The sequence below is a fragment of the Apaloderma vittatum genome, unplaced genomic scaffold, assembly GCF_000703405.1.
Source record: "Apaloderma vittatum isolate BGI_N311 unplaced genomic scaffold, ASM70340v1 scaffold18877, whole genome shotgun sequence".
In the NCBI taxonomy this organism is placed as follows: Eukaryota; Metazoa; Chordata; class Aves; order Trogoniformes; family Trogonidae; genus Apaloderma; species Apaloderma vittatum.
In genome coordinates this window covers 17,310-79,683 of record NW_009724794.1, presented here as the reverse complement: position 1 = coordinate 79,683, position 62,374 = coordinate 17,310, and the positions used below count along the sequence as shown (strand labels likewise).

Below are 62,374 nucleotides of genomic sequence, written 5' to 3'. Positions count from 1 at the left end.
TGCTGTTTTCTTCTTGCTTTTTCAAAATGTTTTAAAGCAAGCCCTATGGCTTTATTTATTTTCCTCTTCTATTTTTCCCCCACTACTACAGTTGCATATTGTTACTTACATGAGTGAAACATACAATCAGTTCTCTTTGGGTGGCCGTGACAAAAAAATATGCCATTTTAGCAGTGAGATGTTTAGGTGTTATTGGAGGAATTTTTATCTATGAAAGGAATTTTACATGACACTGGGCACTTCCAAGTAGTCTGCAGTGCAGTAACAGTGTGTGTAGGCACATAAACTGTTCATATTCTTTCATTTAACAATGCTTCAACGAAGTGCGAGGTATTAGCTTCCAGTAGTGTGAGAACACTTCGACTACAGTAGTGTTACCTCATTATACTTATTGCTACCATTTATTCACATTAGTAAACCTTGTGCTAAATAGTAAGTGTATATCAGATATAAGCTTTACAAAAAGGCACAATTATGAACAACCATGAGAGGGTGTGCTTAGTGAAAAGAATTCGCTGAACCATTGTGTAAAGCCACAGAAATAGGCAGTGCTTCGTTGTCAGAAACCTTTCCCTTCAAACTTTTTTTCCCAGATGAAATTCTGAAAGAAATTAACTGTTTGAGATTAAATATGATTAGTGACCAAAACTGCAGAACCTAGGGCAGTCAACCATTCTGTCTTCGACTGCTTCTGAGACTGTTAGCAAGGGTCACAGATAGTTGGATGATGATGGGTTTCAAAGTGTAGATTTCTGCTAAATCAATGGACAAGATATGTCAAATTTCTAGTAATTTCCAAGAACTTCTGCAAATAGCTACTTTTTCATTCACTATTGCTCTATACTAGAACCACATAAATTAATACAAAAATTGTTCCGTGAGTTTGCATAGTTTAATGTATTTAACTTTCCATTTTAGAAAGCAAAGAATGTAAACAAGTTTTGGTTATATGTCTGAGTAACATACAACAGCTCCACAATCAATAATAGAAAATGTTACCGAAAGGCCCAATAGACCTCAAAGAGATAATGTGGATCGGCCATTAACAGTAAGTCATTATAGAACTTATTAAGTGAAGCCTTGGGGCTGTCATAGAGCCTAAAGGTTGACATAAATTTTTCATACACGTTGAACTTTGCTAAATGTGCCTGCATTTGATTAATGATGACTTTCTTCAGTATGCTAATAAGAAGAAGGAAAATATGAGCTTGGGCTACAGCAGGGAGAACAGCCTCCTGGAAGGAAGGCCATCTTAGGCAGCAGGGGAACAATGGGGCTTTCTAAAGACACCCTGCCAAGTACGAGGGAGTTTATTACTCTCTGAAAAATTGCTCCTTACCACCCAGAGACAGGGCACTGAGCACAGCATGCGAACTTGGAGAGCCAATTTTGTAGTTGTGGAAGCGAAAGCATCATTGCTCCAAACAAACGACGACAAAAAAAATCTACCCTCCTGGCCCCTCTAAGACCTCTATATATCACAAAGAACAATACAGAAACACTTCATATTTACAAAGCAGCTCTGTGAGTGGTATGGCTGCATGGTCTGCTGGTGGTAGAGCTGGAGGAAATTTGCCTTGGCAGACAAAGTAGTGAGTCAGGGACTCATGAAATGATTCAGTTTGGAAGAGAAAACAACCACAAAATAAAGCCTTCACTCGCAGTAAGGTCTGGAGAACAGCATATGGATTTCATCAATTAAAATAAACACGGTTTATACTTGTTTTATTTTTTTTAAAAAAGGAAAGCAATAGTTAACCTCGGTCCAAAGCAGCCACAAAGTCTTGTTCACTAAGCACTAAAAATGCTAGGCATGTCTTAAAATTTGGGAGATAGTTTTAAAAACACCTACAGAATAAGCCACGTTTTTTCTTTTTTTCTAGTTTTTAACTCTGTTAAAGGTCAAAGTATTAAGCTTTTGTTTTGATTTATTTTAAAAGAGCACGCCTGTAATGAGCAGTCTAACAAACAACCCCAGCCAAGAGGACTCAAATGAGAAATTTTTTCCTAGACTTAGATAAGTAATTGGGTATTGGCCCTGACTGTACAAACACGAAAGGCAAAAGAAATGCAAAAAAACCAAGAGATGTGTCTATTTCTTCTCACCTCCTGGAAGTATGGGTAGAAGTTGATGTTTATTCCCCATCAGTACTAGCTATGACTTTGCCACTCCCAAGCTGCCACTCCAAAGCAGATTTTTCCCCTCCCCTAGCCATGGAGTTCTTTGCCCATCAGCTTTGGAATTTGGCAATTAGAGAACTCACAAGGACTTCAGTAATCTCAGGTTCAATTCCCTGGCCCTGTTAATATCTAAATAGTTATAGAACACAAACTGGCTTCAACAGAAAGTCTGAAGAACTCTTGAAAAGGACACTCCTCTGACCTGGAAAGAGGTCTTAAGAGTCACACACAGTCCAAGCAAATCTCCCCCTATTTGGGCATCTACATTCTCTTTCTTTCCATGGAGAAACCTAAAAAGCTCCATGTACTCTGCCAAACCCCCCACCACGGGCAGGCGGTTGTCCCTGTGTGTACAACCCATCACCTCTGTCCAGAAGCCAGGAGGTCTTGACATCTGCAAAGTCCAACGTGTGCATGCACACATGAAGTTACAGTGTCACATATGGCAGAGCAGCTATCTGTGCGTGAGGTCACAGCTTCAGCAGCTCCCCTGCTGTGAGAAGGCAGAAGAACTAACTTTAGAAGCAGGGTTTGCCATTACTGCAGAAAGGAGTAACAAATACAGAGCTGAAGTTGGTGAGCAGGCAAGCCCCAGAAATCTGTGCAGAGCTACAAGCAGCCTGTTTTTCAAATTACTCTAAATTTATAAAACTCAGCTGGCTAAAATTGTGCTTCTTGTGACGTGGGTATTCACAGACAACTCAGGTGAGTCAGTCTTCTTTATCAAATATTGACATTAGTGATAACGGAAAACTTATTCTATCCCATGCCTGGGCCTGGGCCTAGGATTGAGTTACACTGATCTCCAATTTTAGCCGAGATGAGTGAAAAAAAAAAATGCTAATCTAATTCCGACACGCTCACTCATTTGCTTTCATAAGCTATTGCTTTTTTTTCTCTCTCTCTCTTTTTTTTTTTTTTAAAATACAGAATGTGATTCTGGTTTGCTTTTTGCTTACAGAAGCTCAGTATTTCAATCAGTCACTAAGTGGAAATCTGCACAGGTACCTAGATTTTTGCTTACTGAGCCTTTCAGTAAAAATACACAATTTTCAGATTTCTGCTGGATGGGGAAGACATAAAAGAATTCTAGGCTTTCGGGTCCCAGAAAGCTAAGGTTGTTTCTTTGGGAACCTGATGTAAATTCCTACTGTTCACCTTTCCTGTAAGCTTATCAGCATGAACATGATAAAACTCAGCATTTTGTCAGTCAATCAACAATACAGAGCCAAGAAAACACGAAAATTATTTAAAAGCTTTTCTCATCTGTGGCTGTATCAGTTTCTGAGGCACGATCATGCAGAAGATTATGTAAATGTTGGTGGCAAGCTTTTACACCTTGAGACGGTATCAAAAACTGCTTGACATAATAGCAAGGACATGACAGAGGCAATCTAAAATATCCCAGACCTTCCCCTTCCATATTAGTGTAAATTTTGAGAGTTCCCTTAGCAACCACCAGCGCACTGGCATACATAATTGCTTCTTGCCCATGATGAGAGAAATTGTGTACAAATGCACTGTGGATACACGTGAGATGGGGGCACGTCAACCTTGTTCAGGTGCAAGTTCTTCTGGTGATAAGCAGCTAGACAAGGAGCTGCATGATTTTGTCAGCAGGAGAAAATACACGCACAAAAAATAAATATCACTCCTGGTAATGTCACATTGTCCGTATTTGGGTATTCAGAGAGGTTTTGTTTTTTCCCTCCCCACTCCTCCACCCTGGCAAACAATGTTTCAGGACTTACCAGAGGGGAAAAAAAAAGAGACCAAAACATCTGCACTTACTACTGTCCCTTACCTGGCTCCGTCGTGGCGATCCTCCTTTTAATTAGGGTTTGTCTTCAAACCCACAGAAGTTGTAATTAACCTTTCAGTTGCCTTCCACAGGTGTGAGGCTCAGTCGGGAAGAGAGGCTACGCTAGAGTAACTCGTGCACGTAAATCCCTTCCCAGGTTGCTCAGATCCTCAGGAGCACTGCGACAAACTACAACCCCAGCCCACAGCCTCCTCTGCTCCGTGTCGGAACCAGCCCAGTACTGCTGCACTGGGCTGGTTTTTACACTCTCAGATTATAAGCCTGAGACTCCAGCGACCGCTGCCGTGAAGTTTAACACAAATAAATGCCCTGTTGTTGTGCCAAAACACGCTGTTCATTTGGGGTGCTGCAGATGATGTGTAATGAGTATAATTCCCAGTATTTCAGAGGTAGTGTTGGCTGAGATTAGCAAGACTAACTTAATAAAGCACTGTGATAATTGCATATGCACTGGGAAGGGGAAAAATAATCAAATGAAAAAGGACAAAACCAGAAGGGAAAGAAAATTTATTTCCAAGCATCTACGAGAGTCTACAAACAATAGAGACTAAAACTCAAAGCATTTAAAACTATTAAAAAATGTAGTTGACAATGTCCTTAAAAATTAAACATAAAAATGTAGAAAATGCAGTTAATTCTAAAACTTCCGCAAAAGTGAAATAAACCCAGATAGCATCAATGAGGATGGAGTCCTACAAATGACTTTTTTTTACTTTATTTCAATTTGTTAATTTGTAAATTGATACTCATTTCATTTTTTTAATGTTTATTTAAATTTATAATGGAGAAATGTGCAAATCTAGCAAAATATTCTTTGGATTATAAACAGAGAAAAATCAACAACCAAAGAAATTTGAACCGAGTTAATAATAAACTATAGAATTATATAGAATGCATACAGCTATAATAAAGTGAAATATTACAATAAACATTGTAAAGCAAATCTGCTGATTTAGCAAACTGCCTTATAAAACATTGGAATATAATGGGACAAGTGAATATGTTACGACTATAGAGCTGAAACATCATTCATAATTGTAACGAGTTAAATTTTAATCTAACTACATATATGGGGGTCTTCAGAAAAGCAATACACCAACAAATCAGATTTCCTCTTAGATCAACCAGTTTGGTACCTGACTGCAAATGAAGGACAGGGTCTGTAAAATGAATGGTAGAAAAACGTATATAATTTCTATTTATTGCCTCTTCCCATATTGCAGCTGCTGATCTCTGACCCTAAACAGCAAACTATATTAAATCTAGCAGAAGTACGACTGTACACAGATGCTGAAAATGTTGATGCACAGAACATATTCCAATCCCTTGCTCATTCTGAACTAATATAAAAAAAGTTATAGATCATTTTTTGATTAAAAACATACATTACAAAGAAAAACTTTGAAAGCACTCTGTATTTCTGTCATCACAAATTTAAATGTGTTCCTATCAGTAGACAATGCTATTCTACTGCAGTAAATGGGAAAAGAAAGATCAAAAGGAAAAAAAAAAGTGCCAGAATCTTAATTACTACTCAGGTAAGGTAATTGTCAGGTAGAACAGTCTTTAGGGAACTTATAGCTAAACTGGGTCAGATTTAAGTCTCTAGAGCCCGTAGAAGCTTAGCACAGATAGGGAAATTCACAAACCCGGAGAAAATTGTAAGTACAGAGTACTCCTGTCCACTTATAAAGTCATTTCTGAAATCTCTGAATTTCTAAGATATAAGATAAATGCATAATACATGGGAATTATTGAAAAGTATTACACTTAATTTAATCCAGAAAGCACAGTAGTACTATATGAAGATTATTACTGTGTTCTGGGAGCAGCCAGAAGCTGAAGATAGAGAGGGTACAAAATGTTCACCAGACATTACATTTTTTTAATCTAAAAAACATTTGTAAAATGTACTTGATTTTTAAATAATCACTTAGCAAGGCAACAAACCAACTACAAACACATAATAAATAAGGCTATTAAAAGGTCACAATTGTAGTAAATTAGTCAGAACTATAAATGGGACATTAGAAACACTATGTTTTTCCTTATATGCTTAATAACCAGAACAAGAATTAAAAAAGAATCAGTTTATTTCAAAGTCTGCTTCTTATATTGAAGCACATATTAAAGCAACAGTACAATGTTCATAAAATATAAGTGTGATGCTGTAACATTTCTTACATGTCAGAATACTGATATTTGTATGTATACTAAAATAAGAATTTTAAAATTGTACAAATAGATACATTAAAAATGACATAGAAATAGGGCGCCTCCCACTGCAACAAGACAGAGTTTTTATATCTGGCACGTATTAGTTCAAGATGAAAGTATAAGCAAAAAGATTTACAAGAATCAGCAGTAACAAGTTTGATGCTCAAGAGACATAATAATTGTACATTGTACTGTACATACATCATATGGGTTTAAGCTGGCTGAATATTATATATTTCAAGTTTAAAAATGCACTACCATATAGAGTGTCCATAGTTTAAGGCGAAATTACAGCTCAGAACTGTTATCTTTTCTAATTTGTGGAAGCTTCTTTGACATAAAAGATTTAGATGTTCATAACACATAAAAGATTTCCCTTACTTGTAGGTTTGCTTTTAGCATTTTCCTTCATTTAAATATTTTGTATTTCTTAAGTGGGTTTTTTCCTTTAGTGAAGTCGGAAGCCAACTTCTATATTTGCCTTTTGTAGGAAAAGGTACTTCACAGTATTTACCACTTTTATGTCCTTTTTTTATCAAAGGAATCCTCTCTGTCAAACTTAAATGTTTAAATGAGATTTTTCTTGATTTTTAAAAAAATACCTGCTTACATTTCTTCTAGATTCTTCAGAACATTGGACACAGTTCTTAAGGCCAAATCTTAAACTTTATTGTTAAGAATCATCATCAAAAGTGTCTTTGGAGCCATACAAGTCTGCAAGTTTCTTAAATCGAGGTCCCCAGTTTTGTAGATAGTCGTAGTCCAAATCAGAATCTGTGGTCGCTGACTCTAACGAGCTAAGTGAACCAGCCACTGAGCCTCTTCCTTCGTAGCCATAGATCTGAATAGAGTCATAAGGAGGAGCCGTCGGATCATTATCAGCCTCTTGTATTCTGGTGTTGATGAAATCATCAACATCAACACTGTTGGGAGCTGGACGAAGCCCTGGTCTCGGCATATACTGATACTCAGGTTTTATGTCTTTACGGGGAATAAATCCATTGATGCCATCAGGGTTCTGCAAAGTAGCTATGTCAAAAGCTTCAGTATCTTCCTCTCCTCCACCTTCATCATCATAAGTAATAATGTTCTCTCGGACATCTTCTTCTTCAAAAACAATCAGAGGTTCCTTTTTCTGCCTTTTCAGTGTTACAAACAGCACTACAATGACTACAGAAACAAAAAGAAAAGTTAAACTGCACTCTCAAACAACAGCTCTTTTATAAATAGACTATTGCATTCACCAAAACTTCTGCTTTTGTTCTGTGGTTCGTCATGTACTTTTGCTAACGTGCATTTTTAGCATACCTAGCTGAGTAAAAGCATTGATGCTTGTACACAGAATTGAAGATATGATTTGAGGTTTTCTGTTTGAGTCACTGCTCCTACTAGTTGCTCGTTACTGCAAAACTAATACAAGGAAAGCATTTGTGGACTCCCAGTGCTGCATGAACACTGTGACACTGCCTTTGAGCTGCCCTGTCACTTGTATATCTGCAACAAAACAAAGACTAATCTTTACTCTTTCCTATATGCCCAAAGCTTAACTCAAACTCCATGAAAATGGAATTTTTCTTAAGCAACACCCCAAAACATATGACTTTGTTCTTGTGTTCCTTCTCACTTCAAATTTCAAGGAAGTAACTTTAAAATACATACAAAAGCCTATAAATTACTATGGGTAAATTAAAAAATTTTATATAAATATTTTCAAATCATCAGAAAATACTTTAAAATACTTTCTTAAAAGCAAGTTTTCTGAGTCATTCATTTCTCTGCAGCACACGGGGAGTTAGGAGGGAAATAGCTGGCAGGAGCCATTAATCCTGGATGACCTCAATAAAGAACTTGTCATCCAGGGAAGATCACAAAACTTAGAACTGTATGTCATGACCTCCTTTAAACAGTGCCCCTGATTAACTGATACTAGGCCACAAAAGGACATCCTCTGAGCACACCTAGACAAATTCGTTGGTGTTTGCTCTTGCAGTTACCATACGGAGCATTTCAGCCAGGCAGATTAGTACCTCCCATAAAAATAAAAACTAACAAATTAAGATTCATTTATACATCTTGGAGCTGAAAGCACAGTCAATTTTTTAACACAAACAAGTATAGGAGAGTAGTAAGTAAAGAATATTTTACCTAACAAAATCACGATGCAAGCAAGAATGGCAATTAAAGCTCCAGTGCTTAATCCAGCATTGAGGATGTAGGCTTCGGCGTTACAGGAGAGCAAGGAGCCATTGCTGTCGCAGCCACAGACCCGAATGGTGAGGGTGTTGGTGCTGCTCATAGGAGGGAGTCCGCCATCACTTATTACAATAGGAAGAAGGTATAAATCTTGCTTTTGGCGACTAAATCCATCACGTCTAACAAGAACACTTGCTGTGTTATCTGTTTAAAGCAGAGAGACGGTCATAATTTTTTTCCACAAAAGTCATCCTCTTGGTAAATATTGAAAAAACATCTTGCCACAATGGCTCTGAATCTTCAGATGCATTAGCAGTATTTGTACAATAAACCAGTACAAGGTACCACCTTCCTAATGGCCCAAGAGCAATTAGAGCATTGTGTTTCATTCACACAGTACCACACTCAATTTTAATTATTTTAGGGTTTTGAGGGTAACACAAGGAACACAAAAAAATCTCTATTTCCACGTGTTCTCCCTGAGCAGTTGCCTGCCAGGGGCCTCCTGCTGCAGGGGATGGAAATCCAGCTGCCATCTCCGCACAGGAGGTCGTTTGGGATAGTTCTTCACACTCCCCGGGGCAAAAGCATTTGAAAGGGAAGCATGTGACATGAAAGGCAGGGACGAGACGGCCAGTGCTTCCTGCTTCCAGCCCTGCCAGACAAAAGCTAGGAAACACAGACAGCATTTCTTTATTGTGCTTCTTGTTTCTCAGCTCTCAGATTCCACCGAAGTTTATAAAATTGTAAACATCCTGAAGTAAATAAAGTGAAACAATCATATCTGCGGTTTTCAGACCTTCAAAACCTAGTTTAGGATGAGAATTTACTTCACATAACCTTTTCTGGTTTGGCATGTTCTTTATTCTTCACTACATAATGGAAAGGAAAAGAACAGCTCTTTTATCTACTAAGGGAGGGCTAGTCACCTCCAATGGTACCAGTTTTACTATTGCTTCAGGGTTCTGCAGAAGATTAATCATTTTTTCTGAAGAGTCAGCATAAATTCCAGAATTTAATAATGCAAATCATAAAACATCTCTTAATGATCTAATCACTGCTATTTTCATGAAAGTTTCTGAATAAATTATAGCAAAAGAGAAGTATTCCTGTCTTGTAGTAACCATCCTTGCAGGCAATACCCTTGATGTAGGACAAGGTCTGAAACTGTCCCCAAATTTAGTGGACACGGGCCACTTTATGGGATGACAAAGATGTTTGCACTAGAGCCCTTCTTATTTGACTCTCCCACTAGTAACTTCTGCAGACTATCCTAAATAGGATTTGTTTGCTATATGCCAGATTAATTCATACCTCATGTCTACACCTCTCCTGCCAGACCCATCACACCTGATGCCCCGTGCGGGTACCTCAGCAGGACAGGACTGTAGTCCTTCTGATAATGAAGTCTCACAAAAATAATGTCTGGATAGAAAACAGCTAGTTAACTTCTCCTTTACATGACAGTCATATTTGCGAAGGACAGAGAGGCTGATAAAGATCTGATTATTTATTACTTGTGGGTTTTGGAGGTGCACTTTGCCTCTTTTGAGTCCTTCTACCCTCTTAAATGTTTACGTGCCACATTTGCCCGGCTACACTTTGTAGTACAATTTATTAAAAGACCTTAGTGATATCAGTGTCTGCATGATAGGAGTGTTACTTTAGGACTTATACTAATGGGCACATCACAATTTAGTATAAATAGAAATGTTACATCTAATATCTATTAACCTATCAACTAATACTTGAACTAATATATATTGATATAGAATAAAACTATTCCACAGGGCCCTCTAAAATGCATTTAATAATTCATTTCCTCAATATGAGAACAAAGATCTGCTCTATTAAACTAAAGACAGATTATTCTTTTGGCAAAAACCGTGAACATTAATAGTGGGCTGAGCTACAACCGTCCAGAGGCAGCAAAGGCAGTATGGAAGGAAACACAGGCAATATAATATATTAGTACATTAATCTGTTGGCTACACATTTTTCATTATACTATATCATATTGTATTTTTCTTGAGTTTTGGCATCTTAAATAGTATTCCTAACTAGAAATAAGAAAAGGATGGCAAATTATTCAGTTATTATACAGACTGGCCAATGCCACCGCAGTCTATTACACTACACTAAGGCTGAATTTGACCCAGTGGTCAATTCATCTGGTTTAACTTGATTTTGAGTTTAATATAAATTTTTAAAGAGAAGAATCCAATGAACATACCTGCCAAAATTTTAAAAAGGACTACCATATATCAACTCCAAAAGGTCATTTTTTAAACTTTTTTCGGTCTATGTTCACCAGTTACATGTAAAGGAAGCATAATATCCATAAGAGGAAAAAAACACTTTTACCTAGATAAAAGGTAATATATAATCCTAGCTAATATTCTCATCTTTGCTTTTTCATTATTTTCAGTTCCCTGGAGTATAACTATAATCCAGGCATAATGGCACTTTTCAAGCCAAGAAACAGAAGTTAAATGCCAATACCAGCTTAAAACTGTTACTTAACACATATGGGACCTACCTGACTGATAGTCTTAACAAACAGGATGGGGGTGAACATAAGACAGAAGGACGAAAATAGCCATCTCACCACCACCCAGAAAAATACAGTGACTCTCATTTTTCCAGCTATTATTGTCTGCGATATCCAATATCCCAAACCACTGTAAATAAAGATTACCTGTATTCACCATGAAATTTCCCAATTAGGAGTTAAAAATATATTACTTTATAGTGATCTTGCTCACTTTTGACTTCCGGGTTTTTTTCTCTGGTGACCTGATTGATGGTTTTCCAATCTTTCCTCACCATGTAGGCAAATATAGCTTAGTTTTTGGGGCTTGTAAACATACATATTGTGTAAGCGCGCTTCTGGATTAAAGAAGCTGTGTGAACATTATCATCTGTATAAGAATGTGAGTGCTGATTCAGCAAGAAACCTAAACAATTTCAGGGGTGCAACCGTCTATAATCATTAGCAGGCAGTGGCAATTGCTGTGGATAATCCATGGCAAATTCCCGTAGATTTATTGTCCATATGTTTCAAAATGTCCTGAGTAAAAGGTCTGAAATTGAAAGCCAGAGGACATGTTTCTATTAAAAAAGCAGATTTTAGTCACTGATTTTAGAGGACTTGCAAATTTAATTTTGTCTTTGTGAAGCACTATCTTGTGTATTTGGGACCGTGCCTACAGCTCTCTTTTGCCATTGTGGTGTAATTCATCCTTGCACAGCACAGTAAAGCAAGGTGGTTGCAAACCTTCCTGCACCAGTGGCTGCGTGCCAGGGCTCCACACAAGGCGAGGGAGCCCAAGGAGAGAGCAGCTCAGTTTAGGACAGAGTGGGATGAAGAGCAAGAAATCCATTTGCTGAAAATCCGTGTCTCTGCTGTGAATTGTCATGAGCCTCTACTGCTCTTTTGAAGCTCTGACTTCAATGGGAGTAAAATTAAATAGAGCCTGGGCAAACACATTGCTGTTTATTTACGTGGTATAAGGTAAATAAACAGCACAAAAGCAATTCAGTGTTTTATCACAGCATGTGATAAGCCATTATCTCATGTTTTCTATGGAAGATAGTCTCAGCTGAAAAACTTGGTAACACAGTAGGCTATTAATAGGCTGTAGAATGTGATTACGTTTTTTGGATTACTGCAATATGTGATTACTTTTAGGAGTTGGTAGAAAGAAACTCTATTAAATGATGATTATAGGACTGTATTCACTTTAAACTTCTGTAATAGACCCAAACATTGGAGTTTTCATTAACTGTTCTCCACAGTTAATAAAGCCATTTTTCTTTGAAACTAGCAATTCCCTCTGAAAGCGGTGGCATGGTATATAGACTACTCAGATTTACAACTGAAAAAAACAAACTTTAAATGATCAAGTAAATTATTTGACTTGCAAGTGGTAACACATTCCCTCTGAAATGTTCTTCTTATATGGAAGTACATAGAATTTTAGGGTTTTTTTACTTTGCTCTCTACCATAACTTACTTTAAAAAATCCACAGAAATAGCTAAATTAACAACATCCCTGTGCTAGGGATTGCACAAAAATGAGGGAGGGACAGGGTGGAAATTGATGGATTTCATTATAATATTCATTTCCCAAACATGAAATTATACAGCAAGATTTAATCCTTAAATGCTGTTTTGCTTAAAAAAACTCTTGCAGTATTGTCAGGCCCAGACACTACATTCAAATGACATCATTATTTCAATTACAAAAATTTTTTATCTGGTTAACTTTGTCATTAAAAAGAATGAATTTTCTGCATACGGAAATAAAGGATTAGTGAAACTGGCTGGAGTCAGGAGCCATGAAACCATTTGCCTGCAGCTGTATCAGAGCATCCCAATTCTGACCTATGCTTCCTCTGTTAGATTATAAAATCTAATCCATTTTCAGCTTGATATGGTGACCATAAAATATCTTTTAAAGAGAAATTTGGCCTCAGGGACTCAATCAAAGAATACCTTTTTATTTACTTCTCTCTAAAAATACATTGATCCATTTTTCAGAAATTGTGTTTTACTACTTTAAAGAAAATAAATATATCCTCTCCACTGGATCCTTTATGAATTGCTTATGTACGTACAAGTGTCAAGTACTAGGCAACAGCATTACTTTGATCCTTCACGAATAACAGGAATTTTGTTTGTGAACTCTCATGATAATTACCCTCACTTCAGATGCTGATAGAGATATAAAATATGCCACAACATAACACTTGAGAGAAAAAACTTTTTAGTAAAATCATGTATCTGTATTATGTTGCCTTTTGTACTTCTGGCAATCTGGAAGAAATAATTTGGATTCATTATTTAAATCCGTTCAATAGAGTTCTACTTTTCAGAAAACAGTCAAGTTTCCTTCAAACATTAACGCTTACTGATTAAAATCAATTTCTTAGAAGCTGAAGAGTTTTTTTCCCTGTACAGGAAAACAAAAAGTGAACACTGAATATCACACTGATTATCGTTAAATAAATAGAATGAATATGTACAATGCCTTTTTCTGCTAACCTCCTTTTTGGCTTCCTCGACCTCTGGCAAGTTAGATTCACTGATTCTAATATGTCAGATCATAGAATCAGTTTTGATGCTCACCGAAGTATGTGACTTTTTTTTGCCTACAAATTTCTTACATCTTAGCCTCAATCTGAAGGCTATAAAGGCTATACTATATTTCATGAACAGAAAGTTGGCAAAGAGATAAGGATAGCCATATCCTGAGATAACCTAATCTGGCTATGTCTCACAACAGAAATCCATGTTAGTGGGACAGTGATTTTATTCCATTAGGAATTTAGCCCACGTCTCTTGTGATCCATAATTTGCAAAAATTAGAAGCAGAGTAAGGTGAACAAATACAAGGAACCTAACGATTTATCCTGCCTCGTCATTTTTAGATTAGCAAGTATTTTTGTCAATGTTTTTGACCCTTTTCCTGAGAGATAAAATAACAGTGTATTTTTCATGTAGGGTATTACTATGTAATTTAAAACATGTATTCAAGAAAATGAAAGCAAGTTAACAGGCATTACATTATTCCAAGAACACTCTTGTTTTTCAGCTGTATTTTTTCTGCCTTCCTCCCCTAAATCTCTGGAAAACAGACACTCTGTTAAAGTTAATGAAAATGCTGTTGCATGACATTATGTTGGCCATTAGTTTTACTTTGTCATTTCTTTGGATTCTAGTATAGAGGGAATCTTCACACAAACCTCTGTTGTCTCTGAGCGTAAAATTTGGATTATGAATAATTTCAGGTGGTAAACTGAAGATAAATCTTGGTCCGTTGGCCGAGTCATCCTTGTCATCAGCGCTAATTGTAATAAATTGCTGTAAAAGAAAAGTACTCTGTAAACAAACATCTCCTCTGGACACATCACATAGAGACAGCATTCTAAGAAATCTCTTGAACACAAAGAGTTTTGAAATAGCAGAAACCCACCAAATACCTCAACAAATGCAATTACATATGAAGAGCAGACTCAAAACTAGAACAGGCAATCTTGCTATTACATTAACCAACACAGTTATAGATGTAAAAGTACACACCTAGATACACATTCTTATATACAAATACGTGCTAATGATAACTTAATAGACAAAATTCTGCAGAAGATGCAGCAGCTCAGAGGGATTGCACAACGCCTTTTTCAAATCACTACCCGAACTGGAAAAGTGCAGTTAATGTGTAGAGCTGTGTTCCTGTAGGATACTAAGACCTCTTCCTCACAGATTGTTCAGGGATGAATCTGCAGGCTAAACTCTACAAGCTCTCTCCTGTGATTCTTCCTATAAGATGCTGAGTATTTCTGTAATATCCCAAACAAGCTAAAAACTGGGAAAGCTGCTCCCAACGAGCTTCATTGCCCATGCGATGGTGGATGCTCAGTCAACACCAGTCACATTCAATTCACGAAGCACTATATATGTAACTGTTGATAGCAGTTCAAAATAAAACTACAGTAAAGCACCTTTCTGTGTGCTCTAGGCATTTTGACCAAAAATTCAAAATAAACATGTGTTTACTAGCACTCATTTGAGCTGCCAGAACAAAACAGGGCTAACTCCTTAAAGAAAGAAATTCCCACAGAGAGAAGGCAGTGGGCACAGGCATACCTGATTGCTTCGGGCATTCTCACAGACAAATGCTTCATAGGCTGCTGCAAATTTTGGAGCATTGTCATTGACATCAATGACCTTAATTGCAACAGGAACTTTGGCTTCCTGGTGTTGTTTGTCTGTGGGAGTAAGCAAATCAAAAATGAAACAGAAGCTGGAAAACCCCTGAAAACAAACAAAATCCCAGCTGTATCCAGGTAAAAATGAAACAGGCTGAAGTATTTCTATTGGGATTTATTGCAGCTTATCAGGTTGAGAGAATTAGAAGACTACAGAATTTATATCATTGATTGCAAAATACCTCAATGAAATACTTACGGACTTCAACTGCAAAGACAGAAATATTATGCCAAGCAATTTCTTCCCTATCCAAAGCTTTTATTGTCTTGATATTGCCATCTTCTGCATTAATGATAAAATATCGTTCAAGGTCAGTGTGACGATCAATTGAATATCTAAAGATGATTGAAAGTCAGTAATTAGATAAAAGGACTTAGTAGTTTCATGCATCCATATTTATCCTATATTGTTATTATTTTCAAATAATGGTAAGTTATACACATTGTTTCCCTTCATATCATTGTCAAAGGGTTGTTATGTGTTCTTTTAAAAGGAGATTGACTGGGTTGGTTTCTACATTTAAAAAAAATATCACATTAGAATGTAGTAAGTGAAAATTACTGTTCTTTGAAGTCTCTATATTAAACCCCTAAAATACTCTTTATTTTTTTTCTCTTACAAAATGTGATAAAAATATCAACTGAGACATTTAAGTTTTCTTCTGTTTCATATTAATCATTAAGATCTTTTGAGTCTTACAATATTTGGATTACTTGGAATGTTCATACCAGATTGTTGAATATTATCGATTATCTACACATTTGTACAGCTTTACATAGCTCTGGATTTTGTACCTTTACCTTGCAGTTCTTTCAACTGCTAACTATACTCACAAAACAGAGTTTCCTAATTTAATTTACAGTGAGAACATGATGAACAAAAATAATCAAATAGAAGACTACCCAATGTAACTGCAAAAAGTAGGCATGTGTACGTGCTGGTCATTAGCAATTACCACTTAGCAGTTACCCAGCACAAACTCTATGTTAACTATGTGATAACAGCATACAATATTTTATAGAAACATAATTTAGAAAACAGTCTAACATAGATGTCCTTAAGCATATGACAGACATAGCTATGGTACATTTTCTTAGTTACACAGGATTTGAGAAACTAGTGGCTTTATGGAACAAGACATAAAAAAAATGCTGTATGGCTGAAGTTAAAATTCTTGGTGAATTTAGAATATTACCATGTTTGCACAACTTGCACAACAATTCTAAAAGCTAATGCTTAGAAAGAGCGAGCCTGCTCTAACAAAGCATACCTTATAGCACTGTTTGCAGCATCAGGGTCTTTGGCATGTACTTTTCCAACCACAGTACCAGATGCTGCATTTTCTTGTACTTCAAAAATATAGCTCGGCTTTAAAAACACAGGTGGCTCATCAGCATCTTCCACTGATATCTTCACTGTTACTGTGTCCTTGAATGGCCCATTGCTGATGAACTTAGGATCGATATGTACATTGGCTGCCTCTACCTTCAGACTGTAGGATTTTTTGGTTTCAAAATCTAAGAGCTGCGAGAAACAAGACAGCATATTCCATAGTTAGGAAAGCTAGAGCATAGAAGCACTAAGCAGTCCCCTTGTATTCAATGACATAAAACAAATGTGAGCGCCTGTCAACAAGCTTGGACTGAAATGTGTGTATTTAAAAACATAAAGACTCAAATGGAAGGAGCTACATTCTATGTATGGAGCAGCATAGGAAGGCACTCAAAGTATGACGAGAGTCCTTGTCTTGCGCTTTGCTTGCTTCATCACTCAGGAAATCATCTTTACTGGGAAAATTAACCTTTTCTTCATGCAGCCTTCCAGGTAGCACAAAAGAGTGATGGAGACCAAAGGGATTCCCACAAAATGCCAGGCTAGGTTTATGCCAAGCTTGCAGGCATTCCTTTGGAGATATGGATGTGGCTTGTATTGCTACAGGGTGCACCTTGAGATAGGACACAGAGAAGTTAAATTACTTAAGTAGCAGGGGAAATATGAAGATGGTTTGCAGTGCTTTAATTTCTGTAGTTCTTTCCACCCATAGATTTCACAGCACTTTACCAAGGGGAAGTGAAATAATGCCCCATGAGGTAAGTCCTTTTGGGAGACTGGTGAAAGTCACAGCATATCTGCTTCGTCCTTGACGTGAAAGAGCTGCAGCGTTGCAGCATTGGTAGCCTCAAAATGATCATGCATGTGCCAACCACAATTCACAAAGTGCGCTAACACTATAGACTGAATGGTGTGACTGTTCGCCCACATTTTAAAATACACAAAAAATTACGCTCCCACCTCTAGAACAGATACAGTAATTGAACCACAGCATAGATTTGACCAGAGGAAACCTCTTGGTCCCTTCCTGAGAGACTGCCCTCATGTGCAGAGCAGGGCCAACTTTGTAGTTAAGTTGCCCAGGCCTTCTCCTTTGACTTTTGATTATCTCCAAGAGAGATAAATAGCTATAAACATATAAAGGTCAAAATAATCATGCCGGAATAATGAATAAGATTTTTGATTTGTAATTTAAAATTAATTTAATAACACTTCTAAAGATCACACTGATAGATTGATTATGAAATCACCTCAGTATTTTTGCTGCTTTTTGCATAGCCTGTGACTCCTTCAGAACAATATTTTGGACAATGCACAGCTGAAGAATTCAAACTATAGGGCATGAGGCTATTCAGACCGAACATAAAGCAACAGTGAATGTCTGCTACTTATCAGCACTAGGCAAAACTTCATTAACAATGAAGCTGATGGCATTGTATTTTACCGTGACTTTTTATTATGAATTCATTTAGTTTGTGCAATTAATCCATTGTACAGTATTTATGTAATTCTTCTTGGTTATTTTCTTCCATTCCAATTCAGCTACTGGGGAAATGGAATATTAAGAGTTAATCACAGCTTTAGGAACAAATTAAGTGAAATTGCATTTACTGGTATTTTAGCTTATGTGGTAATCCATTATTATCAAATATTTTGTCAGCAACGAAGAATACTACACATTAGCAGGCATTACTCACCTTCTTAAGCTTTACAACACCTTCCTGAGTCTCATAATCTGTTGTAATTTCAAACGTGTCCATGCCATCTCCATCGATGATGTTGTAAGCTACTAAGCCATTTTCCCCAATGTCTGGATCTTTGGCCTTCACTCTTCCTACTTCTTCTCCTGGGACAGCTGCTTCCGACACTGACATCTGGTACACACCTGGCAAAGAAAAAAAGCATTTGCCTTAAGTATGCAGTCTGCTCTCCAGCTGTATATTTACTCATTTATGTTCCAAATAAACACAGTAATTTTTAACATTTTCAAATCCCCTGAAGGAATGTTATGTTATAAACAGCTCTGAGAAGCAAGTCACCTGTGAAATCTTAAAACATATTGCTAATCTATACAACATTACATCCTCAGTGATGTTTTTCACAATGTCTGTGTATCTGTCTGTTCAGGGAGGAGTTAAAAACACAATCATTCATTCAGAATGCAAAAATTATTGTTACATCAAAGTTATCATTCAGATCAGAAATGTTATTACAAAAACGGAAGGAAAATTCTCTTTCATATGATTCATGGTATGACCTTCAACTCTGTAGAGTCCAGAAGAGCCTCTGCCATTCACTCAGGAGCCACAAATTGCATAAGACGTCTCTGCTGTGCTGGCCAAAGAATAAACTGCAGCTTTCTACAGCTTTAATTTGGAATGTGATCATATGGTAGCAACGATTATTAAAATTTAACACGACACAGAATACATACCAATTTGTATGGGATTCCATACAAAACAACAAAAAAAAAGCTTTCCTTCATCAAGCTCCAATAGGAAAACCATTCCCAAACATCCCACAGATGTGCTGCCATACAGTTTTTTCCTTGTGTATTCAGGAGCACTATAGGAGAGCAACACTGTTCCTGGACAAATCTCTCTCCAACAGCTGTCTTTTGGGCAACATTTACTCCAGCACCTTCCCAACTCACTCCAGAGCTCAGACAACACAAGCTGATCCTAAATGTACAAATCTATGCCAGCATCTTTCATTACTTATTCGGTATTAATAAATTAGGGGGAAAAAGCATGAGAAAATAATCTAGTTTATTCTCCCCTCTATAATTGTTCTTCGTTGTTACATGAGTACCCTAGGAACATCAGGAGGCTTACAGAAGGCAGGGACTTGGCTCACTACCCATAAAAACAATTGGCACACGTCATTGAAATAGGTCATTAACTCTAGTCACAAAGAACCCAAACTTTAAGCATATAATTCATTAAGGATTGAGTTTGAGCAAGGAACAACAACAACAAAAGAAAAGAAGAATTAAAAAGTCAGTCACTTGGGTGTTTCTATAAACAGGTCAAATCTTGTTTTTGAGTTATAAAGCATTCTAAATTACAGTTTTAAGTTGGGTGAATGATTAAGTAGAGTAGCCACTATTAGGCATTTCTGATAATTTTTACATATTCTTCCAAAACACACTGAAGTGGCTTGAATTCATAGAGAAAAATCCATCATTTGATGAAGTTACTCAACAAAATACTGGGGTCCCAGGTTATGATTTGGTATGAAAAGGCATGTTTTTGTGGTATGTAAAATCTGACATTTTTAGGATTTAGTACTTTCCTATTATAATGGTAGAAAATGCTGACATAGATTTTTACATTTAGGGACTGGGTATGTCATTTAAGGTCTTCGTTAGGGTCCAGGAAGCTGCAACATTGGAAGAATAGCTGTTAGAGAGCATCATGTCCAGGATGTATCAGTGTCAAAACAGTTGTTCAGTGTAGATACAGGGTGGTCTGAGATGGTGTGTACTGCACGCCAAACCTCCCCCCACCTATGCAGAGATGAGATCAGAACAGATGTGTAGGTCCATTAATATACTTCTACCCAACTGTGAAGACTAAATCTGTTACTGTCAGCCCTGATTAATTTTAGATGTGAAAAATAAATAGGATAGGTGTAAGAAATTATTTTAGTTGACCACCAGCAATATACTTCAACCATCCATTTAAAAATGCAATTGTACTAAATTTAGCTTGTATTGCCTTGGTAAATGTAAGTCTTGAGGAGTACCCAGATTTCACTTTTATCCTTATAGACATTCACCTTTCACTGAGAGTGTTTATCGAAGTAAAGAATGAAGCCTCAACACTTAAAATTAAAAGCTATGTGAAATAAAAAATTATGATCACTCACTTGAAGTTCTGTCAAAGACCTGAAAGGGCATAATCAGGAGCTGTTAATAGATTGTGCAACACTTTCATCATGGCCCAAGAAAAGCATGAGACTTCAAACCTGAGAAATATAGCTCTACGAACATAAAGTTGACCTTCCCTTTGTCCAGCTTCATCAAAAATCAAAGTGGATTTGTTCATTGAAAATTACTATCATAACTATGCTTGAAAGCTATGAACTTGGAGTATGGAAAGGCATGACATGAAGCCACTTCTTCCTTCAAACACCGTAAATCACTGGAGAGCTTTCCACTGCGTACACTCTATGCGAGTGCCACATACTGCAACTCTCCTAACACAGAGGAATCTGCTCCTGCACAATATATGCAGGGATTTTTTTTTTAACCTCCTTCTACTTCCCCACAATGATTTCTTGAAAGCACTTGTGGTCTGAGCAAAGCAGTAAACGCCACTTGCTTTTTTAAAGTATCTTTTACATCCACACTATAATTATGAAAATGGGAAAGGAAACAAATCAGCTTACTCCAGCACTGCTGCAAAGCAGGTATATTTTCTAGTATTTTTGACTGATCTGGTTTAACAGACAAGAGAGCCTTCAGGAAATGGGGCTTCTTTTCCCTTTAACAGAGAGGTCCAGACTATGTCTCCCTGATGTCATAGGTCTATTTCTAATACAACATGGTCCAGTAGGTTTGAAAATGAAGTGTAGGGTTTGGAATCTTTGCAATCTAATCTTGACTTAAGAAAAGTCTCACTTTGCAACACACAGCAAATAATCCAGAGAGTAAAATTCTATATGTTGCTGGCAAAAACATGTAAATAATATTTATTTGTTCATGTGTAATCCACCAATTACTGCTTTTTGAAGCACTGAATAAGTCTGATACTATAAAAATATGGGTAAATGTATGTAAGAAATTTGTCATTACTTACTCTGTGGGAACTTTGGTGGGTTGTCATTGACATCTGTAAGTGTAATTGTCACTTTGGTTGTCCCTGAGAGGCCTCCCATGTGTCCCCCCATATCTTTTGCCTGTATTACAACGTGATACTCTTCCTTAGCTTCTCTGTCCATATTGGGAAGAGCAGTTCGGATAATTCCTGTAAATATAAAGAAAACATGGCACATACAAATATTCACCAGTTCACATCCTGAAAAATTGGATACAGAATTTTTAGCTTTCATTAAAAACCAGCAATATTTGCAATGACAGTGCAGATTCTGTTTTCTCTGCCTGTGCATCATGCTAGGTAAAGAAAGTAGCCCAAATGTTCAACACAGTCAAGCATAGAACAACCCTGGAGAATTACAGTTCAGCACAGAAACTGCCATTTCTAGCATACCACATCATACCACAAAAGAAATAGTATTGTCTTGCTAGTGTAGTGTACCCAGAAGCTCTACCGAATGCCAAGGGGCCAAGCTGCCACAGAGCTTAGCTGGAATCAAGAGAGAGTGAAGGAAGCTTTGCTCAAACATCAGTAGATATATCCAACCGTACTGCCTTAGTCAACATTTTCTGTTCTTCATTTTAATGTATTCCAGTTATGAGGTCCTACTCAAATAAACTGCTTAATAATACCTGTTTGAGCTTCCACCGAGAAGTACGGCTGACCTTCAAGAATACTGTAAACCAATTTGGCACTGTTCCCATAGGTAGGATCATCAGCATCTGAAGCTGTTACCTGAATAACTGATGTACCTAAAGATGGAAAGCAAACACGGAAGGAATACAGTCAGAAGCAAATATCTGTAGGAACTGTGCAGAGGTGCTTTCAGTCTTACAGCACAACTATTTCTTAACTTTTTTATTTCCAGGTTTGGTAAACAAAAAATTTTACTTGACAATTTATATATGACAAAATAGGCTCACACAATCCAAAAAGATTTGTCACCAGCTGTGATGTGGATTAATGTTCTAAACAGTGAAGATATAAAAGTCAGCAGTCACTCGGTACCATTATGGTTTTTTCCTCAGTAGTTTAAGCATTATATTGCTTTTTTTGTTAGACAGCCAAACAACAGTTTTCTTTTTTACAGTTTCCTCAGTAAGTTTCAGAGAAATCATTCCTGTACAAATCTGAGATAGCCACAAGCTCAAACAGGGGATGAAAATGGAATAGGTAGTGTGGCAGTGTCTCCTTAGCTTTATTACACAGCTCTGCCAAAGCACCGATCTTGGCGTTTGCCCTGGAGGATTCACACTCCACAGATTTTAGGGGATCCTTATTCCATTCTAGGAGGAAACAGTCCTATTCTAGGAACCATCTAGAGACGCTTCAACCACAACAGCTAGTAGCAGTGTAGGGTTTGATTTGGTCAGCAAATTAGATAAATTGACTGAGTCACTGGCTGAGCATGAAGTAAATTTTACTTCCTAAAATTCTAGACAGATAATGCAACATCTTCTCTAAGGCCAGGAACTGAAGTGCATTTATGAGTACTTACCTACATTTGATCTCTCTGGTACATTGGCATGGTAGTTTTCATGAAGAAACTCAGGTGGGTTGTCATTTATATCTTGAACTTTAACAATGAATTCAGAAGGTGGTTCCAAAGGTCTGTTAGTGTTCCTGTCTACAGCTTGTGCCGTGAGAGTGTACTGAGCTCTCTCCTCCCGGTCCAGCGTCTTTGTTGCATGGATGTTCCCTGATTTGTCATCAATAACAAAAATGATTCCTGCTCCTTCACCTGAGAGAATGTATTTAATGTTTCCATCTCCAGAATCAATATCTGAATGAAGCTACAAAATGAGAAACAGACATACCTTAACAAGATGGTATATATTTCATGTATGTGTTCATGAAACAAAAAATAGTTCATGAAATTACTATCATTTCATAGTTTTCAAAAATCTTGTCTTACATCAGGCAATAATCCACACTTGGGCACATGCTGTGAACACATCTGTTCTGCATTCAGAGAAGCTGCCTGCACAGACTTGCATGATACCACACGTACAGTGCTACTGAGACCCAGGCTTTAACATTTAAGGAAGAAAATATATGAGAAAATAGTGATAACAGGCTCTTTATATGCATGCAGTTGGCAGAAAGAGTCATTTTTACAAAGATTTTGTACGCTTCATACTAAGCATATTCTACTAGGGTGCATGTAAAAAGGTCTTAAGTAGCAAATGGGATCCATCAAATAAGCCAATCAGTGACTGCCAACTAGTTTTTAATTAGAATCTTTTTAATATAAAAAATGTAACAAATGCTTACTAAACATTCTTACTTTCACAACCAATGCACACTTCAGTTTGCTGAATTATACACTGAGCCAAATTACAGACTTACTGCTTCTATATTGATATCCACAATTTGTACAATACTAAGCATCTTTTAAACCAGAATAGTCAGGATGGTATTTGCTGTCATTGATCCTGTTCTGCACTTTTTTGTTCTGGGGTTAAGACAACACAGTTCTGCTGACCATTTATAAACTGGCAAGTACATAGATTTATTTATGTATTTAAAAAATTATAAAATACATAAATCAAAAATAGTCCAGGTTGTTTGTTCATTCACATATGCTCACAGACATGTATCTCTCTATATACATACCCCTCGTATATTTAATTTTGCTGATAGCTTGAAAATGAAAGGAAGAAAAGATATCGATTGAGCAGTACACTTTCACTGAGCTGCTAGCTTAGACAACACATTTTAAATTACTATTTTTAAACAACCAAGACTGATACCAGATATGCTTGAGACATATTTTTGCTCAAGTGGTTGCTGTGGTTTTTGCTGTTGTGTTAAATAACAGCTTGTACACCTTCATTCAATGACCGTTGAGGTCATTGGAAAAACTTGTATTCACTTAGGTAACATTGTGCTTAGCACCTGGACTGAGCTACAATAAACTGATTAATTCTTGGTTAATAAGTGGCCACTGAAGAAGCAGCTAATACAACAGAAAAGTAGTGGCAAGAAGAAAAGTAACTCAAAATAATAATATACATTAATAATATTAGTTGATGAATCACAGAATCACAGAATCACAGAATGTTAGGGGTTGGAAGGGACCTCTGAAGATCATCTAGTCCAACCTTCATCCCAGCACACCTAACCACTACACCATAGCCTCAAGTGCTAGATCTACTTTTTTTTTAAACACCTCCAGGGTTGGTGACTCCACCACCTCCCTGGGCAGCCTGTTCCAGTGCCTCACCACTCGTTCAGTAAAGAACTTCCCCAGAAAATGAAAAAGAAATTCTTTCTTACCCTTCCTACTAGTACAGGATCTGGTCCCGTATACTCTTCTATAACAAAGAACTGATTCCACACCCAGCCTCTTTTCGAACGATGCAGAACTTGTCCTTCTTTTCCTTTTTCATGGTGACCATGAAGTGATGGCCTTGTGTGGTTCAGTTTTTCTGTAGTTATGGCATGGCTGTAACACAGCATGCCCAGGCAGATGAGAGCGGCATGTAAACAATTGTCCTCCTTCATTTTTGGTTATTTTGTAGGCACAGGAGTATCCAAGAATTTACCCCTTCCACCTTGGAAGTCAGAAAGTTTGGAGCTACTGAAAAGTTTCAGATAAAATGTTCTGCACATAGGATGCCACCACACATTAAACACATCACTTTAATGCTCTGCAGCTTCCCAGTTTAATTCCTGAAAGTAAAACGGAGAAGATTGTCAGTTCTTTTATGTCTTTGAAGTGCAATAAATTTTTATTAAGCAAAATAAAGTCAGGACTACCTTGGGAAATTTCAAGATAGTAAGAAGATTAAAATATATTAATAATTATGAAGTACTGAGTAATGAGCATATTTGGTGTTTTCTCACACATAACTGCCACCTTACAAAATCCTCTGACTTGCTGGTTATGGCACTTGTTTGGAAGTTCAAAGATAGAGAATCATATTCTCTCACGATCCTTCCAAATGGATTTAGCCCAATGTGCAAGGTAACTGTAGGAATATCTACTTTATATATAAGCCCTCTTTGCAGCTTAGATATAAGTCATTAAGACATAGGTTTAGATATAAGATAGATAAGGTTTAGATAGGTTAGAAAGGTTTAGATATAAGATAGATACCAAGATATTTGCTTATCAATAACGGAATACTTCTGTGCATGCCTGGAAAAAGGCCTTTTCATGACCAACAGATTTTCATGCTGAAAATAACTGCCTATGATTTTCTAGGCAGGAGCAGTGGCTGACAGAACTCTGAGGACCAACAATTTGGACTTAGACCTTCTACCTCCCTCTGAGGATCACATCACCAAAGCAGAGAAGCAGCGCTGATTGCCAATCCTGCTGTCTTTGGGCTGGTGATTATAAACGCCACAAACGGATAAAAATACATTCAGACGCTTTTGATAATATAACAATTGACTTGCCTATTTAGTCCTACTTTCCCTGTAATTTAAATCAGCAGAATTATATTGATTTCTTACTTTTTAATAATTCTTAAAACATTAGGTCAGAATTAATATTTGAAGCAGAAATTGCATAATACACTAAACCCGAACTAAGGATTATACCTCCAGCAGCTAACAATTCATCATAAAAGTTATTTTGACTTATTCCTGGGGCTTCTAACATATTCTCCTTCAATCTTTATGAAACAGCTGATTTTTACAAGGTCCCTATGATGCTGGTTTCAGATTTCAGTGTAGCTCACTTTACTCTTCTGCAAGATACTAAAAAAAAATCCTGAGTTATAATAATATGGGCATATGTATAAATATATGCTACTATTTTCTTTAAAATAGAATGATTTTTTTAATGAGAAATAGGGAGATCTTACACGTAGTATTTGTATCTATTAAGTACAACATTGGTGTGTCCACTTAATTTTTTATTTTTGTCATATGATGTCACATTACAAATGATTCATATGAGCATGGAAGACATGAAAAAGAAAAGTCTATTATTTTGATCAGAAAATTTTTATTCTGACAAAATATATCCATGTGAAGAGTGGAGCACTAAGCCTGTGATTTTAGAGTCTATTTCCTATCTCGATTTTCTTGAGGAGTAAAAATAAGGTAAGATCTAAAATCTCAGATTTAACATATTTTGGAAGTGGTTTAAATATGAAATGCTCTTTCATATGGGGTCTTTCTATGACAATAGTTAATTCTAAAAGGAAAGGACACTTTTTGTCCCCTCTCTGCTTTGAATAGAAAAAATAAAATTGAAGTTCCTAGTATTCAATAGTTACTTATCAAACTTCCCTATCATTTGACTTTATTACACCATAATAAGTCTTTAAATACAAGCCATCAAACTCTCTACTCCTTCCCACAAATGTAAATTGAGTTATTGTGTCCTGTTTATGGACAATGACATTTATTTACATTCTTGTGACAAGTGTAAATTTAACCCCACAGCAAGAACGCTCTGAGGTTACCTCTTTCAGCTGCTTTGTCTACAGAAATTTATTGATGTAACCAATTTCCACGTGTTACAGACAATTCAGTCTCCTTTATAATTGTATTCAGCTAGTCAATGATACAGCTGTTTCAAATGTAGCTTTCCAACGAGTGTCCTTTGAGCCATGCCCAGTATAGCTAATTATGCTGGACAAGTGCACTTACTGTATGGATCTATAACATGTTACTCATGTGCAGCAGCTGGAAGCGTTTGGGCTCTTGGACTGCTAAACAGGGTCTACATGCTCCAAACAGAAATGAAATAGGAAGGTACACCTGGACAGATGGGCATTTTAAATCTGCTGTGAAAAAAAAAAAAATGCAACTGCTTAAATAGATTTTGGATGCATTTGAAAATTAAACTCACTGACAATTATTCTTCAATAATGTCACATAATGATCTCAACAACGAAAATAAGTAAACAAATATGACCATTATTTCCAAACTTCTCAATACTGTTATGTAAATCAGTAAACACTGTATAAAGATGCTTAACAATAATGAAAGAGCTAAGCTGATACATACACTGCTTATTATCATCTGTTCAAGTGTGAAATGCTGGAAACAAAATATTAATCACATCCATTTACTAATAGGGTTTTAAAGCAAAAAAAATGTTAGCTATGTTTTGTTTTGACCTCTGCATATACACGTAGAGAGAGGAAGCAATAAGGCTACATGTCTTCAAGACAAAGTAAACTACTGTCTCTCATCCACTACTTGGGCTAAGAAAAAAAATATCACTGAGGCTGTTTATGGTACTTGTGTCTGTTTTGAGTTAAAATGTGAAAAGACTTCATGCTAGTAGTACCAAGTTGGCTCTTCAGTAAGTGACCTACTGCTAGATACTCTGCAATTAAACCTTGAGCTGCAGGCAGTAAGGTCTCCCTGGCTTCCTCATGCCCCTCTCCCTTCCTGAAGTTCATGCTCTTGGTTCAGTTACATAGTGGTTGCCACAGCAGGAAGCCCTCAGGCTCCTATCGGCGTAAGAAAAGCTAACAGACTAAATCGAGTTCCACTGACATCTATGAAATTATTTAAATTCAAAACAGCTACAGTCCAGATTTTTATAAAATACTTTCTTCCTAAAAGGCAAGGCGCACAAGATGCTTTAAAGTTAAACCTAAAGTAAGCTTTATTAAAAAACAAAGCAGTATTTTAAACAAGAAAGAAGTTAGATTTTTTTCCAAACAATCTACTTAAAGCCTTTCAAACATTTTAATGTTAACTCTGCTGCTGAAAGCCTACATTTTCCTACTTCTTCAAGCAGAAAATATGGAAAAACATCTAAACAACTTATAAAGTAACTCCTTTTCTCTTGTGGAAAAATACCTCCTAATCCTGTAAGCATGGAATACAGATCTGAGGATGGCAATTGCCACAGCTGACTGGACTGCTGCTCTGGTGAGTGTCTGCAAGTTGTGTGCAGCAGTTCTATTCAGGCACTGCACAATGCTACACAGACAGTGAACTGTCAGAATAATTTGCTCTGAATCTTTCTGGTCTTTTTAAAAAAAATTATGAGATAACCTCAACATCATTGTTATTTCTGCACATAGATTATATTCCTCAACTATAGCAAAACAAATCTCAGTCGGCAGCTGACCAAGCGGCAACATCCCGGGTTTTTCCATTGTTGTTTAGAATTGCACAACATATAATTATGAAATCCTAAGTTTTTCTGGGAAATTCATAAAAAAAAAATCACTTCCCACTTCCTTAAATGTAGTGGGTGCCAGATTTGAACTAAGATGGACTTTTTCTCAAAAGGAAGAATGCCATTAACATGTTTTAACTGCATTTAAAAAAAATGTTGGCAATTTTCATAGTAAATAACAACTCTACTGAGGATAAAGGAATAACAAGAGTAAACCAGCCACGATACAAGATCAAATCACATCAGAGAGGCACATGAACAAAATGAGATTAGCAAATACTGCCCGTGTAAGTTGATTGGTTGAAGTATGCAGGACTAAGAAATATTATAACAATGCCTACCCCACACTCTGGGAAACAATATACACAGTAAGGTGTGAATAAAGAAAATGTTTGCATGGAAATAGAAGATTTCCCTAAATAATTGTGAAAACGTGCTTTCTCAGCACTTCTAGCTACATAGATAATATGTCTATGTTTTGCACTTGTAGTTGCTACTCAGCTCTGGAAATGCAAAGCTCCTAAGTTTCAATTTTAACATAAGAAAAGTCTGTTCTACTATTTAGAAAATAAAATCTATCAATATCCCTAAAGGACATATGCTATTCAATTAATCAAGAACATATCTATCCTAAATCTGAAACTTTTTTCTATCCTCTAATAGTAGAAGATACTGTTTTCTAATAGTAGAAGAACAGACTTTTCTCACATCCACAGGCTGTGGCACAGAGTACAGCCAGGGGCTCAACTGCTCCACAACGTTCCAAGTCCCCTCTCCTTGAGCCCCCTTACACCGACTGAGAAGGGCCAAGACCCCAGAGGGGCAGCACAGCACACGAGAGGGGGTGTTGCAGGCTTACCCCTGCTCTAGGGGGCTAATCTAAAAGGTCAGTCTGCTCCACAAAACTTCACACATAAATTTGAATGACTGTTCATAGATGACTAATAGACAGAAACAAAGCGCCAGCAAAGATTATTTTAACAACCAGACCAGTTGCGGAAGTGAAGTCTAGCCAATTTTAAATTTCTTTCATTATATTTATAGCAAAAATAATCCCCAACATTCATGCTGACTTCCTGTGCTATTAAATGACCATACGCCAAGTTGTAATAGACTAAACAATTTTTTCCGATTTGTCTAGGCCGTAACTTCTGGATGATACATTAAAATAGCAATTGTTCTCAGGAATACACTTTGCAGAAAGCTGTCAAGAGCGAAGTGCAGCAATATAATAATGGATGATTATGTTCTGAAATGGTTTGCAAAAGTATCAAGTAAATATAGCAAACTCCCAATCCAAATGAGATTTCAGCTGTAATAAGAATTAGCTGAAAAGATGAATGATCTATTTTACAATAATTTTATCATCAGACAAGGAAATGAATAGTTTTTTAATGACAGAATAAATATTGGATCGTATTAGTCCTGGAGTTAAAAGTGTTTGGGTTAGGGGCATAGGATGGAGTGGTGGGTGCCGCTGCTTGAGCCTCTGCTGCCCAGCTCTGCAGGGACCTCTCCTCCGTGTCATCAGGCGCAGCAAGGCTAAACACGAATCCAGGAGTTTTTCTGCTTTTGGGACAGGGCCATTTCGAGCAGCCTCAGGGCTCACACCGCATGGTTTAACTTAAATGGTTAGCTAAGAGTCTCTTTCTTCCATGAGCATTGTAATCGGGGTCATGAAAAACAATCAGTTTGCATGGAAAGAAGGTAGGAAAAAGATTTCTGGATCAAATAATCAGTCGAGTCCCATTGAGCCCATACTGGTTAATCTTCAGGGCATATCATACATTTAACTACTTTGGGATGTTTTAATAAAACACATGAATTGAGGGATATGGAATAGCTCTGTGCACAACTGTTTCATTACTTGTGCACTGCTGAGTGTACGCACAGCGATATGAATGCAGGAGTTAGGTTTGCTGTATTCAAATATCTAAGTTTTCAAGAAATTTATATAAATTAATTTGAAAATATTTTTGAAGTATACTAGTTCTTGCTGCAGAAAGCTATTCAGCCCTAATCAGTAAGTTGATAGCCTAACAATTATTTTTAATTTGTTTTCTTCCTGTTTACAAAAGATTGTTCTCTTCCTTGACTCATTTCACAAAAATGGCATATAAAAGCAAACAAATAGCCTCAGATAAACCACCAATTTTTCAATTTAAACTGTTCTGCATTATCAGACTAATCGTTGAACAGTTTTGAGTTTAGACTCACTGTAAAACATTCTTCTCGCAAAAAAGGGCATCTCCTTTTATTTATATGAAATAATGTTATGTAACTTATCAAGATCTGCTATGCAGCGTATCTAATTTGCATGACACATATAGCAAAGCCAGTTCTTAAACTCTTAAAATATATCCATTAGTCCTTGTCCTCATGTGGCTGGCCCAGCCCTAACCCTTGACAGTCATGACAGAAGTCAAACTTTCCGTAAAATTCTAACTACCCTAAATACGGACAAGACTAGAATTAGGATTATTGGTTTTTTCCACTTGAACTGGAGTATGCCTCGTTTTTGCTTGAAAGAGTTGCTTATACGCTATGAAGGATTGGGAAAGGTGCTACACTTGTATCATCACTTTTAAGATCTACTTCAAATGGAACAAATCAAACTTTCAGATGCACTCCAGCAGTTAAGGGCCCTGTGCCTGTCTTTTCAGTCAGGAAATCATCACATTAGGAGTGGATTTTTGCTTCTTTAAATGAACCCCTGCTCTCAGGGCAGCACTGTGACATGGAGCCGTATGCATACACCATCAGAGCTCCCTTTTTAAGTGCCAGAACCATGGTCCTTACCCATCACGTACAATATAGGAAAATTAAAAACTAAAGGACTCCATACCCAGCAGACTGACTTCGTAAATTTGACTAACCCCATGAGACTAATCATGTACATATGTATCTACTGGGAATCAAACATCAAAGGCCAATATGCAGTACTCTAATGTGAAACGTTTTGTCTAAATGACAAGAGCTGTGATCTCTGATACAGGAAAAGATTTTCATGGTGTACATTTAAGTGGTAAATCTCATTTTTCCCAATGAGTAATTCTAAAACTGACTGCCAGCAACTAAGTCCCTGTGAGCCCTTCTGCAATGCCGAATCTCTCTTCTTGTTGAAGCATATTTCAGGTCTCTCTGGAACAAACAGCAAACAATCCTCATCTGAATGCAAATTGATAAAAAGTCTTTTGTGTCATTCACAAAATGTAATTACTCTTATGAGACAGAAGTATTTAGTCCACAAAAGGAAATTTTTCATTTTTAAAGATACTGGGGAAAAAAACAACAAAACAACTCTTAGTTATTCCACTGAATAATGAGAACCTCACACTCCCCCAATTCATATTCTGATATTTTGTGGGGGAGCATAATGCAACTGTAAAGGATTATAATCTGAGGTTGCAGTTCTGCAGAACTAAGTATATACGTAACTTTCTATATGGTGTGCAAACAGCCAATATTATAGGGGTATCCTACTACAGAGGAATTCTAGGTCATGGCAAGATTTGTATGTACTAAATACATAAATAAAATCTTTACAGAACTAGTGATTTTCATCTTTAGCAACAGAAGTGCCTTAAAAATGCTAAGTAAGTATTGTAGAATCCTATTCTGAGTTCTCTAGAATCCCATGAAAGGAAACCTTAATCCTTTTCCTTTTTAAATTATGTTTTATAGCACTGTACTGGATTACTGAGATCACAGAATCACAGAATGTTCAGGGCTGTAAGGGACCTCGAGAGATCATCTAGTCCAACCTCCCTGCCAGAGCAGGATCCCCTACGGCAGCCACACAGGAACACGTCCAGGCAGGTTTTGAAAGTTTCCAGAAAAGGAGACTCCACAAACTCTCTGGGCAGCCTGTGCCAGTGCTCCGTCACCCTCACAGTGAAGAAGTTTCTCCTCATGTTGAAGTGGAACTTCCTACGCTCTAACTTACACCCATTATTTCTTGTTCTATTGCTGGGCACCACTGAAAAGAGATTGTCCCCCTCCTCTTAACACCCACCTGTCAAATATTTGAATATGTTAATAAGATCCCCTCTCAGCCGTCTCCTTTCAGGGCTAAACAGTCCCAGTTCTCTCAGTATCTCTTAATAGGAGAGATGTTCAAGTCCCTTAATCATCCTCGTAGCTCTCTCCAATAGGTCCCTGTCTCTCTTGAATTGGGGAGCCCAAAACCAGACGCAGTATTCCAGGTGCAGTCTCACGAGGGCGGAGAACTTCCCTAGACCTGCTGGACACGCTTTTCTTAATGCACCCCAGGATTCCATTGGATATTTAAAGCAAATAATGCCAGCTGCTCCAAATAATAGTTTCTGAAATGTAGACATATCTTCCTGCAGCAGCTTTGAGACTGAGTATTAGGAATCCATAGACAAACCATAAAATGATCTTTTTGAAAATAGAAGTCATTTTGCAGGAAAGAGGAAGAAAAATAACTTCTTGACTAATATGGTGTGATATATCCTTCAGTATCCACCTCTGAAACCATCATGAAAGTAAAGTATTTTCACCAGGCTTTGATTTAATTTGTACTCATTCAAGAAGAGTGAAATTGCCATTTGGTGTACCTCATACAAAGCAGCAGAAAGTAGTAAGACAAGTTAGTACATTATGAAGTGAATGACATAGAAATAAGACTGCGAGTGTGATATTAAAAGGCTTAGGAAATGAAAAATGGCTGTAAACAGAGTTTTACATTTACTTGCTGCCCTAGGGAGATCCACTTAAGATAAATGTGACAGAGGCTGTCTGTTTTTAAGCATAAACTCTACAGGAAAACAACTAGAATAAGAAAGGTAGACTTATTAAAGAACGTGGTGATTGATAGAGTCATTTGAAGTAATGACTAAGCTCTTGGTAGAGTTTATTTTAAATAGCAATTGTGTTCTTGTGCATCTCAGACAAACTGGAATTCTTATAATTTCCTGTATAGTTAAAGGCTGCAGCCTACGTCCATGCTGGTTTTGATATAGTTTGCTATTATCTAAGTGGCTATAAATGATACCCCAGGAGAAAACAAATGACAACTAAAGTCAACTTACTTCCAACTGCTAATGCTGTACTTACACCTGAAGCCAACCCTGAACATTTTTTTGTTCCTCTAAGAGTTTATACCTAAAAATGGCTAAATAACACTTGTGCTGTGACTGACAATCTTCTGGCCTATGCCAAAAAGTCAAGATTAAAGAGCGATAACTGAAAACCAATCTAAACCTAATGACTACAGGCAGGTCTATTCAGCTACCAAACCAAACCAGAAAGAATTCCAACAGGCAATCCATTCCTGTTCTGATCTATATTTTCTGGCTGAAGGGCTGACAGCCTCCACGTAATCAGAAATCTAAATTCAATCTGCGTCATTGTACTTACAGCTTCATTTCTAGAGGCAGCTTCAGCAGTGCTGCTGAAATGCCCAACTATTATAGCATCTTGTGTGGTCTTTATATGACCAATGTGTTCCTCTGCAAAATGTTTTTCCACTTACAAAAACTTCTAGTAGAATATAATTCTATTAGACTACTCAGTCCTCTGGCCCCCTTCAATCTGGTGTCCCTCAAGTAGGAAAGTTTCTGATAAAAGATTGCCACTTTGGAAGCACAGGCAAACCACTCTGACAGCAGTTTGTTTAGGTCTCATTTAGAGAGGTTCAGGTAATTAGATTCTCTGTAACACTTATCTTTATAAAACTTGACAAGTTAGTGAATTACTAAGAGTCTCTTTTTCAAATACACTTGCTGGAGAGAGAAAGGTGAGAGCTAAATACCTAATCAAGGAGCCTTCTTGGAGCTGCAGCTCCTTCAGCCATGCACATGTAAGGTTCTTTTTGGTAGTTTGCTTAACTATTCCAGTTCAGTGCAATTTTCTTCCATAAAGAGCATAAAAGCCACTTTGAGATTTTTTGAATGAAAAATTGAATCAATAATTAATTTTTTCATAGTCAGAGATTGTCTGTGAAGAGACCTATTTTGGCTTGATTGCATGAAATAATAACATCTGAATATTCAAACACATTCCTAATACAGCATCAATAGCTCTAATACAGCAGATCATAACTCTTTAAGTTCCTAATGGGAGGCTATAGCTGAAAGGACCAAAACTGCAAATTTAAAATTGTATTTACAATCCATTAAATCACTAGATTATAATTGAAAGACTATTTGATTAAGTTATCTTCTGAGATACCTTGTTGCAAGCAGTCACTGCAGAACATTTAACCCTAAAAATATTTAGCCTATAAAACAAACACAAACAAAGAAAACAGCACCTTCCCTTTGGCTTCCTGTGCAGCCTGACCTGCTCTGAGCACAAATCAGAGGATCTATCTGTATTTTCAGTGTTGCACAGCTATAAGGACTAAGACACAATTCCCAATATTATGATATCAAACAGAAAAAGCAGCTCAAGGCGCTAAGGTGATGCAATTAGACGCTAAGCATAAAAATAGCACAAAATAGACAGACTTGTCAGCTTGGAATTAAAATTTGTTTCTCATGCAAATGATACATTTGCAAAAAAACAGCAAACAATTCAGTATATTTTTCATGGACATAATTATTTTTGAGTTAAACCTGTTCATTACATATTTCTAACTGATCATATGAAACACTGGTACATCCCAGAGATTACGGATTAGCACTATTTCTGACCTGTAATTGCAGATGATTGTCACAAAACATTTCTATTCTTCTGACAGAAACCATTAACAACAATAGCTTTAAGGCAGTGCCTTGCTACAGTTGTAACAATGTAAATACCTGTTTAATTTTAAAAATGTACCTGTTTAATTTAAACAATGTAAATACCTGTTTAATTTAAATACTGCGTAAAAATTCCTGCGTAAAAGCCCTAGTTTCAGAAGCTGATGTCCTACAGAAAGCTAGCCATGGGAAATTGGCAAAAATGGCCATTTGTTTAATTAGCTTTATTCATAGCTGAAGCTATGAATCTGCTATAATTAGATATATTCTGAAAGTGAATTGGTTTGGAGATATTTGCCACCATTTCTCTCATGTCAAGGGCAAGTTTTTACCTTATGGGTGCAACAATTAAGACTTGAGGTATATCTCTGCATCTTAGATTTCAGCATCTCAGATCACCAGTGTCTGTTCTAACCAGCCGGACAATAAAAAAAGTACCTTAGTGTGAGGGACCGTGTGTCCAGTCAAGTAAAGCATTAGCTTCCAAATCAATAACAGATAGTTTTCTCCTTAATGAAGACCAGTGAAGTGTTACTTAAAAATAAGCTTGTGAAAAGGAAACAGGAAACCAACCTGACACTTGGTAGAACTGCTGGATTTAAAATAGTATAAATTTTGGATGAATGACTTTAATATGAGGTACATACAGGGCAAAGAATTTATATTAATGGAATAAAAATAGAGGCTAATAACAATAATAAAAATTTTTAACATACATACGTATACACACACATATATAAATATAAAAGGCTGAAAGCTTCCCTCAAAAGAATAGAATCAGGCATTTTTTGTCACAGTAAATATACCCTTACATTCAGCATATTTTCTACCAGAAATGTTCTTTTCAAAAAGTTGCCAGGGTGATTTCACTATTTCTATCCAACTAATTTCCTTTGAAGTCTCCCATAATGGTAATTAAATAAATTGCTCTTGGACTAATTATGTTTTTTTCTGGAAAAGGAACTATTAGAGTAAAGATTGATGAGAGAGTCTGTCACCAAACATAACTTTCTAAACACATCAGTACTTGTTACATTTACTGGAAGAAGGATGAAATACTTAGAAACTTTGGACGTTCTTAGTTTTAGTAAAGAAAATGTCAACATGACAGATGAAATAAGAAACAAACTAAAATGACTGCTGATGGTCCTGGGGGTGCATAGAGAAAGAAAACAGAAGTTGTGTAAATAGAGAGCTTTTAAAGACTATATGTGTTAAGCTCAAGAGAGCTAGTGTGAACTAGAAGCCCAAATTACCATGTTAGAAGCAAGTAGCTGGTAGACAAGATTAAGGTGACTGAAAGCCCAGGACTAAGGAGCAAGCGTATTATATAAAAAGGTATTCTCCATGTGAGCATGAATATATCATGTCTGCCAGAGCGTGAGGCTTTGGCGACTGGGTTGCTATAGTTCTATTAAGAAGATTTTGTATGTGCCAGCTTATCAGATCAAATAACTCTCATCTCTGAATTTTATCATCTTGGGTAGAGAGAAACAAGGCTTTCACAGTTCCAAGTAATTTCCAAATACAGAAATTCATGGTCTGTCTGTACTTTTCCTCTTGTTTACAAGCCAGGCTAAAACTATTGCAGTGTGTTGAGTGTACCGTGAGTCTTGGTTTTGTTTTTTCTCAGATTAAGTTTTTTTTAAACTTTGCTAAAGATTCCCCTATGATTTATGGAAACTTACCATATACGTGCTAAGCAACTTGTAGTATCCATTAATTTGACCACTAGAACAGGCTGACATAACCCTCTACCTCATTCTCCGGTCTAGCATGGTATCTCAGATGTCACAGAATTTAAAGGCAATGCTGATGCTTGCTGCTTTTGATCACATTATAGGGAATCTGGAGTTTTTACAAAACTTCAGTGGGTATGGGTTTTTTTTTGTGTATAATGCTGAACATCTTCCTTTTTCCTTTAGATGTCTTTGGTAAATAATATAAAGTTGCATAAGACTAACCCATATGGATAAGTATTTTAATTTCTTTATGGTGCCTTTACAATATCACATCCAAGGATATTGATATAGTGCTCTTCTACAATGCTAACCTTATATTTTCTTGCCACTCTGAAGACCAAAAGACTGTTTTCAACTCAAAAACTCACAACAGTAAGCTAAAGAAAAAGGAATAATTTGGAACCTTTTTTGCTTCACCTACAATAAAATTAATTTCCTGAAATCCAGTGGTCAGAGAGAATAAAGTACCAGAAAGGCATCAGCTGGAGAAACTGGATCTGGGGATTCATCCAAGAACTGGGAACATCTTTCTGAACAGACAGACATATTTCTTGTTCAAATGTAATGCTGTCAGGGTAAACACTGCCTTAAAAAACTTAACATGATTTTAAAAAAAACCCTCTTTGTGCAAATTTTGTGGATCCCTTCAGGCTTAAGCTTCAGTAAGTGAGCTTAGAATCAGACCTAAAGAATTATAAATATATATTATAATCAGAAAGAACTCATCATTAAGGTCACACACACTCATATTATGCTATGCTATTTGTAAACACAGCTATAACTAAATCCAGCTATAATACATGACACAAATGATTATGTAACAATAAGATTATTATGAATGTTTACTATTACAGGTTATCTAAGGACCAGGTGACTTGCCTAAGTGGTTTTGGGTTTTTACATCTTTGGCTCTGTGTGGTTATGCAGTTGATTTACGCACGTATTTTTAATGAATAGATAACAATAGCAATGCACTCTTCTGTATGACCCTCAAATAAAATTCAGCAGAGACACACATGGGATGATATGAGGAGATTTCAAAGTCCAGGTACAATACAACAGTGGAGTCATCAGGGCTGTAAATGCTCACCAGGGGTCAGCTGCTAGCCATTGAACAAACGCAGGCTTGGGAACTGCACAAACCCAGTTTTAGAGATAACATGGAGAACAAAGGAAAATATCCAATATACGTAAAACACACCATTCACAGTAAAACTGGATGTAATGTGGAACTACAGACCAATGAAGAAAGTGCAAGGTGTGGAGCTGTGGATCATGTTAGCAAATGTAAGAATGACTCCAGGTGGATTCTAGAGTGAGGATGAAGAAGGAACCATCATTGTATTGCTCTGGGATGCAAGAGGCCTCCATGCCCATCCTTGCCTGAAGACACTCGCCTGAGAGGCAGCGGATGGCGAGTGTAACACCAGAGACAGAGTAGATACTAGAAAGCTCATGTGTATCACTTTTAACTGCACATAACTTGCATAAGAGCTCAACACGGATTAATTAATAATTCTTTCATTGTACTAGGTTAACAGTACATTCTTGGCTTTACGTATAAGTTTTGTTTCTTTGGCCTAAATGAGCTCCATAAGCTGTAGCATAGTAAATTGATGGAGACTTCAGGCAACATAGTCTGAGACCTGGATGCAACACCTTGGTAACCACTCACAGGAAAAGTAGTTCAACTGAACAACAGACAATGTTGTCAATCATGTGTGAGCTCATGTTAAAGGAAACACAGCCTGTGCTGAAAGGAAGCAACAGCATGTGGGGAGCAGAAGTAACCTGATAATGACTGGGCCAACAAGAGCACCAGCCTCTGGTTGGTTTTGAGAGTTATTTAAAAAAGCTATTACCATTCTATTCTTTGCTGGGAAGTTTTCCCACTTAAACATTTAATTGATCTTTATATTTGTTAAATGAAAGCACTCTTTAAGTAAATCGAATTCCTACAGATCCACAAGAAGAAAAAAGGTCAATCCATTTGATATGAGGTTTCTTGAATACACAGCTATTGTATTACTCTGTTTATCCTGCAAGCAGCAAAGTAGCAGTAACCACTGGGTCACTAGCGTTACTGTGAAACAGCACAAGACAGTCTTTGTTGAGCTTTCCTTGGAGTGAGTCATTGTGATTCCCTGACAGACTGTTCCCTGTGATGGGGCTGTTCTCTCCTGTGTCTAATGCAGGGAAGAGAGGAGAGAAAACAGAAGTGGTATCTTTGGACACGTAAACAGAATATAGTAGTGAAGTTTGCAGTTAGTGCCCACTCTTAAAATAAGCAGCTCATTAGTGAGTGCTAAACGTTTGTGCAAACACATTCCCTTCAAAAATTAAGAGAAGTAGTCTTCTCTCCAACACGCTGTAACTCATACATGCTGCCTGCAGTGAAAGTATGAAAACAGTTCAGGAGGTCAAGGGAGAGTCCTTTGGTTGGCTGGTTATTTTTGCTTCAGTACAGCCTCAGTTCACAAAATACAGCTTATAGCATGAAACTAAGCCAAGATTGCCAGGAGGCCTCTCCGAGTGACCAGACTTTTTAGGTTACGTAATCTGTTTTTCTATTTTGGGATGACAGAAGGGAGAATGGGACGCCAAGTACTCAAGTTCTCTTGTGAAAGCAGGTATAAACCTGTAAAAGTGCAAGGAGATCAGATCCCAGAACCACGACTTTTCAGTATTTTAGGCTGTTGTTTCTAAAAGATTATGTTCACAAACAGCACCAGAGAATACTCTGGGGGGTCAAGTCCTGTATTTATTCCAAATATTATATTGGCTCAGACTCCCCCTTTTCCAGCCTCTCCTGTTATCCTGTTGAATTCATTAGAATGAATTCAGGGGCTACTGGCCAAAAGAAATGGTTAATGCATCCCAGAGTCCATATTCTTTGAAATATTTTCTGAGACAGGAATTTATAGCATTGCTATAATAAAACTCAGACTTCAGCATTAAAGCAGAAGTCTGTGTTTTTGTCACACATATCAAAACTATATAGAAAATTTGAACCATGAAACCCTGAAGAAATAACAAAAATATGCAGTAAGATCTAGAAAGAGGCCATTAGGACTTGGTTAGACTTTTAAGAAGAACCTTAAGCAAGAGGTAAAAACACATATGATGTTACACAGGTAGCAGTAATGGACCTAAGAGCAATGCCATTTAATCACAAATACTGCAGTTCTGGCAAACTGAAGTATAGCAATTTTAGACTGATCTAGAGCAGTTACTACCTTAGATAAGAAAAAATGGAATTGAGTTCCAACTCCGCCCTCATTTTTGCCCCTCCATGCCTTTGCTCAGCTCTGAGAAGGCTAGCTTTTTGCTTTGATGTAGCTGTTTAGTGTGTTCAATTCTCTTTTGCATTATGTCTGTTATTATGCATTCAAAGATTATTTAATATGTGCTTTCCATTCCAAAAGAGTACATATTAATCTTCTGCAGGATATACAAAGCATTGCTTTCATAGACAAGAAACTGTATAGCTTTTTCCTGTAAAGGAACAGAAGTATAGACTTTGCCTAAAACCTTGGAGCAAATCTTCACTTATGAGACAAGGGAATCATTTTTATTCCACTACATGAATTCAGTAGGCTGCCACAGGCCAGTCATAATCTGTTATTGTTTCCCTGCAACCTTGTACTATTAATTTTTCTTTTTAATGAACTGTCCAGTCTAGTTTAGCTATGGGAACTATGATGGAGCTGCAGCATAAATGGTTTATGTCATGCCTTTGTCAAAAGGCTTTCCCCTACAGCACTAGAATGTAATTGAAAAGCCATTTTAAAATAAAGTAACTGATTGGTTGCAAATACAGGTTGTCAGAAATAAAGTGGGAAAATCCTTTGCATTACATTAGATTTTACCAATCACAACTTGTGTGACTTTATTAGCATTAATACAGCTTTGTAAAGCCACAAAAAATGCATATGTTTGCATGGTTATATTAGCAAGTATTCCTGAAAGATACTGAAGTAATTTTTAAGATGTTTTTCTTCAACTATCACTAACAATGCTGTAATTGGTTTAATTAAACAACTCAAAAGAATTAAATACACTAGATTTTGTTTTATTTTATAGCATACAGAATATGTCCATGTTTGAGACAGCAAACTAGGTTCTGAGTAGAATTCAAGACAGTTTTTGTTGCATATGCATCCGTGAATTGTTGACTACACAGTAATCACAGAATCATAGAACGGCATAGGCTGGAAGGGACCTTAGAGATCATCTAGTCCAACCTCCCTGTCATGGGCAGGGACGCCACCTCTCGACTAGACCAGGCAACACATGGGGATCGAGCGAGTATCGAACCTGCGACCTTGGTGTTGTCATTGTTGTCAGCACCGCGCTCAAACCACTGAGCAAACAGGCCCCGTAATCTTTACTTATAGTATACATATGTGCAAAACACACAATTTAGTGTTCTCTTATGTTTAGTTTTTCTAACCCTGGCTGTATGTGTTTGCTCTTGGAGGCACAATGGTGTATGTTTTAAGATATGACATTATTATTATTAAACCCCAAATAAAGCAGCTATTGAGAGCCTTTATAGTTAAGGTGAGAACAGTTTTCCATCTCATTACACAGAACATGTGAAATGAGACTGACAAAAGTAGATTATTCTTCTTAACATTTTGCTCTCAGGCCTTAATTTAAGAAGAACCTAAGGATTTGATGTACTTTTGAGCATCATCCTACTAAAACTAAATATTTTGCCCTCATATATGAGCCTATTTCATTCAGACTCCTAACATTCATCCAAAAATACATGTATAAACAAATCCTGCAGCTATCCTAGGTGTTCTGTGTTGTAGTTCCATGGGTTGAAGTTGAGGAATCAAGAACTTAGGTCTTAAAACCTATGTAAACGGCTCCTTGTATAGAAGCAAAATGAGATGTAATACAGGATAAAGCAGGCAATTGGAGGTGCAACAATTTCTGCTCAGATACGTAGGCTTCATCAAATGTGCTAACACTGTAATAAGACAGGGCAATTCTAAGGAACTGAAAATTAATCTTCTTTCCACACAGCATTTGTGCAGAAACAAAACTATACAGCAATTTCCTTCCAAGATCTACTTTGTACATCAAGAATACCATGTTTTCCATATGACAGTCTAGGATTACCATGTGAGGACTAAAACCAAATAATAAAAGAGTTGTTAGCTATGAAAAAGGCAAAGTATACATTATACAACACAGCAAGTGAACCTAAGTTTCTCATCCTATATGAGAGGGATTTTTAAATAGGGCAGTATTTTGGGGAGTGGTCCCATGGACCCTTTCTTCATACCTAATGCTTTTCAGAGTAATATGATTGAGACAAAATTTATCTGTTGTGACTATTCTCAGTCCCTCTAGATCTTCAGTATAGACTATCCACCAAGCAGTATAGGAAGGAAATCTCTGGTCAGGATATTCCCAGTTAATGAAGCAACTGGCCATCTACCAGTGCGACCCAAAAGCCAAATCCATGTTAAAGCTCAAAATGACCCCAGTAGTTACATTCTGTCTGCCCTGTTGTTCTTTGTTCCATTAGCAATAGTTAAACGTGAATATTTTACCTTCTCAGCTGTTAGATTATCTAGATATTGTAACAGGAAATTTGCATTCCTGAGCAGGCACAGCTGGAAACAATTTAAGAAAGATCCTTCAAAAGGAAGAGAAGTTAAGAAGCATATGGATGCACAGGTTTACATGCTTGCACAGGTTTACATGATAATCAACAAAAGCAGTTCTCATTCCCTCTCTTTTGCAGGGAGGCACTTCACACTCCCACCACAGGGAACATCCCACAGTCACTCTGCAGGAAGCTTTCTTTCAGAAATTATTTGCTTGAACCCTGAAATGTAGAAAAGTCTGAAATGGAAATAGACACAATAGTTTCTCAGATACAACATGAAAAAAACTTGAGTAGAGATACAGTTTGTTAAATTCACTTATCTCATATATTAGTGAGAGTGATGCATCTTCAAGTATCCCTTTAAGGTTATTCCTTACTACTTGGAAGTGTAGCTCTGAAGTCAAGAAATAGAATAGAAAGAGGCATGAACAAAACCTTGAAATGAGTTGTAAGAAAACGCCAGAAGAGACTAACTGAAGCATATAACATGCATGGAGGGCAGACTCAGAAAAACTAAACATATAGCTAATTTAAGATACTTTCACTAACTCTTCTTGATACGCATGTATGAATTTGAAACCTAGTCTTCAATCAAACCAAACTCTCTCTGACTTGATTCTATTGAAAAGCTAAGTCTGAACAAGAAGTGAGCATTGTTTACAAAAGCTGGTCCTTGTATTTAATAAATGAAAAGAATCCCACATGCTCTTCCTAAGAAGCAAAGGAGCTTACATGTTTCCCACCTAAACTAAATGGAATGCTTTTGGTATCACTGTCAAATACACTCTCTTCCAGTCTGATACTAATTGCTGCTATCTACCTTAAGAAGTCAGTGGATACCATAAACACGTATCCTATATAGATGCTCACAAGGATGTTTAAGTATACAGCCCATTTTGCTGCCAGAAATAAGATTATCGCTATTCAAGGACATTTCCACAGAAATGAAGTATCTGTCAGGCAGGACTTGAGTGCATTGAATGTAAAAACTGTGAATGAGTCAGCTAGACAAGGAGCTTTAATATCCTGACTTTGTACTCTTTATGCTAGACAACTCAGAGGGGATCGTGCCTTTGATTCTGTAAAAACTACAGTATTTACATATTTATTATCTATTGCATTTAATCTCTTTCTGTCTTCTAAAAAAACATGGATACTCCTGTAAGTGGACAATTCTCACCTTTATGGAATCACTGGTCTGAGTAATAGCACAACTAAAAGTCACAAGGGATATGAAAAAATAAAGGTATCAGAGCAGCAGATATAAGTATTTTTACCTCTAGAGTTTCCCACTGCACCTTCCACAGGCACCTTCTCTGAAGCCTAAGGTTCACCAGTAAATTCTTTTTCTAACCCAAGTTTAAGCAGTTATATTAAGCTCAGTACTATTGCACAAAACGTTGGAGAAATAAACCAGATATGAGATTAATCACTCACTCATATATGCCTACAATATGAAAAGTATGAATCTTTTTGACTGATAAAATCAAGCTGGAAACCTAAATATTAGAAAATATCTTACATTTCTGTGCTTTGGTGCTACATTGTTGTGAGTTTTCAAGAGGTTCTCTGGTGTTTTAAACAAAAAAATTAAACCAATGTGATCAAAAAAATGCACCTTATCAAACCATGTTTTACAGACACAGAAGGATGGTCACTGTCCTACAGCATCAGCTCTCCTGAGTGATAATGAAGACCAACGAATAAACTCTATGATGCGTGAGAAAAACTGGCTGACAGCACACATCAAGTGAAGGATTAGTCACTGAAGAAATGTTCCCTGTATTGTAAAAATACTGTAGACACTATAGAAACAAGGGACTAGCTAGGCATATCTGACATCACCCAAAAGATCAAACATTTGGATGTACTACTTACCTTCACCCACTGGAAACTTGTTGCCAATTTATGTAGCATGTTCCACACATTTGAAATGCCACTTAAAGAGACTATGATGACAATGCAGGTGTAGGCCTCCTGCCCGCACTTCTCCAGTAGTTCAGCTCTGGCTGCAAAGAATGAAAAAGTTCGTTTGAAATTCAAGGCAGTGGTACCATATAAAAGAAAACTGAAGTCTAGCCCAAAAACTATCATAGTAGCCTAAAGAGATTTTAAGGACTAGCAATTAAATAATATTTATAATTCCAAGGAGAAAATTAATAAATAGCTTTTACCTTGCCAGACTTAGTATTGCAAGAATGTTCCCATAACTAAAATGCTAGAGGCTATATCAAAATTTCTTCACATCTTTTTAGTTATTTCCTGAAAAAACAGAGTTCTACGGAAAAAATCTGTTCTGGGAACATTATCCAATACAAGACACACTGTAGGAAAAAAAGTAGCAGCTGCAGATACCATTAGCCAACAAGAAGTGCTTTGAAATTTCTCAGTGCTCTAAAGGCATATTAGAAAATTAGTAATTTTTCTGTTATGGTGGAGAAGGGAGTAGATTATTTTAGTAAGTAGAACTACCACTACAGTAGGGAAAAGATGTCTAGGATAAAACATTTGAAGAAAGAAAATGAGCAAGAGGTGCCTCTCTGCCTGTAAGAAGAACAACTATAATTTTTCATCATTTAAAATTCTTTCATAAATGGTATAGCAAGTTGAGACAGTCTGTATAAAGGGTGCAGAATCAAAAAGAAACCAGCTGAATAATTTGTTATGAGGTAAAGTAAGCCTTTTCTTGAGTTTAAATTAGTAAGTCAAGAGCGCTCACAGTTTCATATCATCCTGTGTGTTTCTCACAACATATCCCTACACAAGTAAAAAATATAGTTAACGTGACTGAATGCAAAAGAAATACTCAGTGTGATCTATTGTTATGTACTGATGCAGGCAGTGTATTTGTGATGCTTATTTGATACCTTCATAGACTCTTAAATGGATACTAAATGAATCCTAGGAGTAAGATACATTCTAGCCGAGGAAATCAGGCTTTCAAATCAGCACTTTCAACTTTATTGATTGAGAGTTTCCAGACAGAACTATTGCAAAATAGCCTCTGTAATTTGGGTTGATACATGCAAATAAGTAATTTTCTGCAGTATTTCGCTGTTAAAGTTGCCTCATCTATATCAATCCTCCATTTGACATCCACTTTTCACCCCCATTAAAGCAATCAAGTTCTAACTGCAAAAAATAGATCAGCAGCACAGGCCAAATTTCAAAGTTCCTAGCAAAAGTGTTGAGATGGAATGAATAGGCACTGACTGAATATTACATATTCAATATTGCAACATTGCACAAACATGTTTCACACTTAGTCCATCAAAGGAAGAAATAAAGTGATGTGGTTTCTACTGCCAGTTGTAACTGCAGATATATTGATTCACTGTTTTAAAAATTTGCAATATACAATTCCCAGAAAGCAAACTGTGCTAAGGTAAGCTGCTCTATGAAGTAAGGTATGTTTTGTGTGATGATCAAGCCACTAATTTATAAAGCACTTGGTTTATAAATATACTCTACACATGAACGTATTTATGCAATTTGCTATGAAGTACATATGGCATTTAAAAACACGCTCATTTTGCAAGCATTTTCTTTTTTATAGAGGAGCCTTTTGAAGTAATTTACAATTCACATGAATGAATTAAAAGAAACAGTAAAACTGAATAAACTTTCACATTTTGATACTTGGTTCAATATTTTTACGGATAGTAACATCTTTATAGAAGACTTTGCAGCTCAAGATTCCTTTTTGTCGAAGACATTTGAAGTTGCTTAGATAAGTATTTCTCAAAATATCCTCTAACATAACTCCACAGTCTAATGTTTTGGAGATCTGCTTTTGCTTTTAACAGCAGCAAACAGTCGACAAAAGGTACTGCCAGTCCTCAACCTGACCTGCTACACCATTAAGCTTCTTCCTGAGCATACACCTGATCACCACTGAAGTGTCCACGTGCATAATAATTTCACTGTCAAGTAAAGGATCCATTTTCCAGTTACACTGCATTTAACCAGACATCAGAGGTTACAAATCAATATTTTTTCTAGTACTAATCATTACTTGAAGCAAATAGATCTTCATATTAACATCAAGCAAAGAGGGAGAAACTCCTCTAGATACTAGTTTTCATGAAAAATGTAATTTAAAACTGCTGAATGATTTCCATCATTACTATAGCACAAGGAACAGTTTAACTGATTGATACAGAGGTATCCTATTCTACTTACATTGCATATTACATTTTTACTTTCTTACTTTCTGCTGCAGTTGAATAGAGCTTCAGTAGTAAGGTTCTATTAACTCTACAATCTTTGCAAAAGGGAAAAAAGCCAAAAGAAAAACTGCTATATTTAAATAAGGTTGTTTCAAAGTCCAATTATAATTACAAGAAAATTCAAGAAAACCCATCCATTAAACAGTTCCAATGCTCCAAATGGATTTGACAGAGTGGCACTTTAAATCAAATCTCTCTTTTTTTTTTTTCTTTCTTTTTTTTGGTAAAATAAGCCATGGCTCCTGAGTCGGTTTATACAAAGTGACAACTCGAACAATTTTGAAACGTTGCTAGTTAGAGGGGGGGAAAAAAAACCCCCAAACCCATTGTCACTATGGTAATTATTTCACAATGCCTGATGTTAAATGGGCAGTCCTGTGGCCTAAGAAGCAGCTGAATCCTGCATTGTCCTTGCATGATAAAAAGATTTGAAAGTCTGAAAAGCAGAGGAACGGAATCTCACAGCTTCTTAGACTTCGCTCTGAAAGAGCCATTGTAACACCATCATAAATCCTGGGCTCCCCAGGCACTTGACAACTAAAGCAGTGGACAATAGAATTCTTGTGTTGAACAAAACACTCCTTGTCTGCCAAAGGGCTTATCTGCTTCATTTACAAATGTCTTTCATTGTACCAAAATAATTCCCTATTAGAAAAACTATTAGGAACAGAACTAAATAAATATTCACAGCTTTGTGGTCTGTTTGGCAAAATGAATAAACTAATACAATCAAGGAGCATGCAAAATATGAGATTGAAGTCAAGGAAACCCAGAACAACCCCAAACCTCTATTTCTTTTCCTCTTTTCATTTTCCTTTCTCCTGATTGCAAGGAATTATACATTTGTCGCTGTAAAACGACCTGGGTAGATTACACTCACTAAAAGAGATGAAAAATATTAGAAACCTGCAAAGACCTCAGATGGAAGCAGAATTGTATCCAATGTGTTTTTAAAGTTAAATATTTCCAGAAAAGCAATTACAGAAATAAACTCGGTAACATATCTGAGAGTTTAATGACATAGACACAAAAATATTTACAATCATAAAAGGATTTAAACTGTGGACTTATATCTTACCGAGAGAGAAAAAGGCATTAAGGATCAATTTCTGAAACGAAATGGTCACCAGATCATTGCAACTTTTTTCAAGCCCAATCAAAATTCTGGCACCTATCACATAAATGATTGAAAGACACTAAAATGTTCCATATATACACAGCTTCAAAAAGCATTTCTAACATAGTCAGAATTCCATTGCATCAGGTTTCCACATAAATAGTTATTTGATTAAAACTTACTAGAAAAGTGCTTATGGAAAGACGACCTACCTCATACACAGTTACTAAGGAAAACCCCTACCAACCTAAAGTATTGCTCAAGCAAACATTACTGACCATATTCGAAGTGTCAGAATAATCTGTATGGCTAAATTAAAACCTGAAGAAGTTGAAACTTGACTGAAATATCGATCATAAATGACTTATTCAAATCTGGTACAGCAACAATGTTTTCACAGAGCCCAGGCAAATGGGTTGAGTGGCTGAATAGCTTTTTTTCCCATGCCTAATTGTTACAAGCCTACAAAACACACAAGTATTTCTAACCTGCACATTAAACAGATATTCAAGTGGGAAAATTAAATATTCAGAATGTACACAACAAACAACAGCAGCAATGCTGTTAAAATGCAAAAAAAAAAAAAAGGAGTCTAACACCATTTAAAATAAAAATAACACAGCCTTAAGCTCACCATCACAAGACAGAATCCAAGATTTAGGAATATGTGAGCTTTCCATGATTCTATCATTTGCTTGCAGTCTGACCCTGACACAAATCACTTAACCTTGAATCCATTTCTAAAAGTGAACAAAGGAACACTATATAATATTACATCTATGAAAAATGGACTAATCAGCATAAAAATTGGGGGGAAAATGCCTGAATTCAGACTTCCCACATGCCAGCAGAGTATCTCTAGTGTTTGGGTGCAGAGCTTCACCATTTTTTCTCTCACCTTCTCTCCTCAGTGAATAATTAACTGTTCTAAAGATATTGGAATAAGTTCTGATTTAACATAAAGTTTAAACTTCTCGTATGCCATTTTTTGATTTTTGCTATTCCATCTCACGCAATGCCCAAACTCCCCTCCCCCTTGAAGCTGTATCATCTGTATAAATACAATTTGCATAAAGTTATTCTGATCATTTAGGCAATTCGCAATTCAGGAATATGTCTTCAAATTTCATTTCCTGCCAACTCTCATAGTTTTATTCTAGTTCATACTATACGACGCACAACCACACCATATTTTTATATAGTCAGCAGCCTATGTTTAGGTATAAAAAAACCCCCAGATCTGCACTGAAGCTTAGGGCTCTTAATGCAAACCCAACATTTAACCCTGACAGAGAATATATATCTGTGAGCCTTGGCTGGAATGGTAATGACCTTGGCTATATATAAATTGCTCCTTCAGGCTATTATCTTAGCATCTAAATAAGCTTATGCTTGGAATCACCTTCCAGGAGAATCTTTTTCCACTTACTACAAGCAGCTACCAATATAGCATCCTAGAATAATTCAGGTAGGAAGGGACCTCTGGAGGTCATCTGGTCCAACTCACTAATAAGAGCAGTACCAATTGCAGTTACTTTAGGTTATTAAGGCTATCACTTCATTAACGTTAATAGTCAAAATTAGCCATATGGCCAGGGTTTTGTGTGTGACACAAATGTTTAAAGGGCTTATCTTATGCTGAAAGATGCTCACGTGAAAAGTAATAGAACAAAACAAGGAGCAAGAATTGCATCAGAAAGAATAAAAAGGCATTTTTGTATAGCTTGCTTTATAAATACACATGTATGCAACTACAGGGTCCACTGGCAGGTCAGGGCCAACGACTGTGATGGTTGACCACATTTCAAGGTCTGCGAGATGTTTGCACCACTCTGTGTGTGGTCCTGAGCATGCAGAACACCTGCAGCAGACCTACAGTGTACCCTGTGCAGCAGTGATGGAGAAGTACACGTTTTCTCTGTTACTGGCTTCCCCACCACAATACCTGAACGCTTCAGATCTTTTTTATTACCTCTTGGTTCTAAGGTAGGAAAGTGTTAATATCTGTATTCTACATCACAGAGTTCAGTCCTGGAGAAGCTGAGTTTTCAGCCCATGATTCTCACAAGAAGCCTGCCATAAAATAAGGTTTGAAAACAGATTTTGCAGTTGCAGCATCCTGAACCTTCCTCCAGAAGGAAAGAAGGAATTTGTCACCCAGGGGGATGCCCTGTGGAAGGCAGGACACACACAGAAGGCAGAACAGGCAAGAAAAGAACAAAATCCAAAAGCTGCAGAGAAGGTTTCATGCAAACAAGGTTCCAGTTCAAAGCAGGTAAACAGCCTGTTTCTTGTTCTTTTGAACTATTCTGATTTTAAATTATAACATCTACAAAAATGTTTTCCCTTGGTGTTCTCATCCGTTCATCATGCTGTTGAGTGCTGACTAACATTCAGCAGGTCGCAATGCTGCAAGCAGGGAATCGGTGAGACTGATGGACTCCAAATACTGGGCATTGAAAAGCAGCGGACCATCCTGAATACTGAGCTGTTAGACGTGGAGGCCACAAACGATGGCAGAAATTAACAAACTAAAGTGCAGAATAGCTGTATGCTCTTACGAGAGACAAAAATACATCTTAATGCTTCTCAGAATATTAAAAGTATGCAGACTAAAGCCCAAATCTCATCTGTCCAAAGCCAAATTAAATAGCAGTAAAAGGTTCATGTGGGCTCACAAGGAACAAATTAACCACCTTGAAAAAAGCTCTTTACAGATCACATGAGGACCCAGGCCCCGTGCTCACCCAATACAATATGACTTTATCAGTTTCTTCTTGCTTTTGGGTCGCAAGTGCCTGAAGGTAGATGATAGGCCCTTAAGGATAAAGTCTGTACTAATTAGCTTCATGCTGCTCCAGTCCCATCCTATCCAGGTACTAAGAATACAAGTGGATTGGGAGGCCTGAAGGCAGGTATGTTCTGTCATTTTAAATATCACAAATCAAGCCCTCCATTTCAATGTTTCCAGCTTCTCTGAGTTTCTTCTAAAAACTAAATTTAGAAGAGGATTCACAGCAAGTAGATACATACTTCTTAGACATACATTCCTACAGAGTTATATATCCGCATGTAAAGAAATCTTAATAAAAATATTTTATATCATTTTTTCATGCAGAAACAAATATTCCTGTGTACTAGACTGGATATAATTTGAATTCCCTGTATTTGGAAAGTCTTCCTTTGCCCTCTAAAAGCTTTTTGCTGCCTAACAGATTAACTTAAATGTATGGTTTTAAACCATCACCAGTAAAATGCTCATATACATTCTCTCTTGGATAAACATATTATACATGCAAAGCATACAAAATCAGTCACTACCACTGCAAGAGGCACACAGAATTGCTCTAAAGCCTTCTAATTCACGCTGGAACTCAGCTTCCACCAGCAGCAGATGTCAGGGACTACTAGAGTGGGATCTTGTCATCACTGAAATAGATTTTTATGGCAAATTTTCCCTGCAGATTTTTTTGTTTCTTTATTCCCCTTACCATTTTCATATTCTTTGGTGTTTTTCTTCCACTAAACACAAATGGCCAGATCCTTTGTCTAGAGCAAAGCTCTAGCAAAGCCTGTCTTCACTAGCTCTATTTGGTGCTCTATTTATCTTTTCTCTGCTGCCAGTTTCAGTAGGTCATTCTCTACTTCTTTCCCCTGTCTTTCTTCTGCTTTCTTTCATCAATCTCTTCTAGTCACCTGAAAAGAAAACCTAAAAATTGAGAGCCACTGAAGTATATGCTGAATGCCCCCATTAGTCAAGCTGTAGGGGACACTCAGCACAGAAAAAAAAATTCAACTAAAGTTTCAAAAAATCTTTATATAAATGTTCTACAGAATCATCCTGCTGGCTCCAGATCCACTGGAGACACCCAAGAAAGAATAATTCCGGGACATCAGAGATACCATAAAGGAAAATAGCTCAGAATTCATCCAAGAGACTCAAGAGAGACAAAGTTCTTTGCTCTTAGGGACATTTTTTCTGCCTTCTCCCTTTTATTAATAAATAAAGAAAAGGGAAGTTGTTCAAAGTCACCACAGAGATCTGAAATTTCTGAATTTCTGTGTGCCTCATTCAACTCACTGAATATCTCTGTCATGTCAGAAAGATACATGATTCATTCTGGGAAGCCTATTGCAAACCCAGAAATGACTCTTCAAACATTTGTAAAGCTTTTTAAAAAAGTTGAATTCAGTCTTATTTCTGGACCAAATACACCTCTTTTCCTATTCTCTCCTATCCTCTTCCCAAACTCCCACAGGTCATAGCTTCTCTAGATCTAGGGAGGGTTGAAGGAAGGTAAAATGGATAGTAAACTCATTTTAGGTCAACCAAAAGGCATTCATTTCTGTTTTTCCTAGTCATCTTTTCCTCCTTTCCTTTTGTGTTTTCTCAAAGGGCTTTACGCAGTTGGTTTCTCAATCAAGGACAAGGCAATGTCAAAAAAATTAATTTGTCCATGAAACAGTCTTTAAGTGTTGACAAAAGAAAGCTTAAAAAATGAAGACAGACAAGCTAAACATCAGTGGTTCCAAAACCAAGCCTCTTTAAACAATACATTCCAGTTTCAGGACTGAACAATAGTGACCAACTGTATTTTGATACTATCCTCAACAGTACATAATTTTTAAGAAATGGTAGTTAAAGATACAGCAAAATAGCAATGAGTATAGAACTTGGAAGATGTGCAAGCAATAAGAGCATTTCATGATGCCGGGTGTGAAGTTTCTACTCACAACTAATACAGGTTTCCAGAATTTCAGCAAAGTTTATAGCAAGGATGATATGATTTTCCACCACCTATCAGGATATTCCACTCTAGAAATTACAATATACTTGTAGTTTTTATGGAGTTATTTTGGTATTTGGTAACATGCCGACCTATGAGTTAAACAGATACATATTTCAGCTGCATCATGTAATGAAGTGCTCATGATACTAAAGTTCACAGACAAAATTAACCAGAATATTCAACAGTATTAATATTTAGCATTTGTCTGCTATTCATTATGCCTCCCAAATACCACTGAGACTTTAATTTTCCGTAGTGTAATTATTATAAGCTATGAGCAAGTGCATTACGAAGTTTCTTCAAAACAATTATTGTGAAATAGAAATATGTATAACAAAATAATAACAGAGCAAGTGATCTAAATATTCAGAAGAAACTGCATAATCAGGAAAGAATTCCTACTGATATCAATGAGAGTTTTGCCTGATATAATCCTAGGTGCTAAAAAGACATTCGCTTCTAAATAACAATAAATGAGCTCTAGAGTACTACACCACTAGCAATCATTTAGTAAACTCACACTCAACCAATCATGAATATATGTTTACAAAATAATGACCATAAAAAAGTAAAAAAAAAAAGAAGAATAAAGAAGAAAACCAATCAAACTTCACTGAAAGCTGAGCGCCCATCTCCACTATTTTAAATGATCACAGAATCATAGAATGGCCTAGGCTGGGAGGGAGCTTAGAGGTCATTTAATCCAACCTCCCTGTCATGGGCAGGGACACCACCTCTCGACTAGATCAGGCAACACATGGGGACCGAGTGTTCACTTCCTTTTGGGACTCAGCCAAGAGTGCCCAATGTTAACATGCCTAGACAAAAAGACGACTGCATATGGAAATAACCTAATGCCTAATAAAAACCAAAGATAACATTATAATAATGAAATAAGTCACTTTACCAACTGTGCATAAATGTGGCTCTCCAGCAAAAGCATGGAAAGGTCTATTTGCCAAAAGCTTCTCTAAAACCATTGAAGTAGAATAATTCTGATACAGCAGTAACTTTTTTCCTTTTCAGCTGAACTGGACAGGGATGGAAGAGTATTCCAGGCCCTAACTTACATCTCCTTGAGTGGCCTTGGACAGATTTGCTGGGAGTATCTACACAGTATATCGCTGGCAGATGTGAGCTTTTTCCACCCAAGTTCCAAGCTGAGTTGAAGCTGAATAAACATGGTTAGCACAGCGCACTGTACCCAACCCAAGTCCTACTGAGAGCCGAGGCATATGAGCTTGTGATCAAACCTGCTAATTCAGATTTGGCACTGTGATAAACATATTTGTGTAGCTCTGGTGGGCTGAGATTCCATCTGCCAACAATAAACTTTGTTGACATGCCCTCTGCTTCTCAGCTCCATCACTAAACTGGAGACAATAATTAATGCCTGTATCTGAAAATTATATTGTGAAGGTAAGTTAATTTACTCACAATGAATGTTAAGATGCTCTAAAACTAGAATCTTATAGCCATGTAGTTATTACTTATGGGATTAAATCTTTTTCCAGATGTATGCTATGGAACTGGGCCAAATGAAGGCTATATACATACTTAATGTTCAATTTGGTGAATTCTCCATTTGGATAATATAAATACATCTTTGATATTATCTTCAGGTTCATAAGACTTACAAATATTTGGCAACTCAATTTATCTCAACAAATCTGGTTTGGGGTTTTTATTCAAAAATTATCTGAAGTGATTTATACGGAAACAAGTCATCTAAGGAGTTTGACTGTGTGTGGACAACTTTGCTTTCACACCTTGCTGATTCTCCAGTCAGTATTTACAGCAATTGTAACTGTAATGCAGTCCTTTTTAACAGACACCATTCTGCAAGCTAAATTATGGCTGAACGCTCATAAAATTCATTTGAGAAATTTAAAATTACAATAATAAGCCTTCCCAGTCCCTTGATAAAGAGAAATCTAATCATTCTGTCAATCGCGTGCAAAATGGTCATTGTTTTTACATTATTGTTTACTTATTACTGTAACTGTAGTACACAGAGACAGAGAGAAGATGAGGAATAGACCACAGAATCTCCATCAAATGTTGGATTTTTTTCTTTTATATTTTGTATTTTATTCATGTGCTGGTTTTATGCTTTTGTGTTTCAGGGCTCAGGAATCCAACCACATTTGAGAAAATAAACCTCAACAATCCCCCGCATCAAGACAGTATAATTTTATGACTGGTTACATAAATTATCTTCCAAAATACTTTGTGAAGAAATATCTTGTGGTATTGAGAAATACACAATGTTGCTAACTCAAAAGGTCAAGATTTCATGGTTTAAACCACTTCACATCCATGAATGTGGTACAGTAGAGTGAAAAAAAAAGATCAAAAGCTGCAAGTTTCAGAGCAAAATCCTGTGCTGCATCACACAGATAAATTTAGATGACAGCACAGAAGCCCACACATCTGCACAGCATCAGGGCAAAACATCCCTTCAAAATGCACTGTAATGTTCCCTCACACGCTCGTCCTGGAGCACTGTGTAAGTGAGCCAAGGTGCAGTCACACACTGCTCTCCTCAAATCCTCATATACAATAATCCACCCATTTAGCCAAGTTTGCATGAGGGAAGCAAGGTCTTCGCAGCCTCTGGAAACACATAAACCTGCAAAGCTGTGCTTTATCCTACCTAGGTGTTAATAAGTGTCTTAGGAAGAAGAAGTAAAATCACAAAACATCAGAAATACAAAACACAGATAGTTGGAAGTAGGGTTGTTTGAACTGTCCTTTTTCCCTACCGATTTATTTGTACCCTGAGTTTACAGTACTAAAGTTACTTCATTCCAGCACAGAAATATTTTAGTTAATTAAAAACGATAATTGCAGGAAAGGATGCTTACAGGGAAGAAAAAATAAGCCAAAGCATCAAAGAGGAGGACAAGTTCTATTGAAAGTCATAAGTTCTTGCATGATTAAATCACACCGACTTTGAAAAAGCTTGTGATCTCTTGCATTTGAAGATCTTCCTCCACAACAGCAAACTCAAACCTCATAGTTAAATGTAGTAAACCCATATGTGCCATGAAACTTAAGTGCAACTGCTCAGCACCTTTAGCAAATGGGGGCCAGTTAGCTCAGTCAGTTGAGCGTGGCGCTAACAATGCCAAGGTTGCGGGTTCGATTCCCGTTCAGTCCCCATGTGTTGCCTGATCTAGTCGAGAGGTGGGATACCTGGCAACAGGGAGGCTGGATTAAAATGATCTCTAAGGTCCCTTCCAGCCTAGGCCATTCTATGAAATATCATTTATTTTAATTTCCAGAATCAGAGGCAGCCTCAAGTTTATGCTCTGAAGAGTATACTTTCCCAGAAACTATCAAGGTAGGGAGGAGATTGCTATCTGCCCTCTTCTACGTACAGGGTGAATGACTGTCTAAAGGTACTTCAGAGTTACACCAATCTTGGGTGCGGTGTCAAGGGACACCAAGTTGCACCGTACCTCCACTCACCAACCTGCCAGCTCTAGGAACCAACATGCCCACTCCTCCCCCCAGGGGTCAGGCCTGCACAGGACCCCAGGCTTGCTAAATTCAGCTCTGAGTAGAACAGAGAAACTTTTGAAATAGAAAAACAAGTTTAGCTGTCTTGACTTAAGGAAAAAAAAAATAAAAAGGCTTTAAGAATGAAGCCAGCAAGCTTTGAAGAGCCAGCAGGCTCCCATGTTAGCCATATGCCTTCATATGTCTGTTCTGTGGGAGTGTTACAGCTCCTGCTGTTCCATTCTTCACTTTTTAAAGAAAATGTTACAAGGCCACAAGGACTCACAAACATTTGTTGACATTTCTTCTGGGTCAGCCTTAGGAGGCCTGGAAGAATTTAAACATATGGCAGTATTTAGTTGCATGAGGGAATGGGTTGTTTCAGAGAAAAGCAGTATTTAGTTGCAAAACAGTTTAATCCACCATAAAGATTTTAATATTTTTGGCCAAAATCCAGACTTTTCTCATTATATTTTTCACATTTTAATTTTAAAGCAACAGTAGCTTATCAGTTGAGCTGGTATTACAAAATATTTTACAGTATTTTGTACTGTCCTCCACATAAATAATACCTTGATCTGGGTTTCCAGATCACACAGCTTTGATATGTATTTAGATTTGAAAACGGGTGAAAAAAAGAAGAAACCAATTAAGTACTGAACTGAAGGTTATTTCTCAAACTTGTCAAGGGACACAGAACTGTTGCCATTTTGAACCACGAGATTACATGAATTTGTTTCTTGACATGTTTCAGCAGCAGTACGCATGCATTTGCAAAGCAGAAAAATGGGATTTTTCAAGGCTTTATCTCGTTATGCAGATGACATTGTTCTATATCAGTTCCTAGTAAACACACAATAGCTCACTTGCTGACATTCTTTATATCATGCCGTTAAAAAAAATACATTGCACACAGAGATCTGAGCTGAGGTTTGTCTCAAGCCATGAATAAAAGGCCGCACAATATTAAACTTACTCAAAAACACAGTTGGAACACATCTACTACAGCTGCACTGACTGAGCTGCAGCATCAGGTGAGGACTGTAGCAACCTACCTCACAAGGTAAAATCCCTGTACAAGACTCTCCTTAAAATGAATAAGAGGACAAAATTTTGTCACTACAAATTGCTTAGACATATAAATGAAGCAAATAAAATTTCAAGATCAAGTTACTTTTACCTAACTTTCAGCAAAACTCTCATCCAAATTTGGTTAGAGGTGACTATCCAAAATGTTGCATTGTATCTTCAAAAAAAAGTTTTTATAACTTTGCTAAAACCAGTTCAATATTTTCGCAAAGTTACCCACCTGCATTTAACATTAATCCAAAATTACCTTTTATTCTGAAGTGTTCAGTAATAAAATGTATGAGGCATTCTGATATTAAAGGAAGGTAAAAACTAAGTTTCAGAATCCAGTTATCAGTAATGATTCCAACCAGGCAAACCAAGATTACTATGAGTAAGAACCAGTAACTTAAGAGGAAACAGTAAATCAAAGAAATCCTGATTGTTAGTCACCACGTAACAAATCTGGATAACTTAGGGATGGGAAGTTTTGTGCTCAAAAGCTGAATTGGCCATGATGGAAGGTCCTGACTGCATGGAAGACATGTTGCGCAGTATGAAGAAACTAGTGTCCTTGATGGAAATCAGCTGCTAAAATTTTAGTCAAATGCACATTTGATCCAGTAAATAATAATTAGTAGTTGAAAATAAATAGCCTAACACAGTAGTGCCCGACTTTGCAGCTGAATTCAAAGCTTACTATATGTGAGCCAGATAGGTCAAAAGATCTATCAGCAGCACATAAAAAATAACAAAACAATTATTAAAAGGAACTCTATGACTCACTCAAATATCAGTAAAAAAAATGGCATTAGAGAGCTGAGGCCATCAGCTTGAAACACTAACTGTAAGGTTACAAATAAGTTGTACGTCTTCAACGAGTGTCAGGAAGACTTAACTGCAAACTTATTGTTTTATTCAATCTCAAGGCTGTAAAGCAATTAAAGCTGGGAATTGTAAAGAAAATTATATAATTAAATTTTTTATAGAAGCACTTGGCATTTGTTCATATTCTTGCCAACATGACAGAAGGCAAGACACACAAGTCCATTTTTACCTTTGAGTAAGGCAAACAGAAATATTTTAAGTACCCCAGCGTGAGTAAAAAAGGCATGTTAAATTCTTGAGTCAACAAGTCAGTGACATTTCTCAAGAAGAAAATAAAAAGGAAGGATCAAGTTCTGGATTTGGACAGATTACAAATGAATGTAAAACTAACAGTATGCAGTATGGAACAGCAAGGCTGTGTGGAGTGGAACGATCCTACAGGAGCGACAACACCTTGCAGGGTGCCGGTGGGGTGCTGAGGGTTTTCTCAAACATCTGGGTGCAAAGCAGGGTGCTGAGCAGTGCCGGGGCAGGAGGCTGCTGCGGGGAGCCTGTCCTGCACCAGCACAACTACCTGCCTCGTGCCTCCCTACTCATCATGGGTGCCACCAAGGCAAGTCTTTGTCTCAACAAAGATGAGTAGTTGTGCCTTGGACTCTTGGATACAACTTTAGCTGTCAGTTGTAATGAGAACCTAATTCCAATTATCTGAAAGCAGAGAAGAGTTTACTTCTTTTTTTAGCTACTTGCCCCTATGTAATTCATTCCTCTTTTAATAAGAAATCAAAGATCCTCTGATAAGAAAACTATGCAAATATTGCCAATGTATCTATAAACACTCATTTCATATTAAATCTTTTTGATCTGATTCACATGCTTTCAGATCCTATTTCTGCAAATATTTCCCTGAATTCATATTATCAAGCATGTTTGCTGAAACAGCGTATTTTAAGCAACCATTCACAGCAGGCTTTCAACTTGTAATTGCTAATATTCATGTCAGAAACCTAACTGAAAGAGCTACACTTACCCATTTAGGAAACTGAAGGTTATCATATTACTTGTCCATCCGATCAACACAGCTCAAAATGCATAAAACAGCTCACAAAAATTACCAGGATACAAGGTGATTATGCTAACAATGCATGGTAGTGACTTTGTGCAAGCGGTCTACTGAGATGAGGAAAGCTGATGATATGCTGAACATTTTGCTGAAATTAACCAATTTTCAGTTACTATATTAGTACATAACTATTGCACAGGCATACTGCAAATGGAAAAGCAAGACGACCCCTAATGAATTCTTTGTTACAAATTAACTACTCTCCTATTAAAAACTACTTAAAAATCTCAACTATATATACACAAAATGTTTCTGTATTAAATGGACTCAAAATGCTTTATTAAAAGATGTAATTTTAGAATAAACAACTGAAAATTAAGTTGATGTGGTTTAATGTCGTTCTTTGTGGACCAAGTGTACCTCCAGCTGAAATCAATGCAAGCCATTTAAATAAATGCTCTTGGCAGCTACTTGTTTGTGCTTTAACATATTAGCCATTCCTTTGATGAAATCAATATTTATTAATGATTTTTTTCACTTCTGAAACACTGCCACTGCTTTTGAAAGCCACCAAATGTATACTGTCTTCTGCATATACATGTAGACAAAAAAAAAATACAGTGAAGTTGATAATTAAAATACATTAACACATTTTCAACTCCTACACTTCTATGTTAATTCTTTGGTCAATATTCGTATTCCTTTACCTGCTTGGTTTGAGGCAGTGCTTCAGCTACTTGTAGAGACTCATCCAGCAAAGCTACCTCTGAGGCAGCATTTGCTTTTATTGCTTTCTTAATATAACCCATTCAGCTGAACATGCTTCCATACTCCATCATCACTAACACAACCACGACAAATCCAAAATCTCAGAAAGAGTTGGACTATACCTAGTCATGTCTTCCATTTATATGAAGGGTTATGAAATATAAAAAGGCCTAGTTAATATCAGAATGTTGTAAATCTTCCTTAGCAGTCTGGTTTGATTTTGAACATTGTGATAAATATTCCAAGATTTTTTTTTTAAGATAGGCTCTTAGTGGCACATGTGCTAACTTTTTGTTTTAACTTCTTACACCATGGCTGTTATATGTCGTGAGCCATACAGTGTGGTGATACATACTTATTGAGAAATGTCAGAATAAGAAGTAAAGCTTCATAACATGCAAGATTAAATGTTACATCAATTTGTGTATTTTTAACACATAAATTCTGAGTAAAGGAGAATACATGACCACCTTTTTATGGCAAGTTAGGAGCATCTGTTAGATAACCTGTAACAACCACAGTTATCTATGTCCAGCTGAATGCCCAACACTTCTGTTGTCAACTCTAAACAAAGTGCAGCCTGATTTTCAGCAATAATTAGGCACAATTAGCATACTTGATGGCTGTCTCGTTCAAAAACATCACAAGTGAGGTTTTGTTATTCCCATCACTTGGGCTAAATTACAGATTTGGTCAAGATAATTTCCATTGATATGAAGCCTAATAAAATATATCAGCTCAAGCTACTATTTTTAATATCCAAGACTATAAATGGCTTTGCCAGACTGAAACAATAAAGATTATGAGAGTTATTCAGACGACATCTGAATAATATTCTCAGTTTAGTCCCGCAAGATTAGGAAAAGATAGATAAGCCAAACACAAGTTAGACTTACTACTAGAGTTTTTAAGAGATCAAGCCATCCTGATGCATTACTAATACTACTCTGTAATCCTGGCAAGATACTAGCAAAAACTCAGTTTGATGCCTGTGTTCTTGTTAGGAGCATCTCTGCAGTATTTAGCAAGCACTTCATCCTCCTTCATTACCATTTACTACAAGCCCGAATAAAGTGCATACTGTTCAAGAGTAAATACTTCTTACTCTCGGAAAGGAAGAAGTCCAATTCAAGAAATTGGTATTAACTTTTTCAGTGTCTTGCATTAATTACTAGGATGTTTTCAGTAACAGTTTCAGTTCAGATTTTTCTCAGGTAGTTTTTAACTGGAGATAAAACATCTTGCAACTACTATCTGTTTAACAGGAGCTAAGGATTAATCATCTTCATCTGGAAGGAAAGCAATATGAAGTTAAGCACAACTTTTTTTTTTGGATGGCCACAATGCCGTTGCTAGGATGTCTTCAAGTATAGCTGCTGTGCCAATGTCACCCTCCTTTCATTGCAAGCTGAGCTAGTCTTACGTGCTTTAAAATTTACATATTCTTTTAATTTGCCATTTTCACAACCTGCATATTTGCATTGATCATTCTTTTCCTGTTTTGGCCTTCTTATTCCTAAATCCCAAAAGAAAAGAAAGCGTTTTTCCTAATTTACAGGGGTCTTGTATGTAGAAAAGGTGACAAAAATAGAAAGATTCAAAGCAGTCTATTAAATATAGAGCACTAACAAAAATATGGACCACGTAAAATTCACTCAGAACTCTCTGTCACATATACACAAAGAAGAAACCAAATCTGTACCCCATTTTCACTAAATTTAACTTTTGGAGAAAGAAGAACAAACAAACAATGAAAATCTCAACAGTAATTCACGCTGAAGTACAATACTACCAAAAAGTGTTTGTTTGTCAAGCCAACATATCTTCTCTCAACCTACCAACAAAGAAAAGTTCTAGTGTCAGCTAATTCTCACTCCCTCAATTTCATTTTGACTTGTACTAAATCTCCATAGTATAAACTCACAGATGCATTGCATATAAACCAATAAAGGTGAGAAGGAAATAAACCCACAAAGATATCCAGAGAAAGGAACACTCCTAATATTTGTATCTCACATCACTTGCATCTTTTCTCTACTCAAATATCTTTCTTAGTGTCTCATTTCTGCTTAGCAGCTTTAGAACTTCTTAAGACAAGCATAACCCAGGATGGTGTTGACCTAAAGAAATAGTAGACAGCCAATTTTGAAAGAACGAGAACTTGGCATCAATAGTTTCTTAGTTACCAGGAAAAATGAAGTGGTTTTTGCACAGCAGAAAAATGCTAGAAATGTCTGCTGAAGCAATATTAGCTTACTTGTTGGGCAAGCAGCAAAAGAGCTGTACCAGTTTAGCAGTTTCATCCTCGTGTAACTGCTATTGACATATCCATAACAACGGGGTTTGAGAGCTTTTCTTACTGTTTTTTTTTTTTGTCCTACCTCTCCTTAAACAACCATATCAGCAGATACAAAGAAAAACAGCCCAAATCTGGAGTAAACATGTTTTGCACTTAAAAGCTTCTACACAGAAGAACGGAAAAT

The 62,374-nt window shown here is 36.8% G+C and overlaps 1 protein-coding gene across 1 annotated transcript; it reads right to left on the bottom strand.

Annotated features, from left to right (window-relative positions):
* Positions 1–4,503: 4,503 nt before the first annotated feature.
* Positions 4,504–44,537, bottom strand: CDH11 (cadherin 11, type 2, OB-cadherin (osteoblast)). The gene is made up of 12 exons (XM_009872665.1): positions 44,403–44,537; positions 24,620–25,015; positions 22,839–23,133; positions 21,973–22,092; positions 21,323–21,490; positions 18,218–18,405; positions 16,459–16,712; positions 15,387–15,523; positions 15,066–15,187; positions 14,162–14,279; positions 8,366–8,617; positions 4,504–7,390 (listed from the first exon to the last, which is right to left on the bottom strand). Exons 2-12 carry the CDS (start codon positions 24,845–24,847, stop codon positions 6,894–6,896), a joined length of 2,379 nt encoding a protein of 792 aa, XP_009870967.1. The 5' UTR covers positions 24,848–25,015; positions 44,403–44,537; the 3' UTR covers positions 4,504–6,893.
* Between the last annotated feature and the right edge of the window lie 17,837 nt (positions 44,538–62,374).

Bases quoted from the DNA above. Each gene is read 5' to 3' on its own strand.
- CDH11 (XM_009872665.1), bottom strand. From the start codon at position 24,847: ATGAAGGAGGACAATTGTTTACATGCCGCTCTCATCTGCCTGGGCATG. The intron at 23,134-24,619 runs GTAAGAAAGAAT...CTCATTTTGTAG, and splicing joins ATCCTGTACTAGTAGGAAGG to CTTCATTCAGATATTGATTC. The intron at 18,406-21,322 runs GTAAGTAATGAC...TTTCTTTGCCAG, and splicing joins CCCACCAAAGTTCCCACAGA to GTGTGTACCAGATGTCAGTG.